Consider the following 72,089-nt stretch of genomic DNA (forward strand, 5'->3'; position numbering starts at 1 on the left):
CATACCCCCACATCACAAATTAACGAAACAGGAATTTCAATCCTATATAGATCAATTGCCAGAACCTTATGTTGTTCTCGGCGATTTCAATGCGCACAGCTCCCTGTGGGGCGACTCTCGTACAGACGCGCGAGGTCGTCTCGTTGAACAGTTCCTTTTCTCTTCTGGTGTTTGTCTTCTGAATAAGGAGGAAGCGACATACTATTCTCTTGCAAACAGAACATTTTCTTCAATTGATCTTAGCCTAGTCTCCCCGTCACTACTGTCTGAACTTGAATGGGAAGTAAACGACAATCCTTACGGAAGCGACCACTTCCCTATACTACTAAGAACATATAAAGAAAACGAATGTCTACCACAGGCTCCCAGGTGGAAAATAGATACAGCCGACTGGGAGAAATTCAGAACTCTCACCAGGATCTCATGGAATGGCATGGCCTCTTTAGAAATTGATGCTGCCGTTCAATATTTTACAGCCTTCATTATAGATGCCGCATCAAAATGCATATCTGAAGTAAGTGGTTTCGCATGCAAACGGCGCGTCCCGTGGTGGAACGACGACTGTAGGACCGCCCGTAAGAAACAAAACAAAGCGTGGGGGTTGCTACGCGCCTCTCCCACTGCGGAGAATCTTATTAACATTAAAAAAGCAAAATCTGAAGGAAGGAGAACGCGCCGACAGGCCAGAAGAGAGAGCTGGCAGAAGTTTTTATCGGGTATCAACTCTTATACTGAGGAGGGGAAAGTCTGGAACAGGGTTAACAGGATAAAAGGACGACAAACTTATTCACTCCCTCTAGTAAATACACAGGGCGATACACTGAAAGATCAGGCCGACTCACTTGGGGAGCACTTTGAGAGTGTATCAAGCTCAAAACATTATTCGCAATCCTTCCTAAAATATAAACAAATAGAAGAATGCAAGCCACTCGTCAATAAATGCCGACAGAATGAACCGTACAATTGCCCTTTTAGTGCTGCCGAGTTGAAATATGCCTTGAGCGCATGCAAGAGCTCTGCACCGGGATCCGATAGAATCATGTATGAAATGCTCAAAAACTTACACAATGACACGCAGTAACACTACTTACACTTTTCAACACTATCTGGGACGCAGGGTACCTTCCAACGGCATGGAAAGAAGCCATTGTGGTCCCTGTTTTGAAAGAAGGGAAAGACCCTTCTTCAGTGGCAAGTTACCGCCCGATAGCCCTCACAAGCTGCATGTGTAAGGTATTTGAAAAAATGATAAATCGGCGACTCATCCATTTCCTTGAACAAAACAAAATGCTTGATCCCTTTCAGTGTGGCTTCCGAGAAGGGCGCTGCACAACCGACCATCTTGTACGTATTGAAGGACATATTCGTGACGCGCTTGTACACAAACAGTTCCTCTTATCGATATTCCTCGATATGGAGAAGGCGTACGATACGACCTGGCGCTACGGAATCTTGAGAGATTTGTCGGAAATGGGCATTCATGGTAATATGCTAAACGTAATAAAAAGCTACTTGTCCAGTCGTACCTTCCGGGTGAAAGTCGGCAGTGTGCTGTCACGTCCTTTTACACAAGAAACTGGTGTACCCCAGGGAGGCGTGCTCAGTTGCACACTTTTTATTGTTAAAATGACAACGCTTCGTGCGTCCTTACCACCAGCCATTTTGTATTCCGTCTATGTGGACGACATTCAAATAGGCTTCAAATCCTGTAACCTCGCAGTATGCGAGAGACAGGTACAGCATGGTTTGAACAAGGTGTCAGGGTGGGCAGAGAAAAATGGTTTTAAAATCAATCCTCAAAAAAGTTCTTGTGTCCTGTTTACAAGGAAGAGAGGCCTAGTTCCGGATCCTTGCTTACAAATGTGTGGACAACAGATTCCTGTAAACAAAGAGCACAAATTTCTAGGTATTATACTCGACAATAGACTCACTTTCGTCCCACACATTAAACAACTCAAAGAAAAGTGTCTGAAAACAATGAACCTAATGAAACTTCTATCCCAGACTACGTGGGGTAGTGACAGGAAGTGCCTAATGAATCTGTATAAGAGCCTCATCCGGTCACGATTAGATTATGGTGCCGTGGTATATAACTCTGCCGCCCCAAGCGCGCTAAAGATGCTAGACCCGGTTCACCTAAAGCCCCTGAAACTTCGTAAAGTAGTGCCACTCTCCTCCTCCGCCTTCACTCCTCCTCGTTTCTCCTCTCTTTCACGCTCCCTCCTCGACCATGGCGCCGCCTACGATGCTCGAGCGCAGCAGACGACCTTTCGCAGAGTGAATGCACGCATAGCAAGGCAGTGCTCTTTAGGCGTTCACGTTGGCTTTCCAGCTCCGCGTAACTTCGTGAACAGCATGGAATTTCTAGTCGGATGCTTGTACAAATTCGGTAACGGCAGCTTTTTTTTCATTTCTTTGATAACTATTTCTTTAAAAAGTATCTGAAGGAGTGTTAACGCTGCGCGTTGACGACTGCGAATGTATCGCGTGCCCTACAATTAGGTACGCAACATTTGTCAAGGGCGTGTCGAAAGATCTTGTTGCGAATGGTTGTAAATAACACGTTTACCATCGAATGACAACCTCTTCGCTTCCAGCAAGCCCTCAGCCTAAAGAATCCGCGCCGCCCTTACCATGTGAATTCGCGGCGCGTATGAGCTATGACGTACAAAGGCTGATGGAGATCACTGCTCTGGAGGTTCGAAAGTGTATTACAAGCTACAGTGCCGCCAACGTGCGTGCTTGCCAATCTAAGCGCGCGCAAAGCCTCAGATGTGGGCGCTGGTGCTATAATGTTTCTCGTGTCGCCGACAGAAATACCGCGGCCGATCATCGAGTCGGGACTGTGCGTACACAAGAAAATAAAATGAGTTTTAATATTCGTGCGCGAAGCGGGAGCGCGATAACAATGCTTGACTCAATCTCAAACAAGACCACTGTGGCCTTCAGTAATTTTTTCAGGTTAATGACTTATCACGAATAACACTTCATCGTGCGTTGGTTCGTCCGTTTACTTAGTGACGTACTTGTCGCGAACCGAGTTGCACTGAGGTGCATGCATTCAGGACGGTTGCACTCCCTTCGAAGTAGCATTTTCGAGACATGACTTTATTAGTGAAGTCATGATCGCGCAAAGAATCCCTCCGCCATGACGCGGCCGAAATTGCGGCAAGTGAAATGATGTTTTATCCATAGGTTAAAATGATATAAAACGGCATTCGAGTTGCAAGTGAACAGTTTATTTTCACATAGATGCATTACAGATTTGCCTTTGCAGTCACAAGTCCGTGTGCACCATTTATTGTCTCATTGCGTAAATAAACGCACCAGCCTAAGAGTCCTACAGCAAGCGCGTCTCAATTAGGCATATTGACTGTAGAAACTAATAGTGGCATAGACGAGCAAGCGAACGACTATATGAGCGCGCGAACTAAACGAGCGAGCAAACGACTAAACGAGCGTGCGAACGAACGAGCAAACGACTAAGCACGAACGACGACTAAACCAGCCAGGGAACGGGCGGGCGACCGCACGTTTTTTTTGCGAGTGCTCCACCGCCGCATCTTAAGCTTCGCACACTTTAAAGCTCACGCGAATTAGCACATACGTCTCAATTACCTATGATGCGGTCGCTCGACGACGAACGCACCGCGTAACACGGTTTCGGGAGAGCACGCTTGCTTTTCATCGGTGCCTCTGTATCGCAAATCCACCGGGCGACCGCCAACGAGGAACACGAACAAATGTGGCAAACAAAGCTAGTCTATCTAAAGAAGGCTAGTAAGTAACCACAAAAGGCAGAGAGTTGCTCTCCTGAGGCGCTTTCATGATCGAGACTGAAATTTTATCAAAAGGACTGCGCTGAATCTTAAAAATTTCGTAATAACGTTATCGCACGCAACCTCGCGTGCCCGCGAACTCAAGCCAGTTGGCGTTCAAAACAATTAAGCGCACCAAATATGACTAACACGACCACGTAGTGCGCATATAAGCAAAGCAGACGTTGCGTAAAAATCATGTTAAAGCGTGCGTACAAATGACAACATGCACAGTGAACTATGCAATATCTACTACGTTATTGCCCGCAGCACAATACGCAAGCCTGGCACATACAATACTCTGAGAGAGCCACAACCTACATCACATAGTCGCGCCGAGGAAGTTGGTCGGAAGTTCTCCCTCCCGATTCGGTGAAGCCATGTCTTTCTCCTTAACGCGTTGCGCTTACCGGACGGTATCGCGAACATATTCTTGCCTTTGCTAAAACTATATTGGCATCCAAACGCGCAGCAGGTCATGGTAACAGAAAATGACGTGAAGCGACGTCGCACTTGCCACAAAACATCCTTCAAGGCGTTCACAAGATCAAAACAACACAGAATAGGAACGGAAGGAATGCCGCCAACAAGCGCCGCTTCTCGAGCAAAGATGGCACTGAAGCGCGACTGTAAACAAACGAAGCCGGCGCAAGGGGCCACGTGATGCCATTAGGCCAATAGCGACGCGGCGTCGGCTTCGGCCAGAGCGCTGGAGGAGGAGGCGGCGTTCTTCAAAGCGTGGCACTACTTTACGAAGTTTAAGGGGTTTTAGGTTCACCATCTAGGCATCCGTTTAGCCACGGGCGCTTTCAGAACAAGCCCAATTGAAAGCTTATATGCTGAATCGAATGAATGGTCTCTCCACCTACAGAGATCATACAACAGCTTTACATATTTCCTTAAAGTACGCTCTAATCCTGAACACCCATGTTTTGATACCGTTACCGATATGACGTGCGCTACACTTTTTAGCAACCGTCCCTCCATAAGACAGCCTTTTTCGCTGCGTGTGAAGGAGCTTAGCAATGAAATGCATGTCCCACTCCTCGAGCATCGCTTAATGCACACAATCAAGCTCTTACCTCCTTGGGAGTGGAAGGTGATACAATGTGACATATCCTTTATAAAAGTTACAAAGCACGCTCCTGAGGCCGAAATCAGAATGCATTTCCTAGAACTCCAGCGAGCAAGACGACGACGAATAAAGATAGCCTAATTTCATCCAAATCTTGGCCAATCCCCCACAGTGGGTGTGCGCCATCGCATAAGGAATACCATACCATACCATAGAACGCTTGTACCTTTGTCTCGCTTTGTTTATTTCCAAAATCTGGGAGCTGCCGCTCCCGTGTTGTGGCTATGGACGAAGAAGCCCTCGAAGACCTTCCTGGAGCCAAGCCATCACGTGCGGTCGCGTCCAGGAAACGCGGAAATGCGTCAAGTGACACGGACAGCGAGGCAACCCAGTTGTACTCGGACAGCGTCGACTCGTCGGACGACGGTTTCACGCGTGTCATGAGCCGAACCACAAAAAGAAGACTACTGCGGAGGTCATCGTCGCCAAGTGTCTCTACCGTGAAGACAACATCACAGCGCTGGCCGCACACTATGCTCTTCATGCCTGTGGACCCAGTGTCAAATCTGCGACTCCTAAACAGGCAAGTCCTTTCTGCGTTTCTTGAGGGAGTCGCGCCAAATGAGATAAAGGACGTGAGAATAAACGCACGGAAGAATGTCCTTGCAGTAGATGTTCTACACCGTAGTGCACTGCAAAACCTGCGGCACGTAACGGAGATCGACAAAGTACAGGTGCGATCCATGATACCTACTGGCTGCAATGGGACTATCGGCGTTATTTATGATGTTGATATTTCTATACCAACCGACGACTTACCAATATTAATAAAGCCAACTACAGAAGGCACTCTTATCCCGCACATCACAAGACTTGGCAACACCCGTTGCCTGAAGCTGTGGTTTGATGGAGACAGCCTTCCCTCATATGTCAAAGTTGGCCACGTCCGCCATCCAGTCCGCCCATACATACCAAAGCCCCTGCAGTGCTACAAATGCTGCAAGATGGGACACGTAAAAGGTGTCTGTAGGAATAACCTTGTGTGCCCACGGTGTGCCGAATCCCATTCTGCAGATGCCTGCCGCGCAACTGTGTTAAAGTGCCCTAACTGCCATGGTACTCATGAGGCCTCATCCAATGATTGCCCGCGGGTGAGGAACGAGCGAGCAGTACTCAAACGTATGGAACGGGACCATTCAACACACAAAGAGGCTGCCGCTACTCTCAGGCGACGACGACATCGGCCCCGAAGAGCAGCACGAAGAGTTACGTCTACTGAAAGATATACGCCATCTTCCGGCAAAGCGGCTGCCGTATCAACGCCGACTTCCACAAAAACAAATACTGCGAAAACGAAGACTGCGGCAACACGCTCACCTCCTGAAGAGTGGCCTACACTTCCAAGAGCACAACCTGCCTCGGAGTCACACCAAAGTGCGCCGCCCACAATGACCTCACGAACCGCGGATGGGACGACGACTGAGGATCGCCAAGTCATAGTGATGCTGAAGTCACTTATGGACGCCATGCGCATTCTACTGAGCAGCATGAAAACCCCGTCGGCACAGAGCGCACTGCAGGTGCTGGACACCTTGAGTCCGGTGCTTGCGGCTCTAGGGTAAAACCATGGCACGAGAGATGCCGTCGTTTCAAGAGGAGGTCAAGCATGCATCTGTCTTGCAGTGGAACGCCAGAGGGCTTAAGTCACGCATGTCCGACTTTAGACAGTTTGTCTTTACGCACCAGTTCCCCATTATCGTGATTTGCGAGCCCAACCTGTCAGCTCCCATCAGACTGTCCGGGTATGAGTGCTTTATGTCCTCTACCTACGGAGAGTGCAGCAAGGTTGTTGTGTTTATACGCCGTGACTTGACTTATGTACATCACCCAGTGCCTCCTGACGAAGCAAATCAATACGTTTGCTTAACAGTGAAGAAGAAAAAGCTCACGTTTACAATTCTTGGAGCCTATATATCTCCAGCAAGCCGTCTAGATTGTGAGCGCCTACGGGGAATTTTGACATCGACTCCAGAGCCGTGGGTGCTCACTGGTGACTTTAACGCCCACCATTACCTATGGGGAAGCTCCAAAGTTAACTCTAGAGGCAGAACGTTGGTGTCCTTTGCTTCTGAACGGGAATTTTGCTTGTCAAATGATGGTAGCCCCACTTATCTGCGTGGATCAGCGTATAACAGCTGCTTGGACCCAACCTTCGTGTCACGGTCGCTTTCGAGAAGAGTGCACTGGTTTTCCGATTTAGAAACACGGGGTAGCGACCACATCCCAACCTATTTGCAGATCGAAGGTTTGACTAGTTCCAAGTCTTCCAGAACCGTCCAGTGCACTGATTGGCCTAAATACAAAATAATAATGGAAGACTGTTGTCGTGACGGCACCTCTTATAACCTACAGGGCGCGATAAAGGATGCCATACAAACAACCACGCGTCAGCTTTCGAGGAGTTCTTCCCGCACCCATTTCGACATTGAACTAGCAAAACTTCGCGCCATTCGCCGTCGTGCGGAGCGAAGATATAGACGCACGAAGTCAAATCATGATTTGAGATTGGCTAGACGAACACAAAAGAAAATACAGCGTCACATGAACAAGCTGGCTTCGCGACAATGGGCATCCTTTTGCGAGTCCCTGGATCCGCGAAAACCTTTGTCGCTTATATGGAGGACTGTTCGTGGCCTTCGCACAACCTCTGGTCAGCGCCACCCGTTTAAATCTTTGGCACTTTATCTACAATGTAGAGATATTGACGTCGCTGAATCTTTCTGCAGAAAGTTTGCTGGCGAGGCAAATTCCGATGGAACGGGTACGGGAACGCTCGACGACCCACTGTTCTCACGCGATCCCCGCATGGAATGCCCTTTTTCTATGGAAGAACTGGAAGCTGCGCTGGCTTTGTGCAGGCGTTCTTCAGCGCCAGGACCTGACGGCATTACATACCGTGCCCTGTGTAACCTAGGAGACCAAGCTCGGAAAGCACTCTTGCTCCTATACAACGACTCCTGGCAGACGGGTACGGTTCCGCAAGAGTGGAAGTCAACTCGCCTCATTCCACTTCTCAAAGCTGGCAAGTCGCCTTTGGACATTTCCTCATACCGTCCGATCGCACTTGCCAGCTGTGTCGGAAAAACAATGGAAAGAATGGTTTTAACACGTCTGGAATGGTACATAGAGTACTATGAAATCTATCCACAAGCTATGGCCGGATTCAGACGGGGCCGTTCGTCAACAGACAGCGTTGTTGACTTGATAACATTTGTGCAACACCAAAAGGCCTGTAAGCGACTATCTGCTGCTCTGTTTCTAGACGTTAAAGGAGCTTATGATAATGTCACCCATGAAGCCATCCTTAGCACGTTAGAAGCCGTCGGACTTGGTGGTAAGATGTATATGTGGGTGTGCAACTACTTACAGAGGAGACCATTCTACATGCACACAGAAAATGGCCCGACGTCTGAGCATTACGGTAGCCGAGGAGTCCCTCAAGGAGGAGTGCTTAGCCCGACTCTTTTCAATCTCACCCTCAGTGGATTAGTTTACAACCTGCCAAGCACCGTACGACTTTCCATCTATGCGGACGACATCTGCATTTGGGCATCAGGTGTGACACGACTTCAGCTTCGTGCTCGGCTTCAGAAGGCAGCCACAATGACATCTTGCTACCTTCGTCAACAAGGACTTGAAATTTCATGCGGAAAGTGCGCAATGGTGGCATTCACGAGGAAGCCAATGTCTGGTGACGGCGTATCTATTAACGGACAACTTATACCATACAGCAGAAGCCACAGGTTCTTGGGAGTCGTAATTGACAGAGACCTGTCTTGGACTCCGCACGTCAATTACGTGAAAAAGCGGCTGACTGCTATCTGTCACCTGTTCAGGTTCCTTGCAGGAAAAAGTTGGGGAGCATCTATACACGCTATGTTACAGTTGTACATGGCGTTGTTCATTGGATTCCTGCGATACAGCCTGCCTGCAATATCCAACACCTGCAAGACTAACCTGCGTACGATTCAGAGTATTCAAGCCCAAGCCCTTAAGATATGTCTTGGCTTACCACGCAGTGCATCAACGGCTGAAACCATTGCCCTAGCGCAGGATTACCCGATCACGACGCACATTGCCGCTGAGACAATGCGTATGCATCTCAGGCATTATGCTAGGACCCCTTCCCACCACTTGGCGAGCCTCACTGCTGCAAGGCCCTGCTCGACATTTAGCGGTATTGTCAGTGCACATCGTGCGTCGTTTACCTCAGGGTACGCACCTGCGGCCAAGCCAGCGTTTCCTCCGTGGTGTTTGAGCCGTCCACAAGTTGAGATAACGATTCCAGGACTACAGAAGAAGACAGGTCTACCGGCCCCTGCTCTAAAACAGCTGAGCTTACTTCTTCTGCATGAAAAGTACAGCAACCACGTGCACATCTATACCGACGGATCGACTACGTCGTGCAGTTCTTCTGGTGCCGTGGTTATACCAACGCGAGGAATGACACTGCGGTTCAGGACATCGCATGTCACGACCTCAACGGCGGCAGAACTAACGGCCCTGCGTCGAGCACTGGAATTCATTGATTCGGAAAGACCCAGAAAATGGGCTGTGTTCTGTGATTCAAAACCGGCATTACAGTGCACGCAGTCAGTTCTCCGACACGGATGTCATGACCAATTGACATACGAAGTCGTGAAACTTCACCACGATGTCCAACAAAAAGGCCACGAAGTCGTTTTTCAGTGGGTACCTGGCCACTGTGGAATCAGTGGCAATGAGTCCGCCGATAACGCTGCTCGCACAGCTCATCAAGAAGAGCACAGCATTCCGATTCCGCTTTCGAGGACTGACGCTGCAAGGCAGCTTCGACACCTGGCACGTAGCCTCACAGTGACCGAGTGGAACTCGCAATACTTACGACTTACACGACTACATCGACTAAACCCCTCCCTGCAGCTCCGACCTCCACCCAGACTTCCTCGACGTGAAGCTACGCTTCTCTGTCGCCTTTGGTTAGGAGTGGCCTTCACAAAGGCATACTCTACATTAATTGGGGTGACTGACAGTGCAGCATGCGAGGTCTGTGGCACCGAAGAAAACATCGACCACCTGCTGTGCCACTGTCCAAGATATGCCCTAGAGCGACAAGAACTTGCCAAAGCTTTCCAAAAACTGGACAATCGGCCGCTTTCTGTGCAGGTGCTGCTGGAACACCGCCCCCATCGCCCGTCGGCCCATAAAGCGGTGAAGGCACTTTTGTATTTCTTAAGGACGACGGGTTTGTGCGACCACCTGTGACTATTACGGCAATTTCTGTAAAACCGCACGCGTCAGCGAACTTGCCACAATTTCATTCTTTCCTTCCCTCCTCTCTCTCCCTGTGATCTTTGCTTTCCCCTTTCCCATTCCCCCGGTGTAGGGTAGCCAACCGGACGTTATTCTGGTTAACCTCCCTGCCTTCTTCTTTTCTCTTTCCTCCTCCTCCTAGAACTCCAGCACAAGCATTCCTGTGCAGAGTTCTACACAGACGCTTCGAAGTCAAATGCCGGGGTATCCTATGCAGCCGTCGGCCCATCCTTCTCGGAATCCGACGTACTGCATCCGGAAACAAGCATATTTACGGCTGAGGCCTACGCATTACTCTCTGCTGTGAAGCATATAAGAAAATCAAAACTTTCAAAAGCAGCGATCTATACAGACTCCCTAAGCGTCGTGAAGGCCTTGATGTCAGTCTACACACACAAAAATCCTGTACTTAGTGAACTCTACACCATCTTGTGTAAAGCGTACATATCTAATCAGCGTATCATTATATGCTGGGTGCCTGGCCACAGGAGCATTGAGGGTAACGTTCTGGCGGACGAGATGGCCACGTCAATCGCATCGCAAACTGTTAAGCCTACCGCTGCGGTGCCTGTCACAGATCTGAGGCCTTTCTTGCGAAGGAGATTGCGGGACCACTGGCAACGCATGTGGGACGCGGAAACGAATAATAAACTCCACCTGATAAAACCACAGTTGGGATTCTGGCCCTCTACTACAAAATCGCGCCGAACAGATGTCCTATTCTGTCGTCTCAGAATAGGACACACGTTTGGCACCCATAATTATCTGCTTACTGGAAGTGAACCTCCAACCTGTGGTAGATGCGGGGAGAGGCTGACCGTGCTCCACGTCCTTCTGGAGTGTCGGGAAGCCGAATCTGAAAGAATGAAACATTTTTCCTTAGCTTACAGACAGCACATCCCTCTTCATCCAGTAATGTTCCTCGGCCCAGAACCGCTTTTTAACACAGACACAGTCCTAGGTTTTCTGAGAGATGTGGTCCTACATGTTATTAGCCCCATGCATTCCTAGCGCTTCCTCTCTTTAGAGGATGCCGCTGGGATAGTTGTACGGTATAGCACATGCCTCCAGACCCTTGTGTTTCAAGGGATCTAAGGAGGCAGTAGTGCTCTAGCATTTATTATAATCTGATATATTTTACCTATTGTACCATTCTTTTTAAGTGCATCGAAATGTTCATAGTACAGTTCATATGTCATCGCCATAATTTTATTACACAGATTTTACGCACTGTAGAGCGTATATTTTAAGGCCCCTTTACAGCCACGTCACACCAATTTCATAGTAATCATAGTTACACTGCACACCCACTACCACAGACATGGCGCTCTTTGGCCATTCCTGGCCCTTGCGCCATAAAACCCCATACATCATCAAGGTTGGTACAAATTAAAGCAAGGGGCATTAAGGTAGATTAAGGTTTAGTCTTAATTTAAGCCGATAACTTAGACAAGTGATAACGTGTTCTCTTTCAAACCACTTAAGTATACTTAAGGAATTGCCAACTTTCTTTTTCAATTCCAATGTGCGAACTGAAATTGTGCAAGTCAGGTTGCACATGGATGTCCCATGAAGACAGAGGACAAACAGGATTGGCAAGTACGAATGTCAGGACTTCGTTGCGTGCGCTGCTTTCTTGCGTTCCGCGCAGCACGCATTAAGTTCTCGCACGACGAGGTCGTTGTGGCTGTCTCGCTCGTGTCTTGTGCACTGCTTGATTGTCATGTTGCTTTCGTGTGTCTGTAAGTTGATGACTTGATTGGTCACCGACACTCCGCAATGCGAACAGCGCAATGAGCAACCCAGCAAGCGTGCAGGGCTTGGCCCACTAGCGCGGCGTCTCAATACCAGGGCCGAAAATGAAGTAAGAAAGGGTGATTAAAAGCGAAAGGAAAGAACCGAAAACCATTGCACGTGCCATTCAACAGCATTCGGTGGCGAAGGCGACATCTTGGGGATAGAGCGCGCTGGCCCTGTCAGTGTCTAACGTTGGTGCGCTATATACTGTGAAGATGTGCGTAAGCAATGTACACCGACGGTCACTGTTCTAATTTTTCCCCTCGGTAGGCAAAAAGTGATTCGATTAACTTGGATGAGCTGTTTCAAGTATTCAGTGAATAAATTTGTAGATGCTCCATCTGCACGGTTATACAAACACGTCGAAGCGCATTTTACTTTTTTAGTAAAATTAAAAGAGAGCTTTCGTTGACATATAGAACCGACGTTTATTTATATTCCACGCACTGACATTTATATTTGGTATTAACAAAGAGAACTAGAAAAAAATGTGTGCCGCAACAGTACATTAGTTGTTGTTTTTCTTAATTTAATTTATAAATATATTTTCGAAGCTAAATTGCTTAAAATGCTTAAATATTTTCAATGCTCGTTGGGATAAAAGAACAGTTCCTCACCACATAGAACTGGCAATAGCTTGCCTTGCCTTTCATTGTCTTGCCTTACTTTGCCTTGGTCTGTCTCTGTCTACAGAAAGATTCTCTTTCTTTCCGACTGCCATTTATTTCTTCTTTTTTTTTTAGGGGGGGGGGGGAGGAGTGGGTGAGGCGAAATGTTGTACTACTCGTAGTAAACACAGGAGGCAAGGAGTTGTCAGTTAAATGTTGTGCTGTTGCATGCAAACAGCAGCATCCCGTCCTCAGCGTCGCCTGTGTCTCCCACTCTTTAGCATGCCGATTTGAATTAGTACAGTCATATTGTTGCGCCCATTGTAGAAAAACAACTGCCCTATGTTGTTGCGGGCGGTGCCACGGGTCCCTTGATTAGCTTATAGTAATGCGCAGCAGTGGAAGGCCACCGCAAAACTACGGTGAAAGCACTAGCTATACGTGTGGCTGTACGTTATCGAGCGGGCTGTTTTCTTTTGACGTGCCGTAACCCAGACGGCGGGTAGCGTACTGCTCGCGCATTGTGGCAGGCCAATTAGATGGCGCTTGACATTTTGAATATTTCCAATTAGCGCTCGAGCTAGATGGTATTGCAGCTGACGCTTTACCTCTCTGATACCATTAAAATTTTACTCAATGTTTCAAAATAGTTTTATTTTCCTACGCCAGAAGGTCTGACAAATAATGTTCCGAAACTCCGATTGTAATACGAAGGTCCTGCTTTTGCAAAATGCTTCAATCTAGTGAGTATTCGGGCTTCCACATAACATACGGACCACATAAATCGCGGGAGCTCACATAAGCCCGAACGCTTCCCTCTTCGTTATTCGTTCTCTCGCTCCTACTCGTGTAATCGGCTATGCGCTCGCCATGCACGAACCTATAAAAGCAGATATCCCACTAAAACCTACGGAGGTTGTCTGTGAGCTAGCTATCGATAGCGTGGCCACGCGAGATACTGCACACAGACTAGACGTGACCGTCCATCGCGACTTCCTTGTCGACTAGACTGATTGCGAGGCGAGAATGAAATGAGGACGGTGGGCTCGCGGCGGAAGTTACCGACGCGGCAATCGGCTAGACGCCATGGTTGGCAGTTCTTAACTTATTTTGCTTCCTCTCTTTCCCGACGGCTGATTTCCACGTTCTGCGATGGAAACTTGCGCTACCTTGCTCGTCGCCCCTCTCTCCTCGTTCCAGCCCTGTTTACTGAGAGAGGCAGCTTATTTTGGCCTGTCAATTCACAATGGCTGCAACAAAAGCGTGCCAGAGGAATAACCCAATTTGTGACCAAGTATTCGGGACCGTGCTGATGAGAAGCTTAATAAGAGAAAATAAATTCTTGGGTGTTACGTGCCAAAACCACGATATGGTTATGAGGTACGTCGTAGAGGGAGGGGAAGGGGAAGGGGATTCGAGATTGATTTTGACCATCTCCGGGAGCACCTTAACATGTACCTAAATCTAAGTACACGAGCGTTTTTGCATTTCGCCCTCGTCGAAACGCGGCCGCACCCGGTCACGGGATCGCGCCCGTGACCTCAAGTTCCAGCGGGTGACAAACTTAATCATTGGCTGCGTCCACACGACATAAAGAGTGAATTAAACGCGTTAGCCGGCAGCCTAAAAAATGTTCTCATGTTTCACATCGTCGGCCACAAGAACTTGTCAGCACGTGTTGTCAGAAGCGATTTCGTCGGCGTATACCCAGGGGTGACGACCATCCGACGAGAGTGTATATACTTCTGACGGTAGTCACAAGAACGCGAACCTGTGCTTTTTTATTATATATTTTTTTCTCTATAGGTGGAAGAGGACCGGGGAAAGTATTTTGTTTTTATTATGCATTGTGCGTTAGTACATGAGTTACCTGACGTCGAGAAAAAGTATAAAGAAGGGAAAGAGGATACGTACAGTATAGGCTCGAACATTTCTCCTTACAACGTCTCGCGTGTAGCTACGAGTCTTGGCAGGCATTTCCTGCCTTGTACTTTTCCGCGCGTGAAGGTCTCGGAAACAAAAAAAAAACAAAAAATCCCGTTTCGGCCGCGGATGTTGCTCACCGCCACAACAAGATGCGTTATTACTGGTGCAACGTCCCGAGACTAGCGGTAAAGCTACTACGCACGCGAAGGGGAAATACGCACACGTGGAATTATGCATTTTTCTCAATGAAGCGAAGGGGGCGCGGCGGCAGCAGCGCGAGATAGCGCCGGTTTCGCTAGCGTGTCGAAATTTTCGACGGCACGATTGTGAAAGGAGGCAGCGAAACGAATAAAAGAAAGAAAAGAAACGTATCCGCGTCCTTGTCCGACTGTCGCGCCACTGACTTCCACGCAAGGCAAGTCCGTCGGCCTCGATTATCGCCTTGCTGCAATGGGTACACGAATATGGAACTCGCGTCATATGAGACGGGCAGGCTAAAGAGGGGGCCGCGCGTCTCGCCTGAGAGCACGCTGATAAGGCGCACGCTATCAAGGCAGAGTCCAGCCAACTCGCCTTATTACAGCGCAGGCATATTCCTTCTATTGGTTCGTGAAGTGTCTTATTATTTTTTTACAATCATGCGACGCGCGACGGTGTCCGAGACAAAAAATAGGGGCAGAGACGGTCTGAGATAGGGTCATTTATATCAGTTCCTGAAACGATGGCCTTGTATTGTCGGAGCCTTCGCGATCGCTGTGCCGCACAGGGCAGCCTGTTGCGGTGATAATTTCCTATATATAAAGAAAATCTGCAGATCCAGCGAGGTGCAATCTACATATAGCTAAGATACGTGTGGATGCATAGAGTCGGAACACGAGTTTGTATTTATTGAATGTCCGCTGAAAGTGACACGGACGGACTTACGCAGGCATTGTAGAGAGGCTAATGTAATGTCTTGTAAACGAAACACACACGTGCAATAGAAAGCGGGGCGTCATAGTGTTTTTCTTGTTCTTGTTTTTATTTCCCCCGCACTGCCGCGAGCGCCGCTGCCGCGGATGCGCGGAGACGAGCGCCATCTGTTGGTGGTGCAAGGAACCCAGCGGCGGTGACGTCGCGCGCGTCCTCTGCTGTGATTGGTTGACCTATTCGGCAAGAGAACAGTCATGCAGCACCCACGGTCACGAAAACCCGGAGAAGTTCGCAAAGAATAGCTCCGCCTAAAAAAAATGCCGTCAATTGAACTACATACCCGTACAGCTGGCATAAGATGACGAGCTCAGATAATCTCCTGAATTCACGAAGCGGCTCGCACGCTACCGCGGTCCGTTATCAGCTGTAACCTTGACTGTCGTTATCGATGGCTAACCCGTTTGGCCGCTGCGAGAGCGCCGGTCGATCTTGAATTGTTTTTTTTTTCATACAAAGACTATTAATTAAGCTGATAATATTCGACAACGCTAGGCGTAACTGGGCCTCACACTGGAAGTAGTCTCGGCACTGCGTCTGTACTCTGAGTGACCGCGCACGCGCGCAGGGGCAAGCGCCTTCGCATATTCTGCGCCTGCGCACTGACTTTGAGACCGCCCCCGGAGTTCTGCAAGAGAGAAGCTACGTGCGTTCAACGCGGGTATATTTCAAACCTCGCGCGCTTCTTTTTTTTTTCTTTTTTCTTCTTCCTTTCATTTCCTTTCCTTTTTTTTTTTTCCAGCCTAGAAAGTTTCAAGCCCCGACAGCTATCTTTAGGGAAAGAATTAGTTGGACAAGGCCCTATAGGGGCTGAACAAATTATCCATTAAAGTTGTTGCATTTAAAGCCGTACTTTAAATGCTGGCTAAATAGGTACATTTAATTATTTATCTAAGCCCACAGTAAAAATACCTTGAATTGCTCAAGAACACCGTGAAAAATACTTATTTGAGCGCATTCACGTAGCGCACGCGTGTTATATAGGCTTGTCACAAGTTATATTAAACGTCCTGCATGCACGCACGTGAAAGTAGCCATCTATAGTGTTCTTATGTATATGCTTTCGCGACGAGACAGACTGCCGTTCGCAATCCTCCTTCAACCATTGAAGCCAAGAAGTGCGCGGGCCGAGCGGAAAATTACTCGGCGAGACGCTGGCAGCGACGACTCGCGTTACGCAAGTCGCGAAGTGATACGCAGGCGGCGCTTTGCGCTCGTGCGTGATGCTCCCAGGCAATCCCGCTACTCTTGATTGTAGCACAACTAAATGTCGCGGATTCATCCGAACGCAGTACGACCCCCCATGCCGTTCCTTTACAGTACTCAGCCTCGATTCATTGATTGATTGATTGATTTATTTATTTATTTATTTATTTATTTATTTATTTATTGATTGATTGATTGATTGATTGATTGATTGATTGATTGATTGATTGATTGATTGATTGATTGATTGATTGAAACTGCTAAGTTAGTAGACCAGCGCTGCAACCCGACAATGGCAGCCCTGTAGCGGATCGCATCGCTAACTCTGCTTCCGCGACTGCACCTCGCGGTGTATCCGTATTCTGTGAATGGATATCGTCACACCTGCTTGTTTCAGGCAACGAAGAGGCTAACCGTCTAGCTTCTCGGACGGCATCCATCCAAAAGTTTTCCTGCCAACTTGGTCATGCTCGTCTGTTGATCCGATAGCGCTTTCTTGGACAGTACCTTTGTCGATGAGTTTGGCTACGAGGTCATTTGTTCCAGGTGTTCGTGGGCGTGGTTTACCTCTTTACCTTGGGACCGTGTCGCTTTAACTTCGTGTAGATTTTGTCATGGTGGCCGAACTGTTGCACCAGCGAAGCCGGGCACTCGGCCTATCCTGTGCAGCGTGCGCGACCACGGAAACACATATGGCCATTTCATTCCGGGTGCATTTTGCAGATGCTATATTACCACACTGGGCTTACCATGTGGCGAGCTGAACGACGTTCCATTTCCCACTGGTCCTGTGTTTAGACGGGATCAAGATCACAGAGTTCTCCAGTCATTTCCGAAGGTGACACAGACTCTCGAATGGAGCCTAAACATTCTGATTACTGGTGTGGTCTGATTTCGTGCTAACTTGTGGACCATCAGCCGGACTTTGACTGCCACACGCTGAGTGTTGATGTATCGCCAACTTCATCGTCATCTTCATCGTGCCAGTGATGTATCGCCAACTTCATCGTCATCTTCATCGTGCCTTCATCGGCACTGCCATGGTCATCATGACACGTGAGCAGCGGAACACACGGACGCAGGCTGCAATAAAGCTGCGGTGCTTGCGGCGTTATGTCTGATTGATGTCAGTGTTTTAAAGCCTAGTGCGACATATCAGTGGCGACGAGGCCTAGCGTCGCTAGGTGAGAAGACCCGCGTCAGCATGAGTGCTGGACGGCCACCGGAATTTGCCGATGCAGAAGGTACGTGGCCTACGTATCGCGTTCGCCTGGAGGCGTACTTTGAGGCTCATAGCATCGTGGACCCAACGAAGAAGCGAGCGCTGCTCATCGCTTCGCTCACGGACAATGCAGTGCGTGTGGTGCAGGGCCGGTGTCAACCAAAAAAGGTGAATGAACTGAGCTATGAGGAAGTCGTCGGGTATCTGGAAGATCACTATGCTCCGGAGGTCAACGAGATCGCTGCAAGTTATGCTTTCTTCATGCGTTCGCAACAAGACGGGGAAGCTGCTCAGGACTTCATTGCGGACATTCGACGCCTAGCTGAGAAGTGTAACTTCGGCACGTCATTGGAGCGCATGTTGAGGGATCGCATCGTTTGCGGAGTGCTGGATGAAGACGTTCGGCGCCATTTACTGACGCGACGGAAGCTCACCTTAGAAGAGGCTGAAGACTTTGCTGTCTCGGCACAGAGAGCTGTTGAAAATGCGAGGAGCATGAACTCGGCAATAAAGCTGCGGTGCTTGCGGCGTTATGTCCGATTGATGTCAGTGTTTTAAAGCCTAGTGCGACATTTCAAGTGTGCGACGGTGAGGCATTCCTCAATCCTACGTTCTTTCTTTCCTGTATACTCCCCTACTTCCTATCTTCCATTTCTGTGTTGGTGTCCCCTGCCTTCTGAAGAGTAGGCGGGCGTTGTGCCCCCTCAGTTGCCACCCTACTCCTCGCTTTCCATTTCGTGTTAAATGTGTATATGTGTTCAAAACAAATAATAACCAGCGTGTCCATTCAACTTTTTTCTATTATATCCATTCATTTTTTTTTATTCTCTAGTCTTTCTCTCAATCATTTTAGCCGTCTCCCTCTTAAGCTCTTTCCTATTCCTCACTTTCTATATTTTTGTATAAACCTTTCTCCCACCTATATTCGGCAGGCGTTGTGGCCGTCCTGTGGGAGTTGCCGGCTATGGCTCTCTTCCGCTCTATCACAGTTTTTATTACAGAAACCTTATAATAACAATTTTGATATAAATATATAGGGTACTGAATACTCATAGCTTAGAATACAACCGAATGCAACTAACCGGAGCTTAAGCGGTCGATTCGAGATTTTGATTTGAGATTATGGATTAATATTTGATGTTACTACAATTATTGGCCTCTACCTGCCATGAAAATGGCAGTTGCTTACGACCGCGCTCACCACTATTTAACCAACTGTGGGACTTATGTAACCTTTCACACTTTGTGAAAAGAGAATGGGGAGTAAAAAGACTGGAATTTCTATGTAAGACAACCACGTGGAGCCAATAGTCAGTGAATCCGAGTAAAGCACAGCTAAAATGACCAGTGCATTCGATTTAAATAAACAAATAATAAAAATAAGGGATATGAATGTGAGCGAACAGACATCCATCTCCGGTGACACACACACACACACACACACACACAAACACACACACACGCACGCACACGCACACACGCACACACGCACGCACACGCACACACGCGCGCGCGCGGACAGCTGGACATAGGCGGATGTAAATGGTCGTGAATGACCACGAGTGGCGCTGGCGAACACTACCAAGTAAAATTATAGAGGGACCTTACTACCAAGGTTTGATCTGTAGTATACACATGAACAAACACAGAAAGTGTACTGACTGGGATAGAATACGTGACCTTTATCCAGCGACATGAAGCTGAGCTGAACGGGGCCACCCGCATTGTAAATTTTGACAAGTAATTGGTGGGGTCTTGCTCAGCAAAAAAAAAAAAAAGCATCGTAGCTGAACAAATTGAAAGATATAAATATGCGTATGGCTTTCTCCACAGATTCACAAATCATACTCTGACCGTCAATTTTGTTTTCAGCGACCAAATGGGATATTTCGCACGGTGGAGTTCCCTGTCAGTGCATACGGCGAGAAAAAGAATCCACTCAGTTCCTCACTCTCATTGACATTATATTAAATCTATATTTCTTGCGTACTTTACAGCGATTAATGTTAAGGTCCTTTTACAGCAATGTTACATGCCTACCAATCGCAATTCACCTTTGCATCTCATTGACAATTCATTGACGCCCCATCATTACCATCACCACTTGCATGGCGCTCTCTTGCCAAATCTGGCCCATGCGCCACTGAACACCACACATCATCATCGTTTCTGGGAGAGGCCTTCGTCCTTGCAGTGGACATAAATAATGATGCTGATGATGCAGCCTGTGCCCTTTGAAGGGGCGATCACACGACTGTATGACTGATGGTGATGGTGATATATAATGATGACAATAATCATGGTGGAACTCCTTGACTATCTTCTCTTTAATTTACAAAATTCCCTATTAAATTTTTTCTTTTTACAGCGAAGCTGTAATAGCTAGGGTTCTGTGCATTTTGTTCTCTGTGAACAAAACTATCATCATCAATGGCTCATACCCCCGAAAGCATTCATGCTCCCATAAGCAAGCAAAAAATAGAATGGCTCATAGCCCCGTAAGGCAGAGGCTACAAGCACTTAGCTAACTGAAGCGAACAGTGCTTAAATTCTCTATAATCAGGCATATAACATTAAGAACAGCTTGTCGAAAACTGTCATCATCAATAGCTCATACCTCCGAGAGCAACGGCTCACACCCCTGTGAGCAATGGCTCATACCCCCGTAGGCAAGCAAAAAATTCAATGGTTCATGGTCCCGTAAGGTTCATGGATGCTCACTTTGCATGAATAAGCTGCGATGACACTACCCCTGTTGTCGTTGTCGGCGATTTCAATGTGGATGTGTCGGTACCGAAAAGGGAGCGGTTTACGCGTTCCCTGTTGCAGGCCACACCGATCCGGCCCTACCGACCACCGAGCGGCGTACATGCATCGATTTGACATTATCAAAGAATGTGATTGCAGTTGCGAGTGAAATAATGACCACCGATCAAGACAATAAATGAATGTGCATACGTTTCCTCACGATGGCTACCCATAAATACAATAAATGAGTTCGTACCTTCGTTCCAAATTATGTGTCGCCTCCGTGTCGTGTGCTAAATAGCTTCGCTGGTCAACCAGCTTCACAGAGTGGAATGGCTCGCGAGTTTTTTTTTTTTTTTTTTTGCTACGGCCTGATTCAGAGCCTATACAGCACCGTAGTGGGTTTAGTCATAACTCAGGCACCAAACCAGACCGAAACTTGACAGAACAACGACTGTGCGCACGCGCCATGAAAAGAACAATGAAACAAGAAGAAGAGAAGAAGAAGACATGTTGTCCTTGATGGTGGCTGCGTGCACCTTCTGCTCCGGGGCCTTTGCAGCCGTCGTAGCCTTCGTTCCGGCTGAGCACGTAGACTTGGACGAGCAGTGGCTTCTCAGCCCGGAAAACATCTCGGTTCCCGACTTCCGGCTACGTGCCCTGCGTCCAGTGAGCGCTGACGGCCGCCCCCTGCTCTTCAGCTGCTCCGCGGCCACGACAATCGATGAGTCGGCGGCCGCCAACATCTCCTGGGACGTGTCCATAGCCAACGAGAGCGGCGTGGTCTCTGTGGACTCGCGAACGGGTCTCTTCGGCGCCGTGGTGGTCGTGGACTCGCTGCTGGCCATCGAGGCACCACTGAGGGTTCGCACCGCAGGCGTCGCCTGCAGGATCACTCTGCCCGATGGACGGCAGGTAGCGCTCAAGGTATGCACAGTGCGAATCTCCGGAATCGTGAAACTTGCTGTAAAAATTCTGGCAGAAACCACCTCAGGATGACTGTCGACGTCACTGCGATTGGCGTAGAAGCAATGTAGCGACACATCCTGTTGCCACCGCCGAAGCGCGTCATCTATGAGACGCGTACGTGCTGCAGCCGGTCTTCTCTCTTGCGCTTCTCTCTGGACACACTGCCCGTGAAGTCCACTCTTGGCGCATAACTTAACATTTGAGTATATGAAGACAATATTGTCTGTATGGGACGCAGATCCGATTCCGGCCAGCACAGGAAAAATTTTAAAGGCTTTTTTTTTGTCATTGAAGAGTGACGCATAGCCAGTGACCCAAGTTGGCATCAAAGAGGTTCATTGAAGAGCGGCACATACGCAGTTGCACATACCTAGTGACCAAGGTTGGCGTGAAAAGGGTTAGATACAGACAAGCACACATACTTCAAATTGGGTGAAGTTCTCAACGTATGCTAATCAATAGTGGAAACGAGATCCCACGGTTGGTTTCGAGCCCGGTTCCTTCAGCACAGTATTTCAATGTTCTACCCATCAGACCACCATGGGCCACCCACTGACCCAGACTGCGTGGAAGACATTAGTTTCACAGATACCGGAAACTGCTTGAAGTATCCTAAGAATTCTGATCGCATGAAAAGTTACTAAAGGTAACTTTTGAGGTAAGATTTTTCAATTACCGTCTTAATGAAGGGCAGTACACAAAGCTGTATAATGTTATAGTTTGTTGCTTCAGGCGTAATTGTGGCGTTATTTATTACGCTTTATCTTTTGAAATTTCAAAGCAGTCAGTCTTCTTAGCACACCAATACAATAAGTCCATGAGCACGTGCTCAACCATTGCGAATTGTTGCCTTTATAGCTCAGCATTTTGTTGAATGTGATCCGTTTGTGAAGTAACAAGGCCGTTTGAAGCCAGAAGGACGATGTTTAGGGCACAGGCATGTACTAACCATTATTCACAGGCTGAATTAACCACCGTATATTGCGCCAGAGTTCCCGCTAGTAATTTTTATAGGAAACTGCATCTCTGGCGCCAATGGTGGAAGTATTGCGGAATCTAAGAGTCACTCAGAGTGCCCTCGATAATTGTCATCTGCCTATTTATTAATCTGCTCAACGCATGATTCTCTGAGCGATTTTCAGTTACCACTGTCATGCGACAGCGGACTCCATCAAGTGCGCAGATATTTTCTTATCTCCCCACTCCCTCTTAACCTCCTACCCCCGGCTGCGCTCCCCTTCCCTTCGTACCTATTCTGTTACTCAAATACATCACCCTGTAGCGCTACCTGTCCAACTCCACTTATTTTAATTTCCGATAGTTTATCACCTACCTGAGTTTGCCTCTTATCCAAATTCCATTGCCGTCCTTATCACTCGGATGCTTCGGGATGACTCTGTATGCCGTACTGGATTCAGTAGGGGTGCTCGAGTACCGAACTTGCAAAAAAAGAATCCAAATGTTCGAGGAAAAGGACATCCTAGTATCTAAATGAATAACGCATATATATATATATATATATATATATATATATATATATATATATATATATATATATATATATATATATATATATATATATATATATATATAAGAATTATGGGCTTTTACGTGCCAAAACCACTTTCTGATTATGAGGCACGCCGTAGTGGGGGACTCCAGAAATTTCGACCACCTGGGGTTCTTAAACGTACACCTAAATCTAAGTACACGGGTGTTCTCGCATTTCGCCCCCATCGAAATGCGGCCGCCGTGGCCGGGATTCGATCCCGCCACTTCGTGCTCAGCAGCCTAACGCCATAGCCACTGAGCAACCACGGCGGGTTATATATATATATATATATATATATATATATATATATATATATATATATATATATATATATATATATATATATATGATATGTTCTGAACAAAATGAAATACTAAGTTTGTAAGGGCGTCTGCGTTGTGTGGAGTTTGTCCTGCAGATAAGAGTAAAAAGGAGGAAAATGACGCAAGTGAAAGTTGATCGTATCTGGCGCGGCACCGCTAAAGCCGTACCATTTGAAACAGTCAACGCTTGCAAATATTTCACTCTCCCCCCCCTCCTCCCAGGCGCACACACATTGACAGATATCCCGGGTGCGCTAGCAGTTGTTACTTGTTATATCCAGAAACAGAAATGAACATTTGACAGCTGCAAAGAGACAATTTTCGTATCGAACACGAATGGAATAGCAAAGATCATTTGATTTATATTCGAAATTTGAATTATTCGTACATATCTGTTATTCATATTTGCGATCGACGAAGCATACGAATGGTGGTTACGTCTTGTCTGCACTGTCAAGGGAACTGTGGCTTGCGGACGTCTCAGTGCTCGTATGGCGATCGCAGGCGACTTGTGCGCGCCTAGTAATTAAGGAACACGTGACAGCAGTACCAGGCCCTGTGACAGTTCCCTGTACGAACGTCTGACCTTAACGGAAGAAGAAAAAAGGGGAGAGAAGCTTGAGGACAAATGCAAGTCGAATCGTTAATCTAGCCAAAGCGAGCCGTTCTGATTCAATAACATGCGCAAACCATTGAAAGTAATAATGAACTGCATCTAAACCTACGGGTCAGGTTCACCATTCCAATCTTAGTATACTTCACAGCATCGCGGTTAGTTCTGTCCACTTTTATAGAAGTCTTCCCCAGAATACATACTCTCTTGTGTGCGGCATATCTTCTTTCTTTCTGTAATTTATCAGAGTTTAGGTACCGTTAACATACTTCACCGCATTAAGCAGTCAATGCAAAATGCTTTGTTGCAGTACAGATCTGTGCTGCGGTGAAGCTAAGCACAGTCAAATACCTAGCGAGGCGTCATCAGCGGGAGTTATCCGCGCGTATATTTCGGAGGTCATATATCTGCAGCATAAGTGTACAGATAGAGTTCGTCTGGTGGCGCCACATTCCGGATAAAAATATTTTGGCGCCTTGTTGGCTCTGCTTTGCTGCAGTACACATGTTGCATGCGACGAAGTGCATTGACAGAGCAAAAGGAGACGAGCACTCGATTGTTATAACTAAATCGCTCGGATAATTGCTTGTTTGATAGACGCTTGTCGTTAGCCTAGCGATGCGTGATGAAAGCTAACAATGTATTCTGTAATTCATTACAATGTCGTGAAATTGTTGTTCATTTGTAAACTCTGTGTTGCTCAAAAATTGGTGTTATATTTGAACAATGAATGGGTGTAGTGATCATGAGCCAATGCGACAATTCAGAGGAAATGTATTGTTTATGGCTAAATTATTATAGAATGTTGTTCATTATCGCTAATTAGCACATTTTGCTATTGTAAACAATGAAAATGTGTTTTAGTGAGGGCACATCGGGACAGCAGCTTTTCTTTTTCCAAAGCACTTGCTTAACGGAAAAGAATGGTGGATTGCAAATGACAAGCCGAGTATATACCGAACTGTGAAAGTGCGCTAAACTTGCAAATTAGCTACTATTAATCTTGACGAGCAATGCCTTTAAATTTAAGTGGCGATTCCCATAAAAAGAAAGAATAAAAAATAAAGTGCGCGACATGACTGCGGAATCTGTTACGTCGCGGCAATTACGTCAGTAGAGAGCGTTCGGTTTTTAGCTTATTTTCTCCGGTTATGAGTCGCGCTTTTGTCTTCCGAATAGATATGCTGGGAAGCTTCAAAGGAATGTTATATCAGCGTATAGCCAGATCTGTTGTTCGTCTCTTTACTGACTGTTTAATAAAAGCCTCGTGCACGTCTGTAATTAAGGAACGGGTGGTGACGGCGCAGACGTCCCTGGCGGCGGGCACCGTGGACCACTTGCGGCTGGCGTCATACGGCGAGATGGGGCGCGAGTGCGGCCGCGAGCGCTGCAAGAGTCACGGGGCAGTCTGCGAGTCTTCCCCTCTCGGACACTTGCTCTTGTGCGCCTGCCCGACCAACATGTCCGTCTACGACCGCTTCTACGACGTCTGCCACCAGGGGCGAACCCTGCACGTGCGTCTGCAGCTTTGTTCTTCCCTCTGTAGCCAAAGGTCTGCTTGCGATAGGCGTTCTTCAACCTTAGCCAGCACAGTGACGGTGTGACACGAATCGTCTTGCTCCATCACACGTCACAAATCGAAGAAACGGATAGAATCGCATGTGCGGAACGCAGGAAGACGCTTGCGCAACATTTTGCGAGCGCCGGAAGTTGGTGCTATGCCGTCACAGAGGGCACGACGGGAGTCCGGCCGTGCAAGCACTCCCGAAAGGATAAGCAACGTGGTACGAAAGCACGCTCTGTTGCAGAACATTTGCCACTATCACACCTGGAAGCGGACACGTTTCTTCATTTATGATCCTCCTTGTTCTTGTGAAGTAGCAGAAAGAGCACGCTGAACGGGCGTAATGTATATCTTAAAATGACGTTTACGCTCTGCTTCCATTCTCCATTGATCTGCATACGTTTGCAACATGAAATCGCGTTTGGTACCGTTGCTGCGGCTCATCCGTTCCTCAGAAATGTCACAGGTTAAGTTCTTTTCAGACCTCCGCTCGAGCTGCCACCCTGGTTAATGTGTACATGGCCTGCACATACGGCTGCCTATTGTTGCAGAGGGCCTGGCCAAACGAAAGTCAAGCATACGCCACATGGTGTATACGATGCCGCGTGTTATCATGCGCGGGTCTTGTCGTACCAACAACTGCAACCAACAATTTTCCAACAAGCCCCACGAGATTCCTGCAGGTTTCAAGTCGAGGCAGCCATGTTTCAGATATGCCGCACGTCGTCTCGGACGACGCGTCCCAGTGTGTGCCCTATGATTTCGCATGTCGGTAGCAGCGCCGACCGCGGCTGGTTCGAGGTGGAAGTTACCTGACTAAAGATTACTAACACTCGTGACCCATAGTTACGCCTACTAACGGTTGCTACGTATGAGTACTGCTGTCGAATGACACTGCAGAGAATTAACCAAACGTTAAAGATTTGTGCGCAAACTAAGCGAGCCAGCGTAATACGCAGTACGTCGGATTCGCTGGACTTCAGGTTCACAGGCCACGAAAAAATTGTCTTCAATGTTGCGCGCTGTTGTTACACTTGTTTATTACACTCGTTTTTTATTACGTCTTTAGTAGAACACGCACTGACTATTGGTACGTGTTTTCGGTATGAAAACATGCCATTTAATGCAGTATTACATGTTCATACGACGTGTACAACTGACCGAAGCGACCCTCCTTATTGCGATAGCAGTTACATGGACACTCCAGGTGCATTCCTGCCGTCGGCATGATATTCTATATAAAGTCCAAGGCCGATAACATCATCGCCGCGCACACTACGCTGTATGTGTGAATGCAAGCGTGCGAGGGTGAGCCGACCATGGAGGCTCTGTCTCGCCTGCGTAAGGCGGGAAAGCGGGGAGAAAGCGCACCGTCTTCCGTCGTGCGCAAGGTCACCGGGGTCAGGGGTGGGAGCGGGGGAGCGTGTTTTACTCCGGCGGCGGCTGCGTATGGCGCGGCCGCGCGGGCCATATCTTGAAAGCGATCTGCATTGGGGACAGAATACGCCCGGTGCTGATAGCTCCGTATTGAAGTGAGAGGCAGAACGAAGGTCAATTCGTTCGCTACTGCTGCCACGTCTTCTCACTCCAGCGTTTTGACAGCGGGTGTGTGCGGTCATAGAGCGAGATATGTTCATGTTTGCTTGCAGGCGTGACACCATGGTTACTTATCTAGTTAGAAAGCGAATGTATACAAGTTTATTCGGCCGATAAAACTACTATCCTTACTTCATATAGCTGTCTGTAATTCGCTATCGGAATCGCGCTCCGCCTGTCGGGCGAAACTGCAAATTTTTTTAGAAGTGGTTACAAGATATCCAGATCCCAGATATGTCAAATCCGTCGAAGTCAGCTAAGAAGGCCTTGTCTTCAAAATGCTCCTTCTCTTTAAGACTCCTATGGGGTCGTCAGGAGAATTCATTTAAATGTTAATTCCGCCTCAGCGTTTAGGTTACTTTCATGAATTTCCTTTAAGTAACAGCAATAGTTCCCTATAAATACACACACCACCATCCCCTTTTCGTATATTGATGTCAATCTTAAATTGAGTTGACCTAGAGGGTTACAGGCTCGATGATTGAATCAGTACTTGATAGATAGATAGATAGATAGATAGATAGATAGATAGATAGATAGATAGATAGATAGATAGATAGATAGATAGATAGATAGATAGATAGATAGATAGATAGGTGGATGAAACGGAATGATAGATAGATAGATAGATAGATAGATAGATAGATAGATAGATAGATAGATAGATAGATAGATAGATAGATAGATAGATAGATAGATAGATAGATAGATAGATAGATAGATAGATAGATAGATAGATAGATAGATAGATAGATAGATAGATAGATAGATAGATAGATAGATAGATAGATAGATAGATAGATAGATAGATGAAACGGAGAGAAGACAGTTCACGGAAGGGCACACTTGTCTCTATCGCGCAGGAGAATTGCCTCTTCTCTGAGGCATGCTCGTCAGCGGACCCTAACTCTCGGTGCGTGAACGGCACGTGCAACTGCTCCGAGGGCCTTCAGTCTGTGGGCCTGGGCCCCTGCCAACGGTGGGCCTCGTACGGCGAGCGTTGTGACCGCACCGTGGCCGGCTGCACGGGTCTGGGCGTTGTGTGCGGCCCCGACTCGGTGTGCGCCTGCGAACGGGGCCGCGTGCGCCTCAACGACTCATGCGTCATTCAACCGGAGCCGGAGAGCGACAGCGTCACCCGGCTCACTCCGCGCCAGGTGAGCGCGTGTTAGCGCAGTACGAGGCGGCACCCTTGTCTGTCACTTTATAACGTCGTTAGGTTAGGCCAAAAGAGACGGGAAGGCAGTTATGTCATCAGGGAGCGGAGAGGAAGAAATGCAGAAATACATTAAGAGGAAGAAATGCAGTTGGGTGGCCATGTGGTTGGGCGGCCATGTGGTTGGGCAGTCCATGTAGGCAGGCCAGCTTTACGGTTGCCAGCTCTCAAGTGAACGAAGTCGGAACGCGGGGGTGGGGATGGGAGGTTGGCGACGGCGGTCGGAGGGCTCATGCTGCCGTCGACCTACGCTGTCAGTGCCACGACACGCCAGTCGGTACGTGCAACAATCACATTTATTTAATCCTACCATGTGGTGACTTAATTGTGGCAATAAATTTAAGCTGCTGTAGTTGCCTGGCTCACACGGCTAACAATACAGGTAAATGTACTGTGAGCGATTGGCTCCTACAACACAACTAGAACCGCAACAAAACCGCCTTTATGACAATGCAACAGAAGACAAAAGAGGCGACTTTGCAACCGAGTTGTAAGGCATCACAAAAACAAAATGTTGTTTTCGCATTTTTATCCGGTATAGCAAAAGCAATATGGCGGGACATAGGGCCGTCCCGTCTGAATTAAGTCGGGACGCGGGACATTCACTCGAAATTCGGGACTTGGCCACTGAATTCGGAATGGTTCGCAAACCTACATGTAATGCGTAGCCGGCCGGCTACGCATTACATGTAGGTCACTCTAATAGATCACCGGTGATCTATTAGAGTAAAGAATGGGTGCATTATGATGAACAGAGACCATCACTTAGCTCTGGAATTTGTGTCGGCTGACCTATTTGACTGGATAGTTTCCGTCGCCAGCGAGAAGCGGCGCAGAATAAAATTACGCATATCCCACTCACCGCGGGAAAGCAATCTTTGTAGAGTAGTTTGCCACCGAGGGGTAGGCGCTGCGCGAATCTTGAAGGACACAAGTCCAAAAGCCGCGTACGCCATGACAGACGGCATCATCGCCTTATGGCAGTGGCGACGGCAACCACCCGCAATCACCTGAAGTGAAATGCTATCTATCCATGCTCAAGGGAGCTAACTCCAAATGTCCATCACCTCGTGTGGGAATGCGAAGGACTCGAGACATTGCGGGAAATGTACCGCCATAATGAGACGACGTCGTTTGTGTCCGACCCCGGACTACCGTCAGCAGAGACGCACTTTAGCTCACTCTATGGAGGTGCGCGTGAGAGGCTTTCATAGTGCTACCACGCTTAGCTGCTTTCCCCTTGGCCACTCCGCCAGATGTGCCTATAGGGCCCTCATTTAAACATGTTATTCTCTCTTTTTGCGTCGTTTCCGTCGGTGCAGAGGGTAGCGCTGATTTCGTCGGTGCTGATCACGCTCACGGGAGTACTGCTGGCGCTGGTCAGCCTCTGTGGCCACCTGTGCCGGCGGTGCACTGCCGAGGGAACCAGCGCCGACGACGTTGCCTCGTACAAGGTGCCGGAGTGGGCCGAGGCGAACAGCTATTACATGTCCACGCGCTTCTGGGTCTCCGAGCAGCCGTACTTCTCGATGGCCCACCGAGGAGTGAGGCGGCCACCCAAGATGTACTTCAACTGGTAGCAGCGTGTCCACTTCGGTTGGGCGCGCCGTTTACTCTGACGTGTGTGGGCCTAGGCACGAGGCTCGCTTTGACGCGCTTGCCGTTTTTGCCAAGTAAAACGTGAATGATGCCGTTGATGTTGCTAATTAATAACGTCATTGTGAAATACATCCTGCCCGCTCAGTCCTTTCATACAGCCGCTGTAGTTTTGCTCAAGAGTGTCCATCAGAATTCACCACGCGTAGTCTATTATACGCTGTTATAGAGTCACATCAGGGAGCGCAGCAGTGGCGCAGCCAGAAATTTCGTTTGGGTAGGGGGGAGGGGGGGCCTCACGTTTTAGCTAGGCCTCCTCCTCATGAAATTTGTCAAGGTATCCGGTGTGCGACTCCTGTGGGTGCGAGGAAACCACCGAGCAGCTATTGTGTACCTGCCCTCGCTACTATGTACGACGCCTCTCTCTGCGGGCAACTTTACAACGACTGGACTCAAGACAGACCGTTCACCGAGTCAAAAATACTCGGACCGTGGCCACATCCGTCAATGGCACGAAAAGCGATTTGTGCCCTAGTACAATACTTGAAGTGCACCGGCTTAAGAGACCGTTTATAGTGTCCCTGTGTACAATGTCCCTCCCACACGCACTCAGTGCTTACTCTCTCCCTTTTTTCCTCTTCCCGTTACACCCCCCCCCCCCCGTCTAGGGTAGCACACCAGGTCAACCAGCTCGTCTGGTTGACCTCCCTGCCTTTCCTGTCCTTGCTCTCTCTTTCTCTTGTCAGGGTATCAAATATATGAATAATAACTGTATTGTCATTGCCAAAGATGCTGCAAACGCATTCTAAAACGCTACGCAGTGTCAAGACATGTAAGATATGTATTTTTTCATACAAGAATATACTCGTATGTCCCAAAACCTGTGCCCGAAGTAACTGATATCATTGCTTCCATGATTGTTTTGTCTATTTAATAAGTGAAGAACATATCACACGAACGTTAGAACTATATCAGTTCGAAACCAGCAAAGCAGTGCATGCCTCTGATATGAAAAATGTAAGGGCCATGAAATTAACAAGTTGAGGACAAATATTTTATTGAAACTTTGTCATTGAAGAGCCTTGCTTACATTTTTGTACATATGCAACCGTCAAAAAAAAAAATCTAAATGGCTCTGTCCTTTGTTCCAATGTATTGCGCAGGAGCAGCTGTCGCCGGTCGTGTATTGTGAGTAATGGAACCGATGTTATAGTCCCAACAGAGAGCACTTATAAAAAGCAGGAGTTCTGCAAAATAAACGAGCTCGAGACAAATGAAAGCGAGCAAATGCGAATATATGACAAACGGAGAAGTAGTCTCCATGCGCATTTGGACATTTGTCCCACTGACTAAGTAGTAGCGTGATTCTCGTTTCATAAAACTCCTTGGGTTGCTGCTTCAAAAAGTCTAACTTACTCTTTCAGGACATGGTCTGACACGAATCTGGTTCCCTTGAGCTGTTTTTTTTTTTCAGTTGCCCCAAAATGTGGAAGTCGCAAGGTTTCCACATTTTGATTTGGGATGTATGGCGGATCTTGCAGCGTTTCCCACTTGAACTTTGCCAGTTTTGTGTTAACCACATCAGCGACGTGGGGACGGGCATTGTCGTGGAGCAAGATGACCCCATTCGTCTATTTTCGACGTCGTTTGTTCTTGATCCGGCGTTTCACAACTTCGGAAACGATTTATAGTCTATCCAGGTTTAGCAAATTCGATCAGTAATGGCACCTGACGATCGAAAAAAATAAAGACAACACCTTTCCGGCGGAAATGACGGCCTTTGGTTTCTTTAGGGTGTTGAATTCAAATGTTTCCACTGTAAGCTTTGCCGTCTTGTTTCAAGCTCGTAGTAGTAGAACCATGATTCAACCCCGGTCACAATTGCAGACAAAGTCGTCACCCTCGTTGTGATACCGGATCAGATGAGTCAAGGCAGTGCCGAACCTCTCTGTCTACTGGCGGTGGTTCAAAACCTTGGGCATCCATTCCGCACACAAGAGCCGATTATGGTGTGAATTAAGGTGTGAACTGAACCGGGACTGATGTCCACACGCTCTGCCATTTCATCAATACTTTTCCTCCGTTCTTGTCTGATCAGCTCATCAACCTTTGCAACTGTGTTGGAGGTGATTGCGCGGTGGCTTTGGCCCGGGCTTAGATCGTTTTTGCAACTTCCACGTCCTTCCTTGAACCGTTTACTCCAACGCTTCACAGTGGCCAATGAAATGTCATGTTCAACGTACACGGCAGCCATACGGCGACTAATTTCTTTTTGGGAAACACCTTCAGCTGTGAGAAAACTCGTGACACCATGCTGTTCAACTTTTAGAGCGTCCGTTATGTCACGCAACCATGTTCAACCCAGAAGATCATTTATCCTCACACCTGCGTGTCAGTTTTGTAAATGAGACATGCCTGTGTGCTACGCGCATGCCTCGCAGATAATGAACCGAGCCATTCTTGTACGGGATGGGTTGGCTCACTTTCATTTGACTCGTCCTCGTGCATCAGAAATGCGAAGATACAATGGAATATTCAAATGCGAAGATGCATCTTGATATAGGGCAAGAACGTGTCACTGGAAACAAAGTTCACTGCACGTATACACAAAATCTCGCAACAAATACTTAAATATACGAATAAGTCTCCAATAAATCTACGTATCTAAGAAAAAGTTACTGTAATAATGCGTCAAACAAGGCAAATATGTTGCGCAATCACAGATTCACAGATCACAAAATCCTAGACACCCCCCACCCCCTTCCCTCCTCTACCCCTGATGTATCGCGCGCGACAGAAAGCGGCGCGCTTCCTCCCCGCTTTCCACCCTTGCGCGCACAAGACTGAGCCACCATCGTCGGCTCAACCATCCCCCCCCCCCCATAGCTTTCACTTGCACATGCAGCGTGCGGCGCGACGTCATGATGTTGTCGAACAGGACTTTATACGGAACGTGAGGGCGACGGCGACGGTGCAGCGTGCGGTGCGACGTCATGATGATGTCGAACAGGACTTTATACGGAACGTGATGGCGACGGCAGGAATGCGCCTGAAGTGTCCATGTAATTGCTATCACAATAATAATATAAAAGTATTCGGCAACTGAAGCATCCCGTGGGCCATTACTTTCCGCAAAAGAAGTAACACAATAGAAGCTTCACCATGCGACAATTCGCTTCGCCGCAGCAGTGTCTTTTTTTTTTTCTTTAGTGGGGCGGGGGCATCGAAATGAAAAAAATAAAAATAATAGTAAAAGGAAAGCATGTTGGCCAGAATCGAACGCCTGCTTTGGGCACCTATGATGGTCCTACCGAAGGAATATTCAAGAAAACGTGAAACGCTTGGTCCACAGAGGAGCATACGCATACTGCTCGGTATCCTATACACCGGCGAGACAAGACTTTCCGGAGTGGTCGCGCCCAAGCGAACGCGTTGAAATACGTCGAGTCCCCACAGTGATGGCGGCGAGCGACCGTTGTTTCTTTTCCTCGTCTGCCAGCCAGAAAGCGTCCAAAACTCTGCCGGGCCAAAATCCACTCGGCCAGGGCAAACCGAATGCGCACCGAAGTGCGCCGCGCGGTGGTCGGGGCAACACGAGAAAAACGCATGTGCTCTTGCTGGCTCTGGCAGCCCGCGGGTAGCGAGAACAAGAAAATTGAGGAGCCTCACTGTGTCCTCGCAATTAAAAGTCAAAGTAGGAAAATAAATAAGAACGTAGTTACCTTTGCTGGCTTCAGTGTCTTGACATGGTTGCTTTGGCGCAGGTGAAAAAAAAATGTTGATATTATTTTCTGTGACATGACAGCACAAATAAACACCACAACGCTTCGCCTCATCGGACCTCGCTGCGTGCTTTGTCAACCTGTCTGATAGTGTGTTGATTTGGCTTGTCTCGTTTTATGTTCCGTTGTACGACTTTAGAAAAGTCAATGCACCTTTGGCGTCAAATGTTTATAACAACAGTAAATCCACAACTTTCCCGAAATGAAAATCTAAAGCTCGACTTTAGAAATGTCAATGCACCCGTCGCATCAAAATTATGAGAACTTTATGCCCATGAAGTTTCGTAATTGAAATTCGTGCCCTCCGTAGATTCCGCGGCCTCCGCAAGATGCCGCGATGAGCCCGCTCGCCATCAAAATGCCCTTGAAACTTTGTGCTCGAATGGGGCTCCTTGCGTCATGTGACTCCAGCTGCATGGGCGTTGCCGCAAAATCCGGCCCGAGTTCGCAATGTTCGCTCTGAAATGTCTTTAGTAGCGTGAAATAGACATTCTAGACAAAATCCAGAACGATTTTCGGCGCCGGGGGTTGTTTTTGGTCAGCGGTGCATGACAGCACGAAAAAATTTCGGGGGTTGGGTGCTTATGGGGGGGCTTCAGCCCCCCCCCCCCCCGGCTATGCCCCTGGAGCGCAGTGTCACCCTGCTAGCGTTGTGCGTACCAATATTCCGCGGACAGAGCCTCAATATATTTTGTTCCGCCATGTGGCTGTTACACGAACGAGGGGCAATGATGGAAAGCGACCATCGGCACCACGAGGCCGCTTCTCGAATCAAGACGGTAGGGTGCCTCGATTCGCGCGCTCCCCTCCGCCGCCGTGCGCGCATCGAGGCATCCTACAAGACGGAGGCGCCAGCGGACAGCCCCTTCCACTGCCCATTGCAGCTACTTTGCCATCTCGGACGCAGTAGTCTACAGACCACGGGTGTCGCAAGAAAGCTGGATATCACTGCATATCTGCTAAAAAGCTGTCAACGTTCGACGCACCTGTCCCCGCATTCGACACCGCAGTCGAGCGCAACGGGGAAACTTGTATAAACTAACCGCCTAATTGGTACTTTGCGGTAATGTGTGGATACACAGTGCGCGACTTTCGAGTACGTATTTTACGTGATCGATGAGGCTTTTGTTTATACCTTTGACAGAAATTAAAGAGGGATCCAACAGTACGAAGTAGCTCCTGAACAAGTGTAATATCAATGACCCAAACCGTCTATTTCATGGATGATTTTACCCTTCTTGTGGGGGAACAAAGAAGGAACATTTACTGTGCAGTGCACTGTAGAGTTCAAGCGAAGACCAATATTAAAAGCGTTGCTTGTGCAAAGATTAGTTCGGTCGTATGACAACGGTTAGGGGATCATGTGAACGGCTACATTGCAGTGGAATTGCTTAGCACATGTCATTAATGACGATTTGCTGAGCAGCTTAGTCCGTGTAATATGTTTTCCGTATCCTATTTTGCTTGTCTTTCTGAGCCCTCTAGCCTAAACACACTGTTAAGGTATGCACTATGTTAAAAGGTTTTGAAACCAATTACTTGGCCTTCAACCTGAAATAGTCCGTTTTCTGGTAAATGTTATGTACTGTTACACTCCATAATTTGTTTGAATTAGGATAGCGATTGCCAATCGGAATCAGTGATATATTTTCAATATAGACGAGCGGCGAAGGAATAATTTAGCGTAAAAGAACAATGTCGAAAGGACAATTTGGAATAAGTTTAAGTTGTGCCTGCATGCAAGTTCACGGGATGATGACACGGTGGTTGCATCGTGTTTGAACCAACCGGTTCAGTAATGCAGGATGGTGCTACTATCGTTCTTTTCCACACCTGCATGGTATGCACGTCGCCTGAATTTTGCCTTGATGTAGACCAATGCAGTCATGGCGTGCCGTTACTTTCAACAATGTCAGCTGCTTTAGACATAGTAGCATAACTTCTGGAACGATCGCCCTGTTATCGGGTAAACCGACAAATCATTGTCTTCTTCGGCTACCTTCGGCCGGCGTTTAGTTTTTCAGGAAGGACACAGGAGGCATTTGGAGCTGTCGAAGACGTTTAATGCGGTTATGAGGTATTGTGAAGGAGGTGAGAAGATGCGGCTGCAGGTGCTTCTTTTCAAACACATGTGTGTATTTGTGTACTGCGAGTTGTCACTTTTACAAAAGTACCAACGCATATATAAGCGATGATTAAAGGAACTCTTTCTCACGGCTTTCGCTTCAACCTCACCATCTGTATTTACACAGAAAGTACAGGGGTCTCAGCAGAAGCACTATATAAACATGCGCTGATCACCCAGTATCACACATGTCGTGGTTTCTCTGTTGAGCAGATCGCTTTGGAACGTCTTCACCAGGACGGTATATCAAAACATTCAAGACGACGATGAGCACCCCTAAGGTGATAGATAACTACGACCAACAATGCTAATGATAACTGGCTAACTATTAGTATACATATGAAAGTCTCCTATTTACACGTGGCTCAAACACTGGCCTCTGTCACTCTTGTCGTGTCAATATAACAATTCATGGTCGGATAAAGTCCACTAGATTGTCCACAGTAGCTTGACTAGGAGGAGGACCGGAAAGGACCTCGATGTGAACACATGCAACTCTGGAAATGGATGGGTTGAAAATTGAAGTTTAAACGCAGATCACAGGCCGAATGCGTTCGACGATGAGTCTTGGGGAGCTGACACTTGTCCATGACATCATGGTGAGCCCTCTGTCGGTATCGTCCTCTTGCACCCTTATATTCGGTTACTGACGACATCATGGATAGCTGTTTGTTGCCTTCGTTTCTCCTGGACACTTGCTTCAGATGAGTTAAGCCGGAGTCATCGCAGGTGCTGCGAGCAGATGCAATTGTATGGTGCTTATGTACGAGTGGCCCGTGGTCCGTGACTGCAGAAGTTGCGCGCGGTCAGATTTCACAGTGCCAAGTGCCACGGCGTCAGTTGTAGAGCACGTTGCTGAGCCTGAGCTGAAAGTCCTTGTAGAGCAGTTTTCCACCGAGGGGTACGCGCTGCACGAACATCTCCATGGTCATGAGGCAAAGTGCTTTGCCGTTCATCAGGAAGCGGTCGGTGGAGACGGCGGGCAGACGGTGCTGGTCCATGACGTGCACGAGCCAGACGGCTACGTCCTCCCGGCTCCACTGGCGCGGATCTGGGGGTAAAGGGATTTGGAAAACGTTTTTAAGGATTGGGTGCGCCATTAAGAACATTTCTTTTTTGTTCTATTCAAAGAAAGAAAATGACAAAGTCGTGCACCATACGGAAAATAGTACTCGTCTTGTGAGCCTGTCATCTTGCTGCGGCATTCTTTATTTCTATCGCCACGCTAGAACTGACCTTGTCGTAAAACAAAACGTTATGCTTGCGATAGGAAGAGCTGTCTCTACGACAAAACGTAGTTGTGAGAAACTGTGAGAAAAAGTCGCACAACGTCTGTGCCGGCAACGGGAGTGCGGACCTAAAATTCGACTAAAGAGTCTGATGCTAACTGCTGCACCTCAATTTTAAAAACGAAAGGAATCTGCTAGAGAGCTCTTGTCTTTCTTTTTTCTTTCTTTTCGTGGGAGGGGGGCAGCAATGAATGGTGAAGAAACATTGGCGATAATAACCAAAACTGCGTGGCTGTCATTAGGCCGATTGGCAACCTCTAAGGGACAACGGACTAATCCTAAATTGTACATTTTACTACTAAAATTTTGTTGGCGCAGAATGTCAAAGCATACAATAACTGTAAAATGTTCTTCTCTGTTGTGTTCACTACAAATGGTACTAGTTTGGTTTCAGGGGATGTGATGTTGCGCATGCAAAATTACTCTCGAAGCGCAAGACTTTAATGTTTGTGCCTTTGTGAAGCACTTGGGTTTATCGAGCATTTCACGTCCTGTCAACAAAGCAATGACCTTGTCTTAAAAGGACACTTGAACTACATCCCGTAGGTCGCATGATTTGAGACTCGCGCCAATCTGATTTGTTGTACAGTCCCTCAATGCATGCATCGCCATCTGCCGCCTTTCTTTGAAGCTAGGCTGGCGGATGCGAAAGAGCGCGAACGCGAGAAAGGTTAAGCCTCTTTTTAACGGAGGCAGAGGCCCCCACGGACTGTGGAAATTTTGCAAAGCGCCTGAATTTAGCTCGTTGGCACGGCTTCCTGATGGAAAAACGCGCTAGAAATGGGGTAAGAGCGGACAGGACAATGGTGACAGGACATCTTCTTGTTCTGCCTGCTCATTCGTGTCTCATTTTTCGCTCTGTCTTTTAGCTGTGTTTCCCGTTTTGAATATTCGCTTACATGGTCTGCACAAGTTATAAAAGCAGACGTCCGCGTTACTTGTAAGTGCGAGTCGTGACATGTAATCGGTAGGAACACGTTCACTATGTTAGCTTTAGTTCCAAAGCACATGCGATCATATGCCGTTCTGTCACGAGAAATTGACGCTGCACTGCTACGCTTTGTAGCGTACGAAAAATGGACGGAATGCGTGATTTCGCGCGGAATGTTATCATCTGTGTACTCAACTTCAAGTTATTCGCAGCGACGTTCCTAACGTTTTAAATGTCCACACAAAGCAAATTTCTGAGGCTAAGGTGGTGCAAGATAGCACTAGCTGCTCGCACGTATAAGCATGACGCACAGGCCTCTAACTATGTATAAGGACGCGCCTTTTACCGATGCACAATGCCTCAGACATGGCTTCTCAAACACTGCGGAGAACCTCCGTATAGCTGCAGTTCCAGTAGCGTTTCTAAGAATAGGGAACGTGAAACTCGAAATGACACCGATGACCATGAAAGGCAGCGATTCATGTTAATCCGCAGTTAAATTAAGCAGCTGATGATGTGGGTTTACAGTCCACGAAGGTCGGCACCTCTCCCAACAGCTTACCGAGATTACAAGGCGCATCTTCGTTAATTTCTTCGCACGAGACTTGTACGTCACGCTGGACAACGAATGCTGCAAAGCGTGATGCACGCGATCGGGTTGGTGGGGGTATACTAACCTATGTGGTTAAAACGACGTTGTAACATGTCACGTTATTTACTGGTGCTCACTTCCGTAGCCGATAACGTTTCTGTGGAGGCGTTCGTCAGGAGATCTGCTTTCCCACAGCAACGTGACGTGTAAAACCGGGTGGCATTATCAGCTGCCGCTGCGGTGCGCCACAAGCTTCGATGAAAATGACTCAGTAACTCTCTATCGAAGCAATAATGGCCTTCTTTACCTCGGCGAATCGCCCAGCCTTTATAGCACCGCCTGGCTATAGTACCCGCCTCTGCAGTTTACCTTTCATTGGTACCCAGTTTGCTGGTCGTCTTTCCCACCCATGACATGTTCGGTTGAAGTGCAGATGTTCCTTAATATATGTTCTTGAATACATACATCAGGGGGATAGATTTAGGTTCACGTCAAAGAAACCCAGGTTGTCCACATTTTCAGTCTCTCCCACTACGGCGTGCCCCATAATCAGATCGGGGTTTTGGCACGCAAAACTCCATAATTTAATTTCAATTTTTAGTATACACCAGGCGCTGAATTCGCAGAGCTTTTCGTTCGTAAGTGCTATTTGCCATTGGCCGGCCGCCTTCGCTAATTATATTGAGGATTGAGGATTGACTGTTGACGCTTGAGGATTGGCTGAAATTTTCTCTTACCAACATTTTTGCTAGCAATAAAGTTTCGCTGGCTCAGCGCCACTTGTCAGTGTCGTATGGTGCTCTTGTCGTCATCCATTTTGCGCTCATTTGCCCGTGTGGAATGCAGCTAGACACCATATATCGTTCCAACTGGTGATAGTCGTGACGCAAACATGTACCGCCTTGCTCACCTTTTGGAAGTGCTGCGCTGTCTTTTCGATGACGGGGCGCTTCCCCTCTGGGTACGGGGGGTTGCCAGCGGACCGTTAGAGCATATAGACCCCGACACGTGGAGGCCGGGGAAGCCTGCTGCTCAGGGGAGCCCGCTGCCGGACCGAACCACGAGCTCGGACTCATCGTCTGGTACGATTCCTGCGCACCGACAAAAGGAAGATAATTCGTTTCGATACCATCCGTCCATAATTCCAAAAGTGGCGTATAGGTCAAGGCTTCGATTTTGTCACATTGCATACTTGTAGTGCCTTCGACAGCATCACTAATTCTGCAAGAACGTAATTGCCCTCCGCGAAAGGCGTTTCTCAATATGGTTTGGTTCTTTTAGTTTCCGCCTACCCGTGCAGCTTTAGTCATAACACGTTCATATTCCCACTGCGTTCTTGCTTTCAAATATGCGTGTGTGATGTTGGCAACAACCTGCTGAAGGTAGGGGTGTTTTACGAATATTAAAACTAATAATAAAATTTTGCTAATTAGAATACCACACGATTGTGAAATCGGTCCTGCCCGCCAAGTCGTCTTACACGGCCACCGTATAGTTTTGCGTACACGAGCGTACATCAGAATTCATTATACGTAGTCTATCATATATACGCTGTCGCAGAAACCCATCAGCAGGCGCATCACCCTGTTCTTCGTACAAGTATTCCGTGGACAGAGTCCCACGATCGCTTCTTTCGCCATGTGGCTATTGCACGAACACGGCGCAATAACGAAAACCAACGAACAGCATCAGGTAAGCGCCACTTCAACCACTTGGCAACGGGGCCGGCGCACAGGGATTTCTACGGTCTATTTACGGTTCTATCGGAGAGACAAGTTCACAGACATCGGGTGTCGCGAGATCGCTGGATATCCATGCATACATTATTTGGAGCTTGTCTTTAAGTGTGCAAGTGTTAACTCTAAGTGTGACCAGCATGATGCAACTTTCCACTGAGGGCAGCAAACATAGACAGCGAGTATATTTAGTTTCTTGGCGACACGGCTGCTCCATAAGCACTGCATGGCTCCCGATAGCGCTGCCAGCCTAAATGAATGAACGAATAGCGTAATAGTTGCCGCTCATCGGGCAACTCACGTTTTTGGCTTACCAGTGCGCAACGGATGCTACCAAGACTCCAAGGGACTGCTTAAGGAATCTGTTTCAGAGGTAACGAGCTAACAGAACCGTGCAGCGTGATGTCTTTTCTGTCAACGCTTCATCTGTCGTCGAAACTCTAAAAGGGGCACGCAGATGGCAAGTGAAAAGGCAAAGCTGAGCTGGAGTCATAGAAACATCGTTGACGAGGTCTAAATGCTTTTAAAGCCGAGAGCGCCCGTGCGCCTTGTCAACTGCAGCGGTTATCGCGCGGCGCATGATGAACGACTTCCGGTGGCATTGGCATGTTTATACGGAAGCAGATAGGGGCGCCCCGTAATTATCGGTGCGCTTTTCCCGCGCTTTTGCGGAGCAGCAGTCCTGTATAGGAGCTGTTCGCAGGATCGCGTACATCACTCCTAGGGTAGCTGACATTCTATCTTGACAACGTTGGCTGATGACAGCGTTGGGGACTACAGCTGGGAGCATACTTACCAGCACTGCGCACGGCTTGTGAACTTGGACGTCGTACATTCCGGGGTAATCGACCGATGCTGCTTCCACGTCGCTGTTTCGAAGTCCAGTCGGTATCGGCGTTCTGGGTGGTCTGGAGCTGGCTTATGAAGCTGATGTCTTCGGTGCAACAATACGTCAGTTTAGTTCCAAGGCTTCCGAGTCCGCACGTCGTTTCAGGAAATCAGTTACACAGAGTCTGATCTGGACCCCGATGCGCACGTATCACATCCGCAGCACTCCGATAGCTGTACCTCCGCCACCAAGACCGCGACGCAGCTCGGCAACGAGTCGCTCCGCATCCAACCACGGGTCTGGGGTCACTACTGCCTCCGATGCTCTCGTTTGGGCCGCAACCATGCTTCACAGTCCCCTTTCCCGTTTTTCCTCCTCTCTCCCCTCGTTTCCTTTCTCTCGGTCTGCGCTATTTCCTCTGCCGTCCTCGTTTCCTTTCTTCTTTGCACCAGGAGCTCCTCTCCTTCATCCCCCCCCCCCTCCCGGCAAAGGTGTGCGGCGTCCCCCCGGCGGCCGTCTACCCGCGGTTGGTTTCCGCCCGGGGCAGCTGGCGCGTCGTTTTCGCTCCTGGCAGCGGCGGCAGCCCGCGTCCGGGCCACCTGTCCACGTCACGTGGTTGCAGCCGCCGCCGCCACAGCGAGAAACAGCTGTCGCGGGAGACGAGCGCGCGCCACCGGACGAGGGGGGTGCTTTGCCGCGAGAGCCGCATCCTGCGCCCTCGCAGAGCGCGCGCGCGCGCGTCATCTTGATGTGCACTGCTGCTTGCTCCACTTCCGTCTTCGCGAAACACTCCCTCCGCTCTATCCGCCACCTTTTGTTGTCCACCCTCGCCCCTTGCCCAGTCCTCTGCACGCGCCGGCCCTTTTCTTGGCGAGGTGGTCCTCTCTCGCAACAAGTTCGGTATCGTCGTCTATTCTCTCGCTAAACGGTGGACTGCTCCTCGTGGTGCATCCCCCCTCCCCAAGACTCTCTCACTCGTTTCTTCTCACCGGCCCGCGTCTAATTCTCTCGGCCGCTTCTTTGGGGTGTTGCACTGTTTTCCCTCCCCCTTCCTCCTTGGCCGGTTTGTCGATGCCGCGCGGCCGAAAGTGGAACGGCCGGCGACCCACATTCGGGGCCCACACCTTGCTGCGTGTAATGTAGGTCTCTGGACACTGGCGTCTGCGGCGGAGAGGCGCCCCTATATTTCGAGCAGCCGACGGGCCGTGGCCGTTGGCCGCATCTTCGCAAGCAAGCAGCTTGTTTTGACCTGTCGGCCAAGTGCTAAGTAAGAGCAGGGTTGGGCGTGCATCCGCTTGTTCCGCGAAGAAAAGTGACGTGGTTTTCGCCCACTGTGCAGCGCAAAAGAAGAATAAAGAAAAAATAAAGGGGGTCTCCAGAATTCAGTGGCTTCAACAGCTGTTGTGCGAACCCCACTCCTCGATAAGTTTAGAGGCCCTCACATGATCATGTGAAGAAACCCTGTCTTCCGGCCTGATAACCGCAGTTTCCCAACTCGTAACTTCTGTTCGCAGTAAAATACCCGTCTTGTCTCACTCCGTTCATTCGTTGATTCATCTTTTTTTTTCTTTTTTTTTTTCAGAAAGGTTGGCGAAGGGTGGTTTAGGTGCCTGTGTTGGGGCCATATGCGCGGTACAGCCAACGCTATAAGTAACATGGGTTCGTAGAATATTGTGAGTAGCTTCGTTCAGACCTTAAAATATTGTCAGTCCACTGTAGCTAGCATAGTGCAGTGAAACCCGCTTATAATGAGCCGCAGTCATAGTAAGCATTTACAACGGCACGCCGACGATCTGCGCATTACTCGCGGACATTGTCCGTGCACAAAGATAGTCAGTGTCTGCACTATGAATTATTTATTATACAAATGATCGAAGTGTTGCTACAAGTTGCCGGTGAATCAGCAGCATTAAAGTACAGCGGTGCAGGACTCTTCATAAACAAATTCATAGCAGAAGCAGCGTCTTCGCTGTACGAGCGTTTTCTCTAAGAGTGCTGGAGTCCTCTCACATTCATTTAAACACATCACGCCCAATCCGTTGGCGTCGCCGGTACAGGCATGATAATTATACTCCTCGATGGAACTGAAGGAAAGTAATGGCGTCAGCTAGCTCTTACGCGATGCGTGTATACTTAGAGTTCGTAATTTTCTATCGAAAGTACAGAGCGAGATGACAGTGCTAACATTACGAGTGAATTCAAAGGAAGAGGAGTTTCTGCGATAATTGCAGCTCATGTGCGGCAGCCCAGATAAATGCGGATAAAGTTAAAAAAAGTTTATTTTTACGCAGCAGAAGCGCTTTTTTAAGCCCTGTAAGGTACAATTAATTAAACATTCTTGTTTATTGTTCTTCCTAGATCGCGTTTCTTAGCACCTCGTTCGGGAAATGGCCAGGTATCCCTCAGGCGTTAATTATAGGTTGAGAGAAATGCAGGCTACTCAGCAAGCATCTCGTGATTCTGGCAGGGCATAACTACACACGCCTTTTCCTTTGTTTGTCTGTTTCTTTGTTGTCCTCTGTGTGCACGCGCGCGCGCGCGTTTGTGTGTGTGTGTGTGTGTGTGTGTGTGTGTGTGTGTGTGTGTGTGTGTGTGTGTGTGTGTGAGTGTGAGTGTGTGTGTGTGTGTGTGTGTGTGTGTGTGTGTGTGTGTGTGTGTGTGTGTGTGTGTGTGTGTGTGCTTGTTCGCTGGGTCTGAGGCAGAAAGGTGGGCGGTTCCGACCACGTTTACGTCCGCCGCTGCGGCGGTTGGCGACGGATGCTGCGGACCACAACTTGCCGCCCGAGGGACGTTGCAGCGACGGCTGCACTGCGGCTTCGCTTCACTAACAAGAGCGAAAGAAGAACAAACTCATTTACCGGACGGCGCAATACCGCATCGCCTGTTTCGAACAGTTATAAGCGGAAAGCGAAAGCGTAACCTGGCGAGGGAACCCCACACTGGTCGGCCAGCGGTACACCCGCTGTGTCCACGGATGAGGTGGCAAGCGTGGCGGCCGTTACGTTGCATACGGGGCGTTTAGCGGAAACAAGCTACGAAGAGACAAAAAAAAAAAAGCAAGCAAGAACGCTGGCAGAAGCAGGCTGCAGTCCGAACGGAAGCACCATCTCCTCCGGTGCTTCATTTCCGGCGATCAAAAGGGCTCTTCCGGTGGGCTGCCGGGGCAGCGCGCGCGTGTGTATGCGTTCACGGCGGCGACGACGGTTGGTCTTAGTGTGTACACGTGATAACGACGTAAGCGAGCCAGCGAGTGAAACTCGTTCAGGGGCGGTCGCCGTTTTGTTACAGCAGCTGCGCTTCCTTCCGCTCGACGGCTGCAGTGCTCCTCTTTTAGACGTTCCTCCTACCATGCCGAGTGTAATTTCAGTCTCGGACTTGTGAACGCCGTAGACCCGTGGCTGAACTGTAGCAGCATTCTCGAGGGAACGCGAATTCCATTGCCTAAGTCAAGCAGTAAAAGAGCGCGCGGCAACCTTTATGTTTGCGGCCATAAGGAGAGTTATAATGGGTCCCACTTGAGGACGCGAAAGTTGATCGTGAACGCTCGGATTTGGTCATTCGTTTAGAGGCGCCGAGATGAAAGGCCTCGAAAAGCAATAGGGCCTTAGCGAAAACGTCACAAGTTCCACGATGTCAGAGGCAAAATTTTTGGATTCAATGGAAGCACAATTTCTCCTTGGTCAAAAGCGCTGACAGTGCGAGGCCTGCACGTCATGTATCGGAGGCAACAAACACACGCATTGAACAGGGCTGCTCGGTGAAACTGAAAAGGTACAGTCACCACATATATTAGGCGTACACACCAACTACCCCCCCTTTCTTTATGGTTATTATAACAGTAATTTATCTGCTAATCTCAGAGTATTAACTAGAATTTTGACACCGATGCGGGACGCTTTCTTTGCGACTTCATCGCCACGAGCGATTTCCACGTTACACCAAACGTAGCAGAGTGAGTACGAGCGAGATCGTGCAGAGGTTGCCTTTTTCATGCAATGTATGACACGCCTTCAAATAGGAAGCATCGATAATAATAATAATAATAATAATAATAATAATAATAATAATAATAATAATAATAATAATAATAATAATAATAATAATAATAATAATAATAAATTATTATTATTATTATTATTATTATTAAATTATTATTATTATTATTATTATTATTATTATTATTATTATTATTATTATTATTATTATTATTATTATTATTATTATTATTATTATTATTATTATTATTACGATGGTGTACCTAAAGTATCACTCGTGGATTGGCCAAGAATTTGGAAAGTATGGCTCAAGGCACCCATGTTCTTCTTGCAGAAAATTTATTTCTTTCTATATTTTTCTGTCGTTAGTACCTTTCAGCCGTAATTGTGCAGCCAGCCCTCTCAACATTGGTGTTCCTCGTCCCCGAACTCAGTCGCTGTTGCCTGCGAAGTCACATCAAACCTCACAGCAGAATCGGCGCACAGCTGGGCGACACGGATTTAATCGCACCGGAGGAGGAGGAAAAATATCGCACCGGAGGTGACCGCATTTATAACGCAGCAATCGTACCGACGTAGGATGTCACGCCTTCGTGTTCCGCAGTGTTCGAGCCCTGATGCTTCCAGCGGGATCTGTCAACCCCGAAGCTCCACCCGCCGTGGTTGGTGTTGCTATGGTGGCTATGGTGTTGGGCTGCTGAGCACGAGGTCGCGGGATCGAATCCCGGGCGCGGCGGCCACATTTCGATGGGGGCGAAATGCAAAAACACCCGTGGTACTTAGATTTCGGTGCACGTTAAAGAACCCCAGGTGGTGGAAATTAACGGAATCCTCCACTAAGGCGTGTCTCATGATCGGAAACTGGTTTTGGCACGTTAAACCCCATAATTTTTTAACCCCGAAGCTCCGACACGCGGGTTGCACTGGCCGTGTTTCGACGAAGATACTGCAGTGAACGGCAGGCAGTCAGCTGTAGGTGAAACTTAAGAGGGCCTTGAAGCAAACTCTCTCACACTTTCCTGCACTGCAGCGCCATTTCGTGTTTTGGGAGTAGCGTTTTTGTAAAGATGTATATCAATACCAAATATGAAATACGTCATTGTCACGTTTGCCCTGTCCGGAGGGAAGAATGGCTTTATCGACGCTGTGCAGCCTTGCTTTTCGGAAAGCGCCCTCAAACAAAAGTATTTTATGTTTCACTGTGTGAGCTTATTCTGTTTTTGTCGTGTAATTTGTATGTTTATTTGTTAATTAGATGGATATCTAGTTAATTAGTTGGTTAATTAGATAGATAACTCGTTAGTTAATTACCTAGTTAGTTAATTATGTGGTGAGCGAGTGAGTTAGCTAATTATGTAGTTAGTGAGTGAATGAGTTAGGTAGTTAGTTAGTTCGTTTGTTTGTTTGTTTGTTTGTTTGTTTGTTTGTTTGTTTGTTTGTTTGTTTGTTTAACATCATGTCACCTTTCCTATTACGAATGCATTTCGCGAGTTTGTGTCAATACCACACATATTCTGGTCAAGTGGCTTGACGTGACTGGCCTGTCTCCGCTGCAGTAAGTCCAGTACGAAACGACGTGCTTGTTTACTAAAATGCTTGCGTGTGCAGTCACTTAGTCCCGTGTATATTGCGCATAATTTCTTACGAAATATTTAAGAAAGCCTCGCAATTAATTGTTAAGCGTTGAAATGAACAGAGAGGAAAAACGTATAAGATTGTTTTATGTATAATTGTACAGCCATCAAGAAATGTTTCATAAAGTCTGCGGATGAGATTTAAAACTTTTCAGAGAAAGAAACGGAGGTTTCTTTTAAAATGTCGTAAGCTGCTAACTTTTGACATAGGCTTTACTATGCACTGGCAGGGTCTGAAATAGCTCGAGCACCCCGTAGGTTCCTGAGCCCTCCAACTAGGGAAACACAGGAACACAGCTAGTTGGTCTGGTTGGATCCCATCCATGCCATGTACAAAACGCGAAAAACAAGGCGCTGACAAGATTGACGACGGGATACGATAGGCGGCAGAAGCGCTTGTCCTGTCGTCTATCTTGTATCCGCCCGGTCTTTCGCGCTCTTTGTACTCAGCATAGTCTGCAAACAGCCAGTTTGCAAACAGGGCAAGGCGTCTAATTGGTTAAATGTCGTATTAAATGAACAACTCTTTCATATTTTTAAAACTCAAATTCAGGGGTTTTACACGCCCAAACCACTATGTGATTATGAGACACGCCGTATAGTGGTGGACTCCGGATTAATTTTGACCACCTGGGGTTCTTTAACGTGCACTCAATGCGCGGTGCAAGGGTGTTTTTACATTCCACCCCCATCGAAATGCGGCCACCGTGTCCTGGATTTGATCTTGTCCCCTCAGGCTTAGAAGCGCAACGCCGAAGCCACAACGCCACCACGGCTGGTAGCTCTTTAATATATATGGTAATTTGAATACGTTAATCAGTTGAAGTCGACTGACTAGAACGAGCCAAGCCTACACCTCTCAAAATGTGAAACGAAGAAAACCGCTGCCCCGAAGAGCTGCAGCAGTGAGGCATACAATGGCGAACTCTCACGCGAACGCCACCAGCTGCACCGCAGCGTTTCATCGCATCACCGCATTAAAATGAAAACTACAATGTGTACACATTTGCCTTCTTTCATGCGTGTGACACACCGCTGCAGAATAATCGACCTGTTACTTAAGCATAACTGGTCGAAGTTAATCGATTAAAGGCTGCGTATAAATCTGCTTAAAAACATTGTTACAGATCCAACCATAGTTCATTCTTTTTCATTTTTTTTTTTTAATCGCAAGGGCTGGTATGACTATGTCTTACTCTCTGACAAGGATTCACGACGTAGAAGGAAGGTGGAGGAATGCAACAAATGAACGTTCGATGTGGGTGAAAGTCATAATTTAAACGCTGGTTTGCACTGACACATCTAGCTTAAGTTCACTGCAGCGAAATGTCGCACCGCATAAACTGCCTATAGTTTCCAGACAGCGCACATATAAGATAGCCTCCGTGCAAAATGTGAGCGGATGAATGTCTAGAAGCTCGCAAGAATAGACGTCTTTGTTACCGATACTGAATAAAACGCCGCCGTTACGGTTCGCCGGAAAGTACGCGTGACCCTGAACGTTGAGAACCAGCGCGGCGCCTCGGCGTGGCCTCCGAGATCGGGCGGTGCGCCGAAATATATCGGAGGTGACAAGCTGGGATTTACGTCATATCTTCCAACAACCAGGGGTACGTGCTGTCTGCTTGGCTGCGCTTTAAAGGCTGTTAGATATAAAACCCGGAAATTACCAGTCCTGCAGCTTTGCCAAGACTGCTCTAATAGTATGTATGCTCATTTACAAACAATTCAGCCAATGTGAAATGGTGCAGCAGTTGACCTTTAGACAATTTTTGCATAAGCCTACGCAGCCTGGGTCTCAGAAAGTTCGACTAAATTTCCGTACTCACGTAAACCATGTCTGAATGTGCGGTGTCGCTCGTCGAACCTTGAAGAGCGCGCTCCAGTTTGTCTGTCGGAAGGCTAAGACCGGTGGCTGAGCAGCAGGCGGAACAGGAGTTTCCTCGCGGCTGTCTCGCGGAGTCCCGGCCTCGACGAGCGAGTCTCACCGCAAGCTGCCGCCAAGAGATCCGGCGGCCTCACGATGAGAAACAACGACAGCGGACTTCGCAGCAGAAAAGCCGTCGCGACGTGTCCCACGGCGGGTACACTCGCAAAAAAATACAGGCGCGACAGTCGCTTCCTGTTAGCCTACCGATGTTCTTGCCCAAGCTGGCCGTGGCAGTGCCGCTCGTCACGAGACGAGACGAGAACGATTCGCTGTCCTTTCCCTTCTTTGCTTCTGCGCTGTTCGTCGTCACACGCGCGCGCGCGCACACACACACGCACACACACGCCTGTATACCTCTACCTTAACAGCGGGAGGGCTCACGCTTGTCCTTTTCGCTGCTCACACTTTTGCACTGTCTCTGCACGCCGCGATATACCGCGCAGTGCGCGATCCTCGGGGTCTCGGGCGCGCTGCCCTTCGCCGTTAACGAGGTCAGTCAGGGAGCGGCGGCCTTTCGGGCGCCAAGCTGAGCTCGCAGTTGGCGCGAAGCGGCGGCGGCCAGGAACTCGAAACGCGCGGTCCCGTTGACGTTTCGAGTAAACTCGAGAGCCTTGAAGGAGAGCCAGGCTTTTGCCAGCAACAGGAAAGCACACAGCGCCGTTGAGGTTTCAAGTAAACTCGAAAGGCTCCCGAAAGAAGGTGGCAGCGAGCGAAACGAGGTCTCCGCGGGATGCAGACGCGTCGGTGATCCACGCGCAGGGTTCCCCGGTTCACACGCTCGCGAATCGCTGCGGTGTGCGTCGGTCCCGGCGGGCGCTACAGCTCGGACCCCGTGGAGAGAGGAATTGCGATCTCGTTCCTCGGAGCGCCGATAGGTTCCGGCCCCGAGATCACAGCGAGCAGTAGCTCTGCTGATGGGCGAGGAGGAAAGCAGGGGCCGCGACCGCGAGGTGCCGAGTCCGTGCGACGCACGGGACACATTCGTCTGTGCGTGCGTTTCTACACGCTCTCGCAAATTCCGTGCAACGCTTGCCCAAGCCAAAGCCTGCATCTTTAGCAAAGCTTGCGTCTGAGGTAGTAGGTTCTTAATTACTGTAGCGTATAGACTAAATTTACTGACAGCACAAGAAAGGGGCGACGCTAGCGACACACTGCTCACTGGCTACATATATACCTATTTAAAGCATGGGAAATACAAAGAAAGTTTTCGTCTATCTGTCTACATATGCCTAGTTGCTAGTCGGCCATACATGTGGTGTTTCCTCGCTTTTGTCCAGTCTGTGAATGTAGGCTGCAGCCAATCAGGGTACCATTTCTCGGAGCTGTTGGCCTGTGACCTTTTGATTCTTTAGTCTTTCTTTTTTGCCTGCTCATGTGTTCTTAGCTGTCTTGTTTCGTGTAGTGGTAAATGGCTCTTCGGTGGCTCTATTATTGCTGGGTTTACACGATTTTATAAGCGACAACGACAACATTGGTTAGCGACCAACCGGCACCTTGACTAGTCTGATCGTCGTGTGCTGAGATTAGCCGAGGCACACGAGCCGATCAATCGCAGGGACCAACGATGGCGGTGAGTGTTCACAGGCTTGTTTGCCTGTGAGGGATTGTGTTCTACGTCCGGACATTTTTTGAACGGCCAGCTTAAACTTTCGCACTACTGCACGGTTTTATGGAGAGGCTGAGATGAGAGCAGGCAGCAGAAAATGGAAAGAAATATCCGCCGCCGGAGCAAAACGTCCACGACGGGAGCTAGTTGGAGAGGTGAAGTCGAACGTCTCAGAATAGTCGGGGGAAGCTCGCGCAGAAAGGGAAAGCGCTTCCGCGGGGATCTGAAATTCTAAAATAGAGAGAGAAAAAAAAAACGATGTGAGTAAGGACGCAGGAAAGGGCGGGTCGAGGTGTATGTATACCTTGGGGACGCTGGCCGGAATGGCGTAAAAGTGCACCAAAAATACGAGGGAAGAGGCGGAAAAGGCTGCAAGAGGAGGAAGAGGGGAGACCGGGGCGCCCCACATCCGGTGCTTCCGCCGCGGCTTTGTGCGCCGTTCGGGGGCACGCGCGGAGCCTCCGTCGTCCAGGTGCGCTCGTGCTCCCGGAGAGCAAGAACTGCCAAATTTTGGGCGCTGGAGAGGCACAACGCGAGCCAGGGGCCTGCCGCCTATATATATGTGTGTATATATCGTTCTTTCCTCCTTTCCTCGTCGCCTTGTCATAAAATGAGTAGGCGCTAGGGGAGGGCGGCGTTTGTTCTCTCTTGCCGCTCCTCCTGCCTCCCGTGCCATCTTTTACCACCGCTTTTGTGCTCGAGGGCCCGGTCTTATTTTTCCCGTACAGGTTGTGTCCCCACAGCCGCTCGGTCCCCTTTCTTTCCTTCCTCTTATCTTCTTCTCTTTCTTTTTTCTTTCTATTTCCTGCCTTCTTACTGAAGGAAGAAGACGAAAGACACCGAGGCCGCTTTCGGCGCATCACTGCCAGCGTCCCGATTTCGTCGGAACGGCATCAGGAAGCTGGAGCTTCCGCAGGATGGGCTGTTTGATGACGAAAGCTCCTGGAACGGTTGCAAATATCTATCTAGTGCCCAAGTGCTTTCTTATCTACGTCGGGCACCTAAAGCACGTGGTGAATGTACAAATCCGCTCAACAGCTGCTGAACGAACAGATCCAACAGAACCCGTCGAGGCAGCCCGTACACCACAGAGGCTCGCCAGATCGGGCGCCGGCTAATCGTGATAGCCAAGGCGAATGGCCAATCGCAATCGCTTCTTATGTAAGAAAAATATATGTGATTTCTGCCTAGGTTCAGTGTAACTCCTGCGCCAGGCCATTACGAAACCTTCTGTGGGACTGTCCGCAGTTAATTACACCTTTCACCAGCAGTACTTTAGGTAAGCAGACCCGGTTCGATACAGAGTGGACCCAACCATCGATGCCTGTGGACGTCCGCGGTGGTTTGCTGTCCTTTGAAATATGGAAAGAACGAGAGTTGATAGCCCCTTTTATAAAGAAGGCAGAGGGTCGTCGTTTCTAAATTTAGTTGAATTTGTTCATTTACGTATTACTGATGGAAATGTTGTCAACTGGTAGAGTATCTCATCGGCTTCTCCACAACGTTGAATTTTTGCATGAATGAAAGATGATGATAGGTGGAGTGAATTTTCTCGGCTGTCTGCTAGTTCGCGACCAAATTATGGGTACCGATTTTATTGCTTTCCGATTAGCTTGGCGTGTAGAGACCGCTGAAAACAGGAGGAGGAGGAGTAAATTTTAATGAAGAGGAAGGAGGGGAGTTCAGCCTGGAGACCGTGTCTCTAGCTTACTACTCCTCACTGGCGTAAGGGGAAGTGGGAGATACAGGGAAAGGTAGGTGGCAGGTGACTATGTTATAGTACGATGAGCTACTATATACGCATTGTCCAATACGCGGATGCGTGCCGTAGACACAATACACGCAAGAGTAATCTTGTCCACACAAAATGTTAATGTGTAAACACATTTCGCGCTGTCTTCGCGTCTTACAGGTTCTATAGGTGATCGTCTAAACCAGTCTCGCGTAGAAATTTCAAGAATGACTTTATGGCGCGTTGGCCATAGTCAACTCCTCTCCACGCGTCTAAAATATTTTCTTCTGAGAAGGGGCGGCAGTCCAAGCAGTCAACACTGGACTTAAGTGCTCTTCGTTCGGCCGCATATTGAGGGCACACACAAAGTATGTGAGCTATATATAGCCTCGGGAGTGTGGCAGACGCTGCATTCAGGGTCCCGTTCTCGTTCAGTCTTGTGAAGGTATTGGTGAGTGTACGCCACAGCGAGCCGTAGTCGATGGATGACTGTTTCCTGGCCTCCTCGCAACCGAAGTGGAAGCCGAAATCGCAAACCAGCGTCAAGTCTATGGAGGTGCTCTTGCCGCCGTTCGGGGTTGTCCCATTCAGAGGGCTCTAGCGTTCGCATACACTCTCACAGACACTTCACAAATAGTCACTCTAAACAAGAAAAGAAAGAAAGGAAACCAAGTGAGCTTTCGCCCAGTTTCACTTAGGACATTCGAAAAAATATGACATCTCGTCATCAAAACCAAATACGCACGCAATACGCTTTGAGTCAGCGTAGCTATAAGATATTCCAAGCGCAGCCTTGGCGCGAATGTTATCATCAAAGGGCACACCAGCTCGGTCCCACGATCGACGCCTCGGTTCGAAGGCTCACGGAGGAGAGCGAAGTCTCGGTGACGTCATGCGTTCCCCGGTTGTCCTCAGCTGTATTGCACTTGACAAAAGGAGACTGTCGCCAACCGCCTGACACCAGATACGAGCTGGTCCTCTATATACGCATTGATGCAGCGATTGTGAACAGAAGAGTTCGAAGTCCAGAAGCTGCACATTGACTCATGAAGGAGATAATCACTCTTCAAGCATGTTCTTTTCATTGCTTCGACTTCACTGTTCTCCGTCTGTGTCGACACAATGGACTAGATAAAATTAGTGTCAACTTTGCTATACGCTGATGGCAAGAATATGATTAAACCACTTCCTGACGATTACACAGATATAACTTCATATCTGCGATGAATATGTTATGTAATCACTTCTGAGCGAATATTGTAAAGGCATCGACGGCAATCTGCAAAGAAGGAAGGAAAGGTAGGGAGGTCAACCATACGCACATGCGGTTTGCTACCGTACACGGGGGTAGGGGTTTAAAGGATGAAAAGAAAGAAAGGACATGGAGGGAAGAAGGCACTCTCAGTGTGAACACGGGCGGTTGTCCTTCACTTCACGCCTACTACTGGTCACTGAGGCCAGTCGATTTCATGGATTGTAGCAGCGTCCTCATCGCTTTGTAAGCATGCGACGCATGGAATGCGGCTGTCACATCAGGGAATTCAGCACGTGACGTGTTCAGCAGCCACTGAGTCACTGCGGCGTGTGCAGGGAATGACAACATTTGGTCTTGTCTACTCTTGCGAAGTGGATAATAGCACTTCAGAGTTGCTTTTCTTTTTCTGGTATATTCTCGCGGTGGGGGGGGGGGGGGGGACCAGAGATCATATAACCTCCATGGGCTCAGTTCATACGGATATGTTAACGTCTACACTATTGACAGTCGTGATGGAAGTAACGCAAAAATGAATGTAGGGTCATATTTCCGTTATTGAACTAAAGGTGCGCAAAAGGCAGTACACATGTATGTGTTTTTTAAAGCGTTTCCTTTCGTTTCTTCTTTTTTTTTTTTGCTAAGACACACACATTCCTGCGCATCTTCGAGTACTTGTTGGAGTGCGCGCGCGCGCGCACGCACGCACGCACGCACGCACGCACGCACGCACGCACGCACGCACGCACACACACGCGCACACACACGCACACACACGCACACGCACGCACACACACGCACACACAGTTGGATGAAAAGAAGCATAAAATTTGCAGAGTGGGCGCCGAGTTGGCGTAGCAGCTTTGTGCTTCCGGTATGCGCCGCTCATGCACACTTGCTAGACACACCGCAGGTGTTTGCGGCGTCAACTGAAACGATGGTGCGCGCCGCTACCACGTTTTCTGCAGTCAGAGCGAGATTGGAAAGAGTTACCCTACTTTTCCATAACTTCACCGGCTCTCAAGCTCGCAGTTGACAATGCAGGAAGCGTGACACAGGGAGACATAGTAGAGATCCTCCTTTTACAGATCACGCGCAGCTGAAAAATACAGGAAAAAAAAAAAGAAGGGCATCCCATAAAGGCTATTCCACACTAGGCCAACACGACACCGGTTTCATCCTGCCGACTGTTGGCGAAAGAGTCTTTTTTTTTTTCCCCTTTGTGTGCAGTTCGCCATTAAGGGACCCACATATACAGCTTCGCTAGTCAACCTTCTTCATGGGGTGGAAGGGCACTTAATTTCTTTTTCCTTTTTTTTCCCCCCTTGGGTTCAGTCGTCACCGCCCGAAGCTGGTAGGCGGAGCTCAAGCAAACAGCGTGACGCGGCAGCTTGCCATTATCAGCAGCCTACAGCTACGTCGTTGTTTTGTCACTTTTTCGGTTTCGCGAAGTCAGCCGATGAGCCCCGTTGGTTCTCTGAAACCCCGTGTGACAGCGCTGCAGTGAAGCGTGCGAAACGCGCCGGCCCGCCTTCACTTGGCATATACTTTCTCGCGTTTTACGCCGTTACGTTGAAATGCGTGTGTTTTAGAACGCGATGGGGCACGATTTGACATTTGATATGACACAATTATGCAAGTAATTAAAAAATTAGGAAATGTTTTTTTTTTTGCTCACTGACTAATCATGATAACCGGAAGATTCCCCAGTGCGTACCAGTCCTCTGCTAACAAAACACCGGTGTCCCATCGCGTTATCTCGTGTCCCCCCCCCCCCCAAGCTGTTCAACGAAAAAAAAGATGTAAGAAATACACCATGCAAAGTACGAGTAGTTTAATGCCTGTGGTGTTCGATCATCAAACCTCTCATGACTGCGAACACCGTAGGCCTTATAACTGTATCTTGCACCGTGTTCTTAAATCAATCTTTTTTTCGTTGAAATTCTCGGCTAACGTTAGCTGCGACGCACGGTAAATATACGTCGTGAGCGAGATGTATTGTCTTGAAAACCAAATGCTTTGTTCGCAGCAAGAAGACAGTCATTAAAAAGTAAATAGGTCAATTCAGGCGCCTAATTACTCAATCGTTCATGAATATAATTTTGAAATCACATGTACTACGTTAAACGCCGTGACGATATTAGATTTCGCGTTCATTGCAAGATCTCTTTACCTGTGCAGCACGGGATAAAAAATGCGTATAACAATTTCTCTTCGTGCTTCAGTAGATTTATTCTTTATTTCTATCTTATTTTATTCTTTTCATTCACTCACCTTATTCAATACACAAAAGTGAAATGGAGCAGTAGAAGGCGAGTACATCCTGCCTCTCCACCTGACGGTCCATTTAACCCTACCGACCTTGCCGTAATTTTTCTCCCACCCTCATGCAGCTTTCACGCGGCGAATTCTGTCACCTCATTGCAGGACGGTGCATACACTGAAGGACTCTACCATTGCACGCCGTTGCCCACGAGTCAGAAAACACAGTGCCCAGCTTTTTTTTAAACCTATTCCTTTATTTTTTTGCGCCTCTCTCGTTCTCTCTTTCTCTCCCCAATTCCCTTCCCCACGCAGAGTAGCATGTCAGCGATGTCTGTACGCCGGCTAAAATATCTGCCTTTCATTAGAGGGTGCTTTCTCTCTCTTTTTCTAAACTGCGCGGTTATCTGGCTGCCCATGCATGCGCGAAGTCGATTACACGTAGGCGGTTCGCGCTGTGACATATTCCTGACTACGAGTTTCCTACGTTCGTTGGTGATTGCACGTAATGTTTGCACTTGTTCCTGTAGCTCCTTGCCTGGAGCCTCTTGTGTCGTATGTGCCTCCGAGATGTATGATCACGCAAAACCTTGTTTGCGATAGCAAGCTACACTTACGTATTTGCGTAGCATCAAAGGAGTTGGGGTGCGCTACTTCCAATCAAGCAATAAATTAAGGCGAAGAAAAGATGCAAAGGTATGCACCTATATCTTGAAGTCAACAGCCGTCATTCGCCGAGTCCTACGCTACAGTGATTCCACAATACTATGCATCTGCAAACGTAGATGCTTCACCTAGGCAGACAGTACCTGCGCCTTACTATAGCACAAGTTTGTCGACGTGCTTCCTAAGCGGCATTTGCCTTTTGCCAATGAACTTCATTAATCAATTAATTACGCGGCGATCGATGAGGAAGAGCACGTGCGTTAGCACCACTGTCGGCAAAAGAAACCTTAAGTTGCAGTCGCAAGTCCTTTCAGGGACAATATCATGCGAATGGAAATTAGCCACTTTTCCATTCTTTTTTAATTTTTTAATTAAAACCACAATTTTTTTCGCGCAAAGCTTTCGAGTTGTGGATTTTACTCCCCGGATTTCCCTTCCGAAATACGTTCCGCTCATTTCCGTAAGGATTCACCGGGCTTTGAAGAGAAGCTCACTGTAGTCAGTATGGGCAGAAGGAGAGTAATAACTCATGAAAATGCCATTAAATGCTCTGTAGAAGCGAGCGGGGCTCAAACAGTCGCGTATATGCCTGCACCTGCCGGAAGCACGCCATTTGCAGGGCGATGCGTGCTCGTCGCGCCGACGTCGTGTTTGCCCGACATGTTTCCGGCACGGATGCGGCAACGGGTGACCTTGCTCTCGCCTTGGTTCTATCCGATCCGGATATCGCCGAGGAGGAAACCTGTTTAACTCGTTTCAATCGTTGAAGCTCTAATATCCTTTTGCAGCTATGGGCTTTGTGTTATAAGTGATGTCAGAGTAGCTTGCAAGCCACTTAACTTACTCACTATTCTTTGTACAATTTCTGCGTCACGGCACGTAAAATGCTGTATTTTGACCACCAGTATTGGAGGGTGAACGATATAACCAACCATTAAAGCTAAAGGGCAACTCCGGCGTTTTTTATCCACATTCATTCATTCATTCATTCATTCAAATAACCTTATCGAGTGCCCTGCGACTTGGTGGGGTAGGCCTGGACCCGGCCTAGGTTTCGGCCAAGGGTTGTTGGCTTTTGGCGCCTTCTTCGGCTCGCTGGACGGCCCAGAGTTGGTACTGCAGGTCCGAGCCGAGCAACGCAAACTCCCAGCGCGTGCGGAGACTGTCGCTGTTTGAGGCTGCATCACCACTGCCACCTTCAAATTGCATTGGCAGTCCTGTCACCGGTAAAGTGGTTCAATTTGTTTAGAAGTTCATCAATAATTTCAAATAACGACTGTGTTCAACTATAGTGTTTTCTTTACGCACGTCAGCAATGGTGTGTCACTTCCTGAAGACGACCTCATGAGCCGATGGTTCGTGGTTTAAACGTCCAGTGGTGAGATATCGCAGCATAACCAGACTTGAGCAGCCGCCGCCAGGCAGCGTCGCGCGTTCAGTCGTCGTTCCTTTGACCTCCAATGCTTCGCATATAACCTGTTAGGCCGCGTTACTCAGGCTGCAGAGAGTCGGGCTTCTCTTTCGCCGGGGTCAAAGGACATCGCTCGTACATCAAACAGCTAAGGGCACGGAACGCGTTCACCATCTGCCACCTTATGACCTCCAGGCGGTAGACGCCGGTGTGGGTCATCCCCGCTCAAACATGCGGCGCTTCTCACAGCAGCGGGAGCAGGGGGGGGGGGGGGGGGGGCAGAGCGCGCCCTCATGGCTAGGAGGGGGTAATTACTTAGCGCGGCCGAGGTACAACAGCTCGCGAATTGCAGGTGACCCGCTGTTGCATACGGGTCGCTCCTTTGTGCCTTCACCATTTCCCCGGCGCTTGAACGCGCAACCCCTCTCACCCCTTGAGACCCGAGAACATCGGCCCGGCGTTCGTGAGCTCCAAGCCTAAGATATGCAGGCGCCTTATTGAACGGGCACCCCTCGGTGTTTGTTCAGTGCCATGTTGCTACCGCTTTATTTTTTGTTTATATCTATACGGTGCCGCTTGTAGAATACGGGAGGTCTTCGTTGCGTAGCATGGGTGCGTTCGGTCGCGGGGTGGCATAGGACGCCGGGTTGAACGGCATCCGCGCCCGCGAAGGTCTCGCGGGACGTTGAACCTAGGACCTCGGCAGAGCCCTTTGCGGTTCGCCCTTTCTACCCTAGACCATACCTGCACTCCTTAAATGTTGTACCTGGAAGAAACGAGACGACTCGGAGAGTGGGGCAGTAAAAAGAAAAAGAAGAGCGGGCTAGACAAAACAACGCCATACTTCTTCCTCGTAGGCTCGGTCTGGTTCTCATGGGAGCCGAAGTTACGTTGACCTCTGAATGTCATCTGTGCACTTGGAACGCAAGGAGGCCGAGTCGTTTGTGTGCGAAGCGGAGAAATGGATTAGTGAAAGTGGGTTTTGGGCAAGCCTGCTCTCCGCTGCTCTTCAGTGTTAGCCTTTCTAAGTGCCGCTTTTTAACTTCGCGAACTTGTAAGTGCTGCGCTTTCTATTCACTAATAGTCCACAAATGAGCACCTGAATGCAGAAAGCAACCGATTTTACGTAATACATCAAGATTACCCGTTTTAAAGCGTCGAGTATGCAAAGCGAAAGTGTTTTTCCAATCACATTGACATTGTTCGACGCCGTACAGAATGCCACGATAAAGTTAAATTGGGAAATCTCAAAGATCGTTTGTGTCATCATCGTAAACAGGTATTAGGGTTGAGAAGTTCGAGTAGCACCCTCTCTCGAGTGACGTCACGCAAGACCACACTTGCTCCGGCTCGCCTGGCCGCGGCGCGCGCTCTTGGCTCACTAGGCTATGGTATGCTATGCCATGCTATGCTATGCTATGCTACGTTATGCTATGCTATGCTATGCTATGCTATGCTATGATATGGGTCTGAGTAACCGCGAGCCATGCTTCCGGAATAATGTTTCGGCATGCTTACTGCTCTCACGCTTGGAGTGCAGTCAATTTTCTTCCGAAGCGGCACAACTCGTGAAAATTCGCGCTTAGATATTGTAAGCTAAGTAGTGTTGAAGAGCTGCTCAATTCAAGGTAGTGAAACAAAATGAAAAAGCATATTGGTTATTCTTTTACTGTAAAACGAATGAATATACATATATATATAAATATATATATATATATATATATATATATATATATATATATATATATATATATATATATATATATATATATATATATATATCTTACACCCGGCAATGTAATATATAAAATTTTGCAAACAAGTACAGTAGAAAAAAATCTATTCCAAAGGATTATCGGAAGTGTGCTAGCATAGAGACAACTAAAGCGAGCAAAATGAAACTCTGCGCACAGGAAGCACCCGGACTGCAGCAGACGACAAACGCGAGTACTAGCTTTGACGTCGCTTGGATGGATGGATGCTATAAGCATCTCACTTTGGAACGGGGCCGTGAATTGCGCCACCAAGCTCTTGTTATTATATTGCGTAATGTCCTACCTATGCTAAAACAAAACAAAAAACGAAAGAAAAGGAAAAGGAACCCACAATGCATTCCCATAACCAAGCTTTCTGAAGCCCTATTGTGAACTTTGTTTTCGCACGCCTCCGTTTTTTGTCGTTTCCATACTTTTCTTCCACCAATATTCCAATCGCCGCTTACTAATCTCTACTGCGGACATGTTTACTTTCCTCTTGCTCTCGCTGAACCCAAGGGCTTGAGGGAGGCCAGAGATGCCTAATTATACAGCTGGGCAGATATTTTCCCATTCTAATAAAACTTGCTCCATCGTTTCCCTAGCTTTACCGCAGCAAGCACATTGCTTCTTCTTCCTTCTTATATCTCGCTTTATAAGTGCGTGTTCTAAGACATCCTGATCTCGCTTCGAAAACTAATGAGGTTCCCTTTGAGCCATCATAAATTGCTTCTTTCCTGATTTCGTTTTTTTCCTATTAAGTAGTTACCTATAGCAGGCTCATTTTCCATTGCCGCCACCCATGAGATTATCTCAGCCTTTCTGACTTTCCGCTTGACGTTCTTTGTTGCCAGGATGCTCACTATTCAGGTCGCATACTTGCTGGTAAGCTTCCTAGTTCTTTTTCTCCACTGTGAATCAATGTTTTCCCTGTACGAATACCTGAAAACTCTCCCAGCCCATTTACGTTCTTCCATATTCCTCAGTCGCTCTTCATAATCAGTTTTGCTGTGAGCTTCTCCCACTTCAAATCTTGTCCAGCCCATACCACCCTGCACAGCTTCATTTGCAGTCTTCCCGTGAGCGCCCAATGAGGCGTCCCGCTGACTTTTGGTTGCCATCGAGTCCTAATTGTGCCCCTGATTTCAAGCCAACAACCGCATTTCCTAACCTAAGTCCTGGAACCATTACACCTTTGCACATACCCCGGAGCACCTTGTACCTATTGTAGGTTACAACATGCTGAACAAACTGCGATATCATTACACAAATGAAAGAAATGGCATGGAGTCCAAACAAATCTGTCAGAATATACCGAAGGCATTAGCTGTCGATCGCACTACTTTGTATGCGATTGGTTTGATCAAAATAAGACGGAATATAGCAAATGCTCTCAATTATGAACTAGCAAAGCTTGAATCAAATTCCAGTATCGAAGGCTCGAAAGAGTAAGTAAAAAAAAGCTTGTGGCCATTTAGAGGCAACTTCAAGAGAAATGGATTAGCATTACTTCGCGCCTCCTTGCTTTCCAGCATCCATGAATTAAACCTCATTTACTACATTCCAGACTGTTTTTCAGGAACTCACTCGACACGCGTCCTGCCTCTTCGAGCGGAGGAGTGCAACTTACGGTGGTTCGGAGTAGCCCACTGTCAATTGCGCTATATATGCATGTATACATGTATGCTCGTATTTAAGTTTTGTGCAATTAAAATAAGATCACCTGCGGCAGATAGCAATATTATTGTCCTCGAGCTGGATTACTGGGAGCGGTTGACATTACCAGCATGAGAAATTGGAACATATTCAACTAATTAAAAAATCGCTATTAACTTCTTAATCAGGTACTTTAGGACGCACGTTGCAATTTATGAATTGTAGCCCTTGAGCTTGCAAGACGTATCGACTTGAAATAAATTTCCAGAATGACACCAGTTTCTAGATGTGCGCCATAAAATTCGCCGTAAAAATGCGCTGTTGTTTCACTTACTTTTCGAACAAAACGCTACTTTATACATTGAAGCACAAACTTAACTGGAACGCCCATGTATTTCGCCCCACACTTTGGGAAATATATTGAAACAGGTGTTTTTCTGGAAATTTGTTACAAATCTAAGCTCACCGGCTACATTTCGTAAATGACAATATATGCCCTAAATTAAATTGTTAATACGTTAATTAGTCAATTTTTCTTAATTAGTTAAATGTGTTTCAATCTCTCGTGCTAGTAATGTCTGCTTCTTTGAATAACCCATATTAAAGACTAGAATAATCCTATCTTCCACAGGCGATGTTTAAAACCACCGTAAAACTAAAAATGATGAACACGTAGCATGCACATATGTACATTTACCACGTCACCTACCTCTACCTCTACGACGTGACTGGCTTCCCACACTTCACACACATGGACTTTTTTCCACTTTGACACTCCTAATGTTAACGCTTTAAAAAAATTTTGTGACGCCACTCTGCTTTAACCATATGAAGCCAACAGACAACGAAGCCATGAAAGTATGGGCAAATTAGCAGTCCTTCTTGATTGAAATTAATGAAAGGTTGAGGATTCCGGTTAATTTCCCTATGGTTCGCTTGGCTTCATTGTCTGTTATCTTCATAAGGAGAAGGCTTCGGGTCTCCTGCTTCTTTCAACTTTGCTTAAAGGCGTATATATCGTCTCGTTTAGAAGATATTTTACAACCTAGACACAAATTCGAGAACGCTTCTGAACCCACAATGAGCGCCATATCACGACAAATATGCTGTGCGCACAGCTATCCCGGATGTTTTGAGTCCTAGCGCTATGGCGGCTCTGGAAAAGCATAACGCCAATGGCATAACGGGCGGCCTCCGTAGCCGTCGGTAGAGTTAGAGCACGCAGGCAGGAAGTAGCTTATCAGGGCGCTCTTTTTCTTTCCTTCTTGTTGCTTTTTCACTGCTGCATATAAACAAGCGTTGATATAGGTTGAGTGGAATAATGTGCTGGTACTCCAGAGCGGAATTGAAAGTAAAACAACATAAAGGTTTAGCCTGCGTCTTTAACGCAAAGCTTCCGGTACATGCGCTATTAGCCTGCTTTCTCTTTTCATGCGATGTAGTTCTGGATTGAAAGGCATCAAAATTCTTTGTACCATCCAGTGGAGTAGCCAGCAATTTTTTCTAGGCAGCAGGGAACGAGGGGGGCTCGCACTTGACCGGGAACGGAAAGCGAAGGAGGGAGGAGAGAATGCAAGTGTCCAGTGTACAACATCCCACTCCCACCCCCACCCTGGATACGTCCCTGATACCATCCCCTTTAGGGATGCCGCGTTAAGCGTGCCCTTGAACTCTTGATGCACAGTAAATGTTTGCAAGTGTAGACGAGAAATCTGCCAATGCAGATTGCTGAGTCAAAAGAGAGAGAGAGAGTAAAACATCTTTATTAATAATATTTGAATGGCGAGAGCAGTGTGGGAGGAACCCTCAGTCCAGGGTCCCTAAGATGATTCCGGCTATGTTTCGAGCCCGTTGTATCACTGCTCGGAGGACCTCGGGAGGTCCGTCGCGGAGGGCATCGTCCCACAGCTCTTTGTTGTGTAGGGGGTAAAGGAGAGTTGGCAAGGGAGGAAAGAGGTTTGCAGTGCACTCAATCGTGACGTGGAAGCTTGTGGGCGAGCTGCCACAGCCAGGGCAACGATCTGCATAACAGTGTGGGTAGAATTTATTGAGAAAGACAAGATTAGGAAAAGTTGCGGTTTGTAACTGGCGTAATGCCACGGCTTCCTCCCGCGACAAGGACGGCGGTGGTGCGGCGTGGGTGCGACGAATGTGTGTATAATGACGGAGCATGTCTTTATAACGGAGCAAGGGATCCCCCCACTCTGAACTAGTCGCCTCACCACGCCGAGTCGCCTGGAGGGAAATTTCTCGGGCAACTGCATGTGCGCGTTCGTTACCCGGCAGCGAGGTATGACCAGGGGTCCAGAGTAAGTGGATGCGGGGAGGTGTGGTTAGTGTATTTTGCGGGATCTGTTTGAGAATTTGGTGCGCCGCTCTCGGGATGCCATGTCCTGATAGGAACGCTCGGCATGCCTGTTGCGAGTCCGTCAATATATACACTTCCTCAGGAACACGGATGGCGTATCGAATTGCAAGAGCAACACCGAGAACTTCTCCGTAAGCGGCATTTATTCCGCGCATTGCTGCAGAGTCTCTCAGGGATTCGGTGCCATCCAAAACTACCGAGGTATAGCCCTCTTGAGTGCGTGATGTGTCCGTGTATAAAGTGTGTGTTTCCGGGATGTTTGCGAGCATGCGGCCAATGTATCGTACACGGGCTTTGCGCCGCCCTTTGTCATGCTCGGGGTGCATATTACGTGGCAATGGATGAATACTTAGTGCTTGGCGTATCGCTGACGACAAGATCGTTGGACGGGTTTCAGACTCAAGGGGTGGGACAGAGTATCCTAGCCGTGTGAGAAGATGGCGGCCAGTAGGTGTGAGTAGGAGGCGCTGGCGATGGCTGACCCAATGTGCCTCTAGCAGCTCGCCTAGTGTGTTATGTGTCCCTAAGTTAAGGAGACGGTGTGTGGAAGTATAGTTCGGGAGGCCATGGGCCAGCTTCGTCGCTTTGCGAATCATTGCGTCTATGCGAAGTTGTTGCGCTTGGGTCAACCGCTGAAATGGGAGATGGTATCTAAGGCGGCTGATCACGCATGCCTCCACCAAGCGCAGCAGGTCCTCTTCTCGAAGGCCCGAGCGCCTGTTGGAGACCCTCCAGATCATGGCCAGAATTTGCTCAATCTGTCTGGATAGAAGGGAAACAGTGTAGTTTGACCTGCCATCCGCTTGGATGTGTAGGCCGAGGATACGAGCACGATTAACCTGTGGTATCGGTGTGCCATCCACGTGCACAGTGATAGGGGGAGTAGAGGAACGGCTCCGGGGGCGAATGATTATGAGCTCCGCCTTTTCCGGAGCACATCTTAAGCCGCATTTTCTCGCGTACTCGGAAATTGTATCGACTGCTTGCTGCAGTCGGTCCTGGATGGCTCCGTCGGAACCCCGGGTCGACCAGATAGTAATGTCGTCCGCATAAATAGCGTGGGCGACATCAGGGAAAGGAACAGAGTTAGTTGTTTAAGAGCAGGTGATAATAGTTCAGATCGTTTTTTTTTTTTTCTGCGCACAGGCGAACCACCTTTTGCGGTAGGCTTTCGGCGCCGACACCCCTATATACAAGGCAGTAGCGGGACTTCGATTCTCTAAGTAAAGTTATCTCCATTGTGTTAAAACGCCTGCTCAACTGGACATTCCTTCCAAATCAGACATGGTCTAACGACTTAAAGCTCTTCTTATGATGCACAGGACGAGCACATAGTTTCGGGCTATGTTGTTTCAGTCGAATCGCGTGTAAAAATTCCGCGGTCGCTTGCCGCAGTCCTTCGCGCTACGGCTTTGTTCATGCTTCTTTGTACCAAGAAGCGCCTCTTTAGCGATGTTCTCGCTGGCTGCATGATATTTCTTTTTTGTCGGCCCGTAGAATGTGCTCATGTTTTTTGTGTGCACGCGTGGTTCGGCATCTCTTACGCAGTTGATTTCCGTGCAAATAGCATTTTCTTTTCTTTCTTTTTTTTTTTAATGCTGACTCCTGGTAATCTATTGTTGGTTATTTCTCAATTTGAGCTTGATTGATACCTGGTGCTAGTTCTTGACTGCCTAGAATGACCTATAACGTTCGGCACCGCCTGTAGCATTTTGATTTTTTTTCCTTATATATTTATTCTGGGATTTTACGTGCCAAAACCACGATTTGACTATGCGGGCGCCGTATAATCCGTGCTCCGGATTAATTTTTGCCACCTAGGGTTCTTTAACGTGTACCTAAATCTAAGTACCCGAGCGTTATTGCATTTCGCGGGGCGAAATGCAATCGAACCCGCGACCTCGAGGTCAGCTGCTCAACGCCACAGGCACCCGCATGTGGGAACGCAATGTTTTTCGTACTAGTTTTTAGTGTCGTTCCACTGAAATAAGTACATATTTAAATAAGTACATGAAATATATATATATATATATATAAAGTATTGCAACGATAAAAATATAGTATTTATATTCCTGAATAACTGAATTAATAATTATGAGATCATGCTCAGTGCCTTGAGTCAAGGCACTGAGCATGATCTCAGAACCAGCATGTCATCGAGTGTACTTGCCGAAATATGAAACCACTGTTCCGACAAAAACGAACTTAAACGAACCAGAAAAGTTCGGTAACAAAGCATTGCACCCGTAGAAAACGAAACGATAAGCTATCGAGCACGCAAGCCCTGGGTTTTGCTTCCCTGCCGATCTGCTAGTTCACCGAGCGGCAGGTTTAGATTAGTGGAACGCTAGACCGGCTATCGCTCTTACTATCCCTGCCTAAGATACGCGCTTGTGCGGACCCCTGGGATACGCGCTAATTCTCACGTTGCCTGACGTCGTGTGTTTCGAATTGCTGACTCTCCCCCTGAGCCGAAACTCAATCAAGAATATTTCGGTTTCACTCCGAGACAAAATACTAAATAACGTTTCGGTTACGCTTTCGTTACTGCCAAAAATATCGTTTTGTTCCGATTTCCATTTTTGTTTTCGTTCCGTTCCGACACACTGGCAGGCACTGAGCTACGACACTGAGTATTTGAAATTTCCAATAGCCCTGAGCACGGTTTATAAGCTCTCGGAACTAGCTATACTGCAGCCTTGGCCAATGGCCCGCTGCGGCGGAGTACACAAACCGAGAAACGCGTGTATTTCGAGACTCGCATGCAGCCTGCGGCGTGTACCGTGTATATAATATTACCGCGATATCGCGCCCATTCGCGAGGCTGCTTTGAGATTAGGTTACTTAGTTTGGAACTTCGGGAGGCGTAAGACGACAGAGAAAAAAACCACGCCGTGCATATCCGTCGCCACTTCCTCCGGAGAACAACGAGCGTCCCCTGTGCTCGCGCACAGCGCCCGTGCTCTCGGGCCCCGCGACATTTTGGATGGTTTCCATCTGCGTCGCGTGCTACGCGTTTCTCGGCGAAAGGAAACCGGGAGCGACGCACGACGACTCGTAAGAGGAGGAGCTGCCCTTTCGACGATGGCCGGGGAGCATCGCGCGCGCCCGCCGTTTCCGCTTTATTAAAATAGCCTCGGGCCAAGCACGACCGCGGCTTCGGACGGAAGCGGAAACAGATCGAGGACCCCCCCCCCCCCCCCCCCCAGCTGCCGTATATCCGGCCTACAAGTCCCTCCCGTTATTCTTTTCCCCTTCCCCGTCCTTCTCGCGAGTTCGGTCGATTCGACGCGAGACGCGCAGACGAGGCGTGCACGGCTGTATATGCGCCCGGAGCCCACTCAACTCTTGGGTGTACCTAAAGGGATCGCGCTTGTTTTGCGTGTGTACGGTAACCGCGATGCTGCCGTTTGCTGAATGGCAGTGCGGTGTCGTCGGAGAGTTCTAGCGTTATTTAAGCCCTATCGACACTGCGTCTAAAGGGTACGTGCACGCCGAGGTAGCACCTGATAACAGTGGCGGATCCAAGGTATAACATCGGGAAGTGGACCCTCCCTCATCGAAACAACGAGTGAACGGGAGGGGAACATTGGATGCTCAATTATGTCTGCGCAAAAGAAAATAATAACTGAATAAATTGAACAGTGGCGGCATGTTTCCAGAGTGGGGCGCAGCCCCCCCCCCCTCCCCCAAGAGCAGTGTCACAGTGCCACAAGCTCATTCTAGAAGGGATTGGCCAAGAACGGGCACACACGCAGTGGCACACATCGAACAGCTAAATAAAAAATAAGAAAGTAAATTAATGAATTCGTTAAGTGTAATCCACTTTTCCGTTAACTGATGGGTGTTCTTCAGAGATACCTGTGAGCTCACATTATTTCTTCAGGTCTTATGTCAGAATTTTTTTTCTTTTTTGAGGCGGCTGTCAAATGTTCGGAGCTGGAAGACAAGCTATATGGGCCTTCCGGCAAGCCGAAGATGCCGCCCGAGTCCAAGGACTTCGAGCCGCCACCTGAGGCCACCACAACAAAAACTGCGGGACCATTCTTTTTAATAAAGTTTCTTCTTTTTCTTCTTCTACGCAGTACAGAGGTACGCGTACTGGCATATATATATAGGGCTGCAAATGCACGGATAAACTCCGGTACTTCATACGTGAGGGTGTTCATTTGATTTCTTTATAGCTGTGGTCGGTACAGATTTCCAATAGTTTCGTAATTGTCGCGACATACCTGACTCGATGGCGTCTTGCTGATTCCTGGAGCTTGAAATAATAATATCGTGTTTCTTGATACTTGCTTTTCCATTTTTATTGTTGGCTGAGTAATAAATTTGAGATGTTAGGGTAGCCGGCTCTGATTTAACCAATGTTCCTATGTTTCTACATTTATAATTAAGAAAATTATTATAATATCTGATGTGCTTTCTTTTCTATATTTTCAGCTTCTTATTGAATATGCGGAAACTCAACCTAACTGCGCACAGTTTCTACAACAAGCCGCAGCATATGTCATCACGCAGTGAATAGATTCATTGTGTTGTGGACAGCGGCGTCTAAAAGTGTTTGCTCGAAACACGCGACTTGGCGTCAAATGCGGAAGAATTTACGGTCTGGCGAACTTCCGGGAGGGAGCTCGAAGCCTCCGCGGTACTTCCGGCGTGATGGCAAGCTTAGCTCAAAGCTATTCGCTTTATTTATGCGTGTAAGCAGTGAAGTTTTCGTTACGAACGAAAACATATATAATTGCCTAGTCCCTCGTTGTTAAAACAGATGATTTTCTTCGATTCAGCTAGCGCACATAAATGTAATGCTTTGTTTTATTCCGTGCCTATTCACCCAATGAATGTGCGGAAAACCAGCAATAGTTAAACTTAGCCTATCGAAATTCAGGCGCGAACAGATTATTCTAAGGCAATTACGCGTTTGGCGTAGCTTAAAGGAAGCACAACAATCCTGAATTGCTAGCGACTGGGTCTGAAAAGAATTCTTCGAGGCCTGCGGCAGCGAGGCACGCCAGAAAGCAGTCGAAGGTGTCACCGTGCGTGCGTGTCTCTTGGCTTTTCCGGTAAGCAAAACCACTACTTTTCTCATCTACTGGGCACGGCAGCAACAGCACGATGCGGATTCTTAATCCTTTCGTCTATCTTGTGCAGCTGATTTCTACTTCCCTGGTGATACCGACGACACAGGACGGCTCTGGCCCCATGACGCAGGGCATGATAGTGCGGCTGGGCAACCACTCCGGCTCCTTCCGCCCTGCGACGACAGCGGTCATCGAAACCTTCGTCTTCCACCGGAAGTCGACAGGGACGCCACACATTGACGGGACTCCCAGCTTGGACCAGGTGGCGCTTCGGTGCTACTTAAAGCGGGACTGGACCGGCACGCACTTCACTGGGCACGGCAGCAACAGCACGATGCGGATTCTTAATCCTTTCGTCTATCTTGTGCAGGTAAGGCGTTACGGCAAATGCATTCGCTCAAATGATCCGTTCCTTGTTATGCTGCCGTGCCCAAGGCTGCTGTGTCCTATACTGTGTGATTTGGCAATGCACGCGGCGGAATTACTGCTACTGGCTGGAGACGTCGAAACAAACCCCGGCCCAGACCTTGAACAGATCTCCAGACAGCTCCAGGCGATTGCCGGAGACATAAAAAGCATTAAAGAGGATCGACTAACATCAATTGAAACGAAACTGGAAAACATGGCTGCCCTTGACCAAAAAATGTTGGACTGCATAAACCAGGTCACCAACCTGCAGAAGGTTGTTTCCTCGCTTGAACTAAAACTGGATGATTTGGAAAATCGCTCGAGACGGTGTAATCTTTTAGTTTATGGAATTCCAGAAGTTGAAGAAGAAGACAACGAATCCCTTGAACAAACTTTTAATGAAAGCATTGCCAAGAACATTCTTCAAATTCAACCTGTCGCCATTGAACGCATTCATAGGATAGGAAAACCTTCACGCGAGAAAACCAGGCCTGTAATACTTAAACTTCTTGACTTCCGTGAAAAGACTCTTGTGCTAAAAAACTGTCGCAAACTTAAAAATACTGAATACGCGATCAGTGAAGATTTCTCTGTCCGAGTACGCGACATAAGGAAAAAACTGTGGGTTAGTGTAAAATCAATGAAAGATTCCGGTGCAAAGGTGGCGCTCGTTTACGATAAAGTCCGAATCAACGGAGAATTGTTCCAGTGGGATGAAGAAAAGAACTGCCGGGTACCTGTAAAGGCACAGACAAATGCGAGTAAAGGCCAAAAAAACCAGGAAGGAATTGGACCACACCTACGCCCCCGACCGCCCCAAAAACGAAACAAATAACCTTTGCAAACGTAAATGCGCGTAGTATCTTGAATAAGCTTAACGCACTAGAGTCTCTTCTTATCAGCCTAGAGCCCGACTTTATGGCGATTACAGAAACGTGGCTTACAGATGACATACAGGACAAAGAAATAGCCCCACCCAACTATGTGATTGTGCGCAAAGACAGATTAACGCGAGGAGGAGGAGTTGCTTTACTAATAAATAAAAAGATTCCTTTCACTATCTTACCAGAAGTCGAAAATGCTGAAGCACTTTTTTGCAAACTTAGTTTTGGTGCAACGACTATCAGTGTCGGTTGTATATACCGTAGCCCTTCGACTGATGAACGCGTAGTGACATCATTATATCAGTATATGGAACTTCATGTACCCAAATCCCGGCTGATCCTTCTCGGGGATTTCAACCTTCCTGATATCGACTGGCCAACCATGAGTTATCGCTCTCCTTGTTCAGAAATTGTTTTTGATATTATGCTTAGTTTTGACCTGTCACAAGTTGTCAACGAGCCCACACGTGTTCAAGGCAATGCATCCAACATTCTTGACCTCATCTTTCTGAGCAACCACTTTTCGATCAATAAAACTAACTTAGCAGTGCTAGATGGAATATCAGATCACAAATTAACATTATGCACTACTCCCATTCAGGCCGCAACAAATCTTTCTATTTCCCAAACTAGTTATCCAGACTTTATAAAAGCTGACGACTCAAGCATAGTTAATTACTTAGTTTTGGAGTATCAGTCATTTGAAGAACTCGCTAATTCTTCAGACATTGATACAGACGCAATATGGGAAAGATTTAAAGCCATTGTATCCCACTGCATCAATAACTATATTCCAATAAGAACCAAACAAACTAATAAAAATAACCCATGGATAACACGTGATGTCATTCATGCAAAGCGCAAAGTGAAGCGACTAAGACAATTGCTCAAAACAAAAAAAGGCCCTCAACATAAACGTAAACTCACGTGTGCTGTCAATGAAATGAAAGCAAAGATTAGTACAGCGAAAGCACATTTCTTTTCAGTTACGCTTCCTAACTTTTTAAAGCATTCCCCTGGAAAGTTTTGGAAGTATCTTAGCCCCCCAAAACAAAGCAACACTCTCAATTCTCAGGAACAAAATTTAAGTTTTGCAAATTCATTAAATACATACTTCCAGTCTGTGTTCACTGCTGACGATGGTCGCATTCCGGAGGTGAATCACTACAACCAGAGACCACTAGGCATGCCAACGATAACTGAGTCAGGAGTCCTGAACTTATTACTATCAATAGACACAAAAAAAGGAAACGGCCCGGACAATATTCCCAACACTTTTCTTCAAAGATATGCCGAAGTCAACGCGAAATATCTACATCTAATATTTAACAAATCCTTATCAACATGTAGCCTTGCAAAGGAATGGAAAATAGCGAAAGTAATCCCCGTTCATAAAGCAGGAAGCAAAAGTGATGTTGGTAATTACAGACCAATATCGCTAACGTCCACTGTAGGGAAATTATTAGAGCATATCATATTAAAGCATATCACGAACTATCTAGAGCAAGCAGAAATATTATCGCCTATCCAGCATGGCTTCCGGCGGGGACTTTCAACAATAACCCAATTACTTGAAGTAACGCATGACTTATCCCAAAGCATTGATAATCAAAAACAAGTTGACTTAATAGCATTAGATTTTTCAAAGGCGTTTGATAGAGTAACCCATCGAAAACTAATCAGCAAACTGAAAACAACTTTAGGCGATGGTTCTATTGTCAATTGGATTGAAGATTACCTAACCAACCGGTTTCAGTATGTTGTTGTTAACAATGAAATTTCTTCCATTGTACCAGTTACATCGGGGGTGCCTCAAGGGTGTGTCCTTGCTCCCACTTTATTCCTTATATTTATTAATGCTTTACCCTCTAACATCCGCGTTAAAATGAAGCTTTTTGCCGACGACTGCATTCTTTATAATGAAATTAACTCTATGAATGACCACGTTGATTTAAACAGTGCCCTTCACGAGGTAGTGAAGTGGTGTAAAAAGTGGCAGATGGAGCTGAACAT

The 72,089-nt window shown here is 47.8% G+C and overlaps 2 protein-coding genes across 3 annotated transcripts; one reads left to right on the top strand and one right to left on the bottom strand.

Annotated features, from left to right (window-relative positions):
* Positions 1-25,403: 25,403 nt before the first annotated feature.
* On the top strand, positions 25,404-30,134 carry LOC142583527 (uncharacterized). The gene is made up of 3 exons (XM_075694014.1): positions 25,404-25,692; positions 28,202-28,495; positions 29,877-30,134. The coding sequence occupies exons 1-3, from the start codon at positions 25,540-25,542 to the stop codon at positions 30,132-30,134; spliced, it is 705 nt and encodes a 234-aa protein (XP_075550129.1). The 5' UTR covers positions 25,404-25,539.
* Positions 30,135-35,957: 5,823 nt separating this feature from the next.
* On the bottom strand, positions 35,958-49,279 carry edl (ETS-domain lacking). 2 transcript variants are annotated; one of them, XM_075692465.1, is made up of 3 exons: positions 48,893-49,279; positions 39,780-39,960; positions 35,958-37,108 (listed from the first exon to the last, which is right to left on the bottom strand). In XM_075692465.1, the coding sequence occupies exons 1-3, from the start codon at positions 48,899-48,901 to the stop codon at positions 36,894-36,896; spliced, it is 405 nt and encodes a 134-aa protein (XP_075548580.1). In that variant the 5' UTR covers positions 48,902-49,279; the 3' UTR covers positions 35,958-36,893. The 2 variants fall into 2 exon arrangements, with proteins under 2 accessions (XP_075548580.1, XP_075548579.1); XM_075692464.1 differs by lacking the exon at positions 48,893-49,279 and adding an exon at positions 41,402-41,905.
* Between the last annotated feature and the right edge of the window lie 22,810 nt (positions 49,280-72,089).

This window comes from Dermacentor variabilis, chromosome 5, assembly GCF_050947875.1.
Source record: "Dermacentor variabilis isolate Ectoservices chromosome 5, ASM5094787v1, whole genome shotgun sequence".
NCBI classification, from domain to species: Eukaryota; Metazoa; Arthropoda; class Arachnida; order Ixodida; family Ixodidae; genus Dermacentor; species Dermacentor variabilis.

What these genes read in the sequence shown, in the direction of transcription:
- LOC142583527 (XM_075694014.1), top strand. Translation starts at nt 25,540, where the DNA reads ATGGGGCGCGAGTGCGGCCGCGAGCGCTGCAAGAGTCACGGGGCAGTC. An exon ending in ACCAGGGGCGAACCCTGCAC is followed by an intron (nt 25,693 to 28,201) that starts GTGCGTCTGCAG and finishes TCTATCGCGCAG; the next exon opens with GAGAATTGCCTCTTCTCTGA. An exon ending in CCCGGCTCACTCCGCGCCAG is followed by an intron (nt 28,496 to 29,876) that starts GTGAGCGCGTGT and finishes CCGTCGGTGCAG; the next exon opens with AGGGTAGCGCTGATTTCGTC.
- edl (XM_075692464.1), bottom strand. Translation starts at nt 41,440, where the DNA reads ATGTACGACGTCCAAGTTCACAAGCCGTGCGCAGTGCTG. An exon ending in ACAAGCCGTGCGCAGTGCTG is followed by an intron (nt 39,961 to 41,401) that starts GTAAGTATGCTC and finishes GTCGGTGCGCAG; the next exon opens with GAATCGTACCAGACGATGAG. An exon ending in CAGCGCAGCACTTCCAAAAG is followed by an intron (nt 37,109 to 39,779) that starts GTGAGCAAGGCG and finishes CTTTACCCCCAG; the next exon opens with ATCCGCGCCAGTGGAGCCGG.